General features: G+C 37.1%; 3 protein-coding genes and 1 non-coding gene across 4 annotated transcripts; 2 read left to right on the top strand and 2 right to left on the bottom strand.

Annotated features, from left to right (window-relative positions):
* Nucleotides 1-12,753: 12,753 nt before the first annotated feature.
* LOC112746267 (small nucleolar RNA R71) lies at nt 12,754-12,861 on the bottom strand. The gene has a single exon (XR_003174159.1). It is a non-coding gene; the product is annotated as a small nucleolar RNA R71 (small nucleolar RNA).
* Nucleotides 12,862-32,625: 19,764 nt separating this feature from the next.
* Nucleotides 32,626-36,449, top strand: LOC112744028 (flap endonuclease GEN-like 1). Its single transcript, XM_025793492.3, has 8 exons — nt 32,626-33,011; nt 33,535-33,711; nt 33,890-34,060; nt 34,198-34,379; nt 34,680-34,920; nt 35,008-35,143; nt 35,267-35,733; nt 36,052-36,449. Exons 1-8 carry the CDS (start codon nt 32,814-32,816, stop codon nt 36,310-36,312), a joined length of 1,833 nt encoding a protein of 610 aa, XP_025649277.1. The 5' UTR covers nt 32,626-32,813; the 3' UTR covers nt 36,313-36,449.
* A 45-nt stretch (nt 36,450-36,494) lies between these two features.
* On the top strand, nt 36,495-40,530 carry LOC112744029 (ribosomal RNA small subunit methyltransferase, chloroplastic). The gene is made up of 10 exons (XM_025793493.3): nt 36,495-37,119; nt 37,438-37,587; nt 37,845-37,901; nt 38,441-38,539; nt 38,766-38,861; nt 39,058-39,142; nt 39,348-39,400; nt 39,529-39,612; nt 39,836-39,946; nt 40,081-40,530. The coding sequence occupies exons 1-10, from the start codon at nt 36,910-36,912 to the stop codon at nt 40,144-40,146; spliced, it is 1,011 nt and encodes a 336-aa protein (XP_025649278.1). The 5' UTR covers nt 36,495-36,909; the 3' UTR covers nt 40,147-40,530.
* A 41-nt stretch (nt 40,531-40,571) lies between these two features.
* On the bottom strand, nt 40,572-41,736 carry LOC112744030 (uncharacterized). Its single transcript, XM_025793495.2, has one exon. It carries the CDS (start codon nt 41,406-41,408, stop codon nt 40,851-40,853), a length of 558 nt encoding a protein of 185 aa, XP_025649280.1. The 5' UTR covers nt 41,409-41,736; the 3' UTR covers nt 40,572-40,850.
* Nucleotides 41,737-72,089: the final 30,353 nt, after the last annotated feature.

Genomic DNA, 72,089 nt, shown 5'->3' with positions numbered 1-72,089 from the left:
AAAAAATAAATTGTGTTTTACAAAAATATCCTTTAGCAAAAATTTTATTTTTTTTAATTAATTTTTACTTATCAAAATACCCTTTAATAAATTATTTTTTTATTAATTAAATTATATTTTTATCAAAATATTTTTGAAAAAATTTAATAATTAAATTATTTTTTCTAATATATCTTTTAATAATTTTTTAATTATTAAATTATAATTTTACCAAAATTTTTGTTAATAATTATTTTTATATTTTACTATTAATTTTTTGATATCAATATATATTATTTTAACATTAAATAAAAAAAATATTACCACTATTAATATGTATAACAATTAATATATACTGATATCGAAAAATAATCTTACTAAATTTTTTTTTATTTAATGTTAAAATAATATATATTGATATCAAAAAATTAATAGTAAAATTTAACTATAATTATTAACGAAAATTTTGATAAAATCATAATTTAATAATTAAAAAATTATTAAACAGTATCTTAGAAAAAAATAATTTAATTATTAAATTTTTTAAAAAATTATCTGGTAAAAATACAATTTAATCAATAAAAATAATTTATTAAAGAGTATTTTGGTAAGTAAAATTTAATAACAAAAAATAAAATTTTTGCTAAAGAATATTTTTATAAAAATAATTTATTTTTTCTTGAAAAGTGGATAAAATTAACATTAATTAACACAAAAATTAAAATGGATTAATTTTTTTTTTTAAAAAATTATAAAAAAGAGGAATATACTTATATACATTATATAAATAAAGAAAAAAAATATTATTTTAGTATCTTTCAAAAAAGTAGAATAAATTTTTTTATTTTTATTATTTCTAGAATATGTGTGAAATATATTGTGCCCATATATAATTGAAAAGTAGTTAGTAGCATATAAACTATATATAACTAAAATTTATATCCTTTACATTTTGGATCATATATACGTAACAGAGTGTTGTTAAAGACGCTTGAATTAAAGCGTTTATATATTTCTTATTTTCTTTGAAATATAGTATTTGAGTTAGTAAATGACACTTTACTTGTGACTAAATATATATACTACTTCCACAAGCTAGGTGTGCCATATTTTACAAACTTTATTTAACTATTTATTTATTTTTCCTCTTCTCTTATGATTGATGACAATAAATTATTGGTGCTGTTGTTATTGAAGGTATTAGCTAGGTTAGGGATAAGGGAAGAATAAAGGAACCAAATTAAAAGTCCAAAACTCCGTATTTGATGATATCAAGATTAATATATATCTAAAATAAATCAAAACTAGCTGGCCCATTACCTATTAGATTTATTAAAAAAAAAAAATTCAACGATAATAAATTAAACTCGACATACAAACTAGAAATTATGATAGAGCTAATAATTCAAATCATAGATAAGATGGATAATAGGCATTTAACTAAATTCATTATAGCTTTACCTAATTTTCTATAAAACCTTACTAAACCGAATAATCTAATTTAAAAATAAAGATATACACTTTAATAATCCATATTAATATTTTAGCATAAAGCTTGTTTTTTACTCCTGTTTTTTATTATAATTTAGTAGACTTAACTCAATTCTAAAGTTACTTTATAGAACCAAAAATATCTCGTAATTATAAAATATAATTTTATTAGATAGACAATAAAAATTGTGAACAACTAATCATATTTTTGACTTAATAAATATCCAATTTAACTCTTCACTCCTCTCTTGTACCTAATCTCACTTGTTCCTAACTCAAATTCTTTTTCACCGCAGCTAGCGGACTGCCACCCATCCTAGTATGCAGCCATTTTCGCCGACAATGAAACTTCCCGCTGTCACCAACTCAGGAAGTAGAATCACTGTTCCATCTTACCCCTACGTCTCACCACTGCCTTTTTATCACCGACGCGCCATTGCCTTTCATCGTGAATCACGCACCAGGCATCGTTGCTGTTTCATTTTGAAGCACAGGAACCTTACCAAATCGGAGGCTTTGTTCCGCCGAAGCTTCGACACGCATCTTCTATGCTTGTCTCCACGAAGAGGCGTCGTGTTCTCTCCTCTTCCATCGCCACTAGCCAATTGTCTTCATTTATCCATGGGAGAACAAGAGATTAGTATTGGATGTTGCTTCTCCTGTTAACCAATTATTTTAGATGCTTGAACATTTAGTTTATACAGATTTAGTAGACACTAGCTATTGACTAAATATGTATAAACCAGATGTTCAAGCATCTAAAGTTATTTAACAGGAGAAGCAACATATAGTACTAACCTCTTGTTCTCCAATGGGTGAATGAAGACAATCGGCTGGTGATAGAAGAGGAGAGGATACGACATTTTGGCATGGCGACAAGCAGAGAGGATGCGCGTGGAAGCTTTGGCAGAACAAGGCCTCCGACTTGGCAAGGTTCCTGTGCTTCGCAATGGGAACTGTAGTAACACACGGTGGTTCACAATGAAAGGCGACTCGGTGACAAGGGGACAGAGGTGATTCTGCTCCATGGGTTGGTGACAGTGGAGAAACAGCACTGGAGAGTTTCGTCGCCAGTGAGGGTGGCTACCTCCTAGAGTAGGGGGCGGCTGACTGCGGTGAAAAAGGAGTTTGGGTTAGGAGGGGTGAAATTAGGTTAAAGAGAGGAGTGAAGGGTGAAAGTGAAATTGGATATTTAGTGGGTCTGAAATGCGGTCAAGTTGTATACTCATTGTCTACCAAGTGGAATTGATGATAAAATTATGGTAGATTGGAATATTGGATCAATGAAAAAAGAGAAATATTACAGCAGAGGTGGTTTTGGTGAACAGATCTGCTACACATCCAAGCAATATTGTTATCCAAGTCTAATCAAGTAGACCCAACACCAACAAAAATCACCCTCATTAAAAAAAGCGTGATTACATGCGCACACATCATTCTTCCAACCATGTCATTTACGTTCATGATGAATCCACATTTGAGGATAAATTGTGGATTGAATTGAGTGGATTTCATCATATAAACCCACATTTATTCACCTGAATAGCATACTTTTGTGTTTTCTCTCTAAATTATGCCTAATCTTGAAAACATGCTATATTGCGCTTAATTTAATCAATTTTATTCCACTTTCATTCCATTCGATGCCTTGATATTTTTTATGAGTGACTTCAGGTGTAATTGGTAGGAATGGCTTGATAAGAGTGGAAGAGAAGTATGTAATTGGGAGAAAACATGAAGAAAACAAAGGAGGAGTACACAGCCAAGTGTGCGTACGCACAACCTTCTGTGTGTATGTACAAGTCCCAGTGCGTGACTTCATTGACTCACGTTTTGGGAGGCTTTTTGGCCCATTTCTGAAGTTGCTGAAGCATATAAGGAAGGGCAAGCAACCATACAAGAGACCATACACTACACAACACACTTAGGCATATTTTTAAGTAGTTTTAGGATAGTTTAACTTAGGTTTTCTCTCAAATTTTCTTAGAGTTTAGTTAGGATTTATACTACAAGTTTTTATTTTCCAATTTTGATCCTGCATTCTAGCTATTTCCATTGTAAGTATTTCCTTAATTTTCTCTTTTATGTATTATTTGTTCTACACTTTCTTACATTTTAGTTCCCCTTTATCAATACATTTATGCTTTTGTAATTTTGATTTCTAGTTGGTGAATTTGATGATTGTTGGTTATTATATGTTTGTTTGAGTTACTCTTGTTAATTTTGATCATTTATTACTCATAGTTTCAAGCATTTTCTCAATTTTGTTATGTTTTGTGAATATGCCTACCATATGTTTGATGAAATGTCAATTTTAAATATGAGGTAGATTTTCACTCCTTGGCTTGGAAAAATGAGTTTAAAGAATACCAGAGTCATAATATTTGACATTTAGTGATAATTCTTGGGTTGTTAGTTGTTATTGTTTCTACTAACGCTAACTTTTTACTAAGGTAATTAGTAAGTTAGCTAGGATTTGTGGATTAATAACAATTATACTCATTTGACTTAATCTTCGATGTTAAAGGTTGACTAGGTGAGATAGTCCATCATAATTATCATAGTTATAGTTATGGCAAGGAAGAGATTCCATAACTCATCCCGAGTCAAGATTTTCATTTATGTTTTGAACCACAATTCCCATCATTTTAAAGCATTACTTGTCCATATTACACAGATAGTTCTTTTATTCCTTTATTAGTTTATTAATTGCAATTTTAATTGTTCTTTTACTCCTTTAATTGTTTGCTTCATTATTGAAAATTTTCTTGATTTTCACAACCAAAATTGTGCACTTGTAGTCACAGTTCCTAGGGAAGACGACCTAAGGTTTAATTACTCTCGGTTATTTTTATTTGAAATTAAACTTTGATGTGAGGATCCATTGCCGGTTTAGACTATGCTACCAACGGAATCGTTTTGTCTAAATTCTGAATCGGCATAATCCTATCTATCAAGTTTTTGGCGCCGTTGTCGGGGAGCTAGTGCAATTGAGTGCTATAATTTTTGTTGTTGTGAATATGTGAATAGTGTGAATAGATACTTTTTGGGTTGTTTGTTTGTTCTTGTTAGTAACTAGAATTTTGTTTCTTTTGTTAATTGATGTCTTTTGTTCTTATTTTCTATTTTTCTCTATGAGCTATCACCCTCTTGGCTTGGAGTTTGGTTATTACAATGTTGTAGTGAATGACAATCTTAATGATGGCGTGCACCAAGGGTTGAGCTATCACTTGAGGGAGGAACCATACTCATATGGTCAATCTTCATGGCAACCTCCCAATCCATACCACCATGATCATACTTCATCCTATAGTGCATACTAACCACCATATTCCTATGAAGCCTACCCTCAATATTATCCTCAACCACAACACCTTCAAGCCTCACTACATCACCAAATACCTATATGGGATCCACTTCTATATCCATCTCACAACCCACCTTATGAACCACCGTCACTCCAACATCACTACTCCCATAATCAACTTGACCAACTACCTCCATATACACCACCTCAAGATCCTCACCCTTATGAACCAACCCACATATATAAAGACTTTCTCCCATATGATGAGCCTTCTAGTCCACCACAACCTCCCTTGAATGATAATGAGCAACAAGAATCGGTCAAGCGTCATCAAACTATTATGGCTACCTTGACCGAAGTCTTAGCCCGCTTAGACTTGCCATATTCATGTCGCAACCAAAGCAATTTTATGGATGAATGTGAAAAACCAATCTCAATTGAAGAGTACGGGATGAGGGAAGGTTTGGAACTCCAAGTAGAAGATGAAGAGTTGAAGCATGATTCGCCACAAGTGGATGAATTTTAGTTTATTGAAGTTGGAGAAGTGGTTGAAGAATTGAGGAGGATTGAACAAGAAGTGGAGGTAATCGAAGAGGAGTGCAAGGGAGTGAAAATTTCAAGGTTAGGGGAAGTCTCCCTTCCTAAGCAACCATCCGATACACCATTTAAGTGGATAACAATCTCATCCCTTAACTTCATTAACTCACATGAATATGCTTTGTTGGAAACGAATGGTCAACTTAAGGTATTTTGTGGAGTGCTAAGTGAGAAAGAGATCCATGTTTGGTGGCATGGTGGATTAAGGCTAACTAAGTTTGAACCCTCAAGATTTGAGTTTCAAGGGTGATGCGAGGCACAATTGAATGGTTTTCAAATGAGGATTTGGAGCCTTGGTGAGAATTCAAGAAGTTGGTCACCCCATTGGAAGCTTAAAGATTAACAAAGAAGGGTGTCAACAAATAAAATGTGGGACCCCAGAGGTCAAATGAAGACCAAGTATGGGTGGAGGATCAAGGAGGAATAGAAGCACAAGCCTCCTTGATGTGAGCTCCTCAAAATGTCCAACTTAAGGACAATAAACCAAAGTGCTAGGTGGGAGACACTCCACCACGGTAACATCTTTCTAACCTTTTTCTTTGTTTATAGTTTTGGTTTATTGCATTTTTACTTGTCTTACTAGCTTATAATTAGTTTACTTTTGAGCTTAGTTAGGTTAAATTTCATATGGATCATGAGTTTCTAAATTTTTGAATGTTTTGTGGTTAAACTTTTGTTGAGCTAAAGTTGAGTGCCTTAGAAATTGAGGCAAATTTTTTGGAGAAACAGGGCAGTGTGTGTACGCACACAATCAGTGAATTTTGCATCTTGTGCGTATACGTACGCCAACTCTTCTGCATAGCCCCTGTTGGGAGTGCGCTCGCACCTCTCTGTGCGTGCGCATCCCAGGTTTTTCGCTCTTTGTGCGTGCACACAAGCTTGCGCGTACGCACACCAACCCTTATTTGTGCATTCTATGCATACACACCCTTATGTTCGTATGCACATTCATTTACAACCCCTCTGCCGGGAGCGACTGCACACCTTTGTGTGTGCGCACCTCAGCCAATTTTGACCCCTGTGCATACGCACGCCTAGGTGCGCACGCACACATGATCCTTTTTCAAGTTATTTGTAAAAAAAAAAGGTGTTCTGTGCGTATGCAACCCTCTGTGCATATGCATACTTCTTAATCCCCTCTCCGCTGAAAGCGCTCGCACACCTTATGCGTCCACTCGCCTTTCATTTTCCACCTTGTGTGCGTACGCACAAGTGCTATTTTGGGTATACTTTTGATTGCTCTTTGAATTAAGCCCTAACGCACTTTTGCTCCCTCCATCCCTCTCTTTTCTAGCTTTTTACCTATTATTCTACTTGTTTTAGTTAATTTTCATTGCACCTGATTTTGATTTTAGTAATTATATTAGTTTTGGTTTAATTGTTTGTTAATTAAATAAGTTGCAAGTGTTTACTTGATGTTGATTGGGTTACTTCTTACTTGAAATTTGACATAATTTTTTATGAATATGTGCACTAAGCATTAAGTCTTTGTTTAATTGCCTAAATGAATTTTGAGTTTAATTCATATGTTGTAGCTCCCATATGCATTAGACTATATCCTTGTTTGGCAACTTAATCATGAATTGTGCACCTTATATCATCGTTGATGTTATATGAAATTGAATTTCATCAATGCACTTATACTTTGCACCTTAAATTACTAGTACCTAAATGGCTTTGCACATTTATATTTTGTTGTATATTAGGTGAAATTTTCAGTAAGTGTATTAAATTAAGTGAATTGAGTTGAATTACTTGTTCATCATGGTTCACAAATCAATATAATCACATACCAAGGTACTTGTTTCTTTTAATGCTTTGCACTTGTTTGAATGACTTGACTGGATTCTTGTCGAGCTTGTCACATTTTACAACAAGTACATTTACCATGTGACTATTTCATTATGTGTTAAGATGAATAAGTGGTTTTCTTTTCACTATTGGATTGGTTATTATTTATTGTGCTTCCATATCAATTTTGCGCTTTCACTCGCACAATTTCAATATCCAATATCTCAAATATTGAATTCACTTTAGTTGTGGTTACCTAGATTTGTTTGTGCTTTATCTCTTGCTTATTCTTTACTTGCAATCTAGGCTACTTAATTGAGGAACACGTGCTATTTCTTTTAATTGTGTGCTTACCGTTTTACCCGGCCAATGTGTGTGTTCTAAACCGTGCGCATATTTAGAATACACACATTGTCTTTTATCATACCACACTCATATGAACTCTTCCTCAATTTCTGTTAGTTTGTTTTATACAGCAGCCCAAGCACCAGTGTCCATCAGCTAAAGGTGGAACCTTTTAGTCCTTCGTCCCCCGGATCATGTGCATGCATGGAGGACCGTGCAATGTTTAAGTGTGGGGGAGGATCCGTAATTTTGGAGCATAAATTTCTCTTTCTAACACTTTGCACTACTGTTCCGAGGGTTACCTGAAACTGTAGGTCGATCTCGGATGAGATCTTCTGTGCTGGTCGGCGCGGTTGTGTCCGACTTGATGATAGTGGCCGGAGCCGCCGTGCCTGACTTGTTGGACTTGGTGGTGGTGCTGATCCTTCGTTACCGGAGGGTGGTGGTACCTGCAAGGGACTCCGATGCTTAAGTTAGCAAGGGTATTAAGCAGATTTTTAGTAGAATCAGAGTATGAGTTATACCTGGGTGCTCCAGTGTATTTATAATGTTGTAGAGTGATCTTTTCTGGAGATAAGATAGCTATCTTATCTTATCTTTGAGTGGAGTTACCTTATCTTTAAGGGAACCACCCTTATCTTTCTAGGCTTGGGTTGTCTTTAGACTTGGGTCGTGTTCCTCTGTTTAGGCCCTTTTTGGGCTTCTCCTGGTGATTTAGCCAAACTCTTTAAGAGGAGGTCGGGTAATCCTGACCTGAAGAGGTCGGTCGACTTGTCGTCAATCAGCTCGGGTCATACAGCTCGACCCAGGGCATGAACAGTGCCACTGCTCGAGCGTGGTCTTCCTTTTGAGGTCGAGTCCTTTTTTAGGACTTCGATCCTTCTTTGGAGAAGTCGAGCTCGAGAACTTTGGTTAATTCCGCTGAGGCTTCTTGAATGTGAAGCGTTTTCCTTCACTCCTTTTAGTTTGAAACGCGCGTTTTTGCATTTGTGCTCTTGTTTTGGGAACGTGTGAGGTTTTAAATGCTCATTAATTCCCCCTTTTGCCGTTTTCCTTCTTTCCCTCTTTTCTTTTTACTTTGAATTTTCAAGTCTTATCTTTCAGTTTCTTGCTTCCTTTCTTTTCGCTTCTGCTTCACTTTGTTTCTCTCAACCCTTTGCGTTCCGTCGTTTCGCTTGAGGTGCTTCCTCCCCTCTGTTCGCTTTGACTTAAGGGTGCTTGGTCACCGCCATTTCCTCCGAACCTTTTCCTCACGCTCGTCTCTTCTTCCTCTACAGGTTGGTGCTTGATGAGCGGATAATTTATACGCTTTTTGGCATTAATTTTAGTATATTTTAGTTAGTTTTTATTATATTTTTATTAGTTTTTAAATAAAAAGCACATTTCTGGACTTTACTATGAGTTTGTATGTTTTTCTGTGATTTCAGGTATTTTCTAGCTAAAATTGAGGGACCTGAGCAAAAATCTGATTCAGAGGCTAAAAAAGGACTGCAGATGCTGTTGGATTCTGACGTCCCTGCACTCGAAGTGAATTTTCTAGAGCTACAGAAGCCCAATTGGCGCGCTCTCAATTGCGTTGGAAAGTAGACATCCTGGGATTTCCAGCAATATATAATAGTTCATACTTTTCCCAAGATTTGATGGCCCAAACCGGCGTTCCAAGTCAGCATTGGAATTCTGGCGTTAAAACGCCAGAATTGGCATAAAAGCTGGAGTTAAATGCCCAAACTGGCACAAAGGCTGGTGTTTAACTCCAAGAAAAGTCTCTACATATGAAAGTTTCAATGCTCAGAAGTAGATTTCTGCATCAATTACTCATTTCTGTAAACCCTAGGCTACTAGTTCTCTATAAATAGGACCTTTTGCTATTGTATTTTCATCTTTTAATCATACTTGGATACACTTGATCATACTTTCATAGTCCTTTTCACGTTTGGGGGCTGGCCTCACGGCCATTCCTAGACCCTATACTTATGTATTTTCAACGGGGGAGTTTCCACACCATAGATTAAGGTGTGGAGCTCTACTGTTCTTCATGAATTAATACAATTACTATTGTTTTTCTATTCAATTCACGCCTACTTCTTCTCTAAGATATTCATTCGTTCTTCAACTTGATGAATGTGATGATCCGTGACACTCATCATCATTCTCACCTATGAACATGTGCCTGACAATCACCTATGTTCTACTAGCAATGGCTTGAATGCGTATCTCTTGGGTTTCTAATTGATTGGAACCTTTGTGGTATATGCTAGAATTATTGGCGGTCATTCTTGAGATCCAGAAAGTCTAAACCTTGTCTGTGGTATTCCGAGTAGGATCTGGGAAGGGATGACTATGACGAGCTTCAAACTCGCGATTGTTGGGCGTGTGACAGACGCAAAAGGATCAATGGATCCTATTCCAACATGATTGAGAACCGACAGATGATTAGCCGTTCGGTGACAGCGCATTTGGAACATTTTCACTAAGAGGACGGGAAGTAGCCATTGACAACGGTGATGCCCAACATAAAGCTTGCCTTGGAAGGGAGTATGAATGATTGGAAGAAGGCAATAGGAAAGCAGAGGTTCAAGAGGAACAAAGCATCTTTATACGCTTATCTGAAATTCCTACCAATGAATTACATAAGTATCTCTATCTCTATCTCTATCTTTATTTTATGTTTATCTTTTAATTATCACTTCTCCATAACCATTTGAATCCGCCTGACTGAGAATTACAAGATGATCATAGCTTGCTTCAAGCCGACAGTCTCCGTGGGATCGACCCTTACTCACGTAAGGTATTACTTGGACGACCCAGTGCACTTGCTGGTTAGTTGTGCAGAATTATGACAAAGTGTGATTCACGTTTGAGAGCTCCAAGTCTTTGGCGCCATTGTTGATGATCACAATTTCGTGCACCAAGTTTTTGGCGCCGTTGTCGGGGATTGTTCGAGTTTGGACAACTGACGGTTCATCTTGTTGCTTAGATTAGGTAATTTTATTTTATGATTAAGCTTTTTACTTTTTGTTTTCAAAAAAATTTTCAAAAATACAAAAAATATTTTTTATTTTGTTCTTCAGTGTTTTTAAGAATGAATTCTAGAGTTTCATGATGATCTGTTGAAGTCTGGCTGGCTGTGAAGCCATGTCTAATCTTATTGGACCGAGGTTTCAACTTATCATCACAAGAGCTTGTTGATTTCTATCAATTTTGCTATTGTGAGCAATGATCTGCTAAAGCTTGGCTGGCCATTGGCCATGTCTAGTGTTTTGGACCAGAGCTTTCATTGAAAGCTTGGCTGGCTAGTAAGCCATGTCTAATTCCTGGACCGGAGTCTTAACTAGCATTGTAATGATTCCTGGAACTCTTATTAAAAATTTTGAATCCCTTTATTTTCTTTTCCACTCAATTTTCAAAAAATCACAAAAAAAATTATAAAATCATAAAAATAAAAAATATTTTATGTTTCTTGTTTGAGTCTAGTATCAATTTTTAAGTTTGGTGTCAATTGCATGTCTTTATTCTTCTTGCATTTTTCGAATACATTCATTATGTTCTTCATTGATCTTCAAGTTATTCTTGATGATTTCAGTGCTCTGATCTTTAATTTCTCTTATTTTGTGTCTTTTGTTGTTTCTTATATGCATTTTCAAATTGTTATAGTCCTTAGTATACAGACTTCTAAGTTTGGTATCTTGCATGCATTGTTTAGTTGATCTTAGTTGCATTTTTATTGTTTCTCATCATTAAAAATTCAAATTTTTTTTTCAAAATTGTGTCTTTTCAAGTCAATAACATAGAGAATTGAAGATTCAAAACATTCAGCAGAGGAATTACACAGAAAAATCTGGGCGTTCAAAACGCCCAGTGAAAAAGGAAAACTGGCGTTTAAATGCCAGCCAGGCCAGGGTACCTGGCTGGGCGTTAAACGCCCAAAAAGGTAGGATTTTGGGTGTTAAACGCCAAAATGGATACCATTCTGGGCGTTTAACGCCAGGAGGACACTAGGGGAAGATCTTGTTTTTAATTCAAAACTTTTTCAAATATTCATATTCTTTCAAAATCAAATCTTTTTCAAATCATATCTTTTCAATCATATCCTTTCAAAATCAATTTCTTTCCATTTTTTTATTTATTACTATTTTCGAAAATCCTTACTACAATTAGTGATTTAATTCAAAATTTTCAAGTTATTACTTGCCTATTAAGAAAGGATCAAAATTTTTAATTCTAGAATCATATCTTTTAATTTCTTGTTGGTCAAGTAATCAACTTTAATTTTAAAAACTTTCTCCTTTTAATTTGATTCTCAATCATATCATCTCAATCATGTCTTTTCAATCACATCTTTTTCAAAATTAAGTTTCAATCATATCTTTTTTATTTCTAATTTCAAAATCTTTTTCAAAAATCACTTAATTTCTTTCCCAATCTTAGTTTTCGAAAATCAATTACCAAATTTTCAAAATTTCTTTTAATTATTTCAAAATCTTTTACTTTATTTTCAAAAATTCTTCCCCTCTTCTCACACCCTTCTATTTAAGGACTAACACTCCTCCTCAATATGCAATTCGAACTCTATCTCCCTTGATAAGTTCAAATTCTCTCTTCTCTACCTCCTCCTTCTATTCTTCTTTTCCTCTGACACCTCAAGGAATCTCTATACTGTGACATAGAGGATTTCATATTTTCTTCTTCTCTCTTTTCATATGAGCAGGAGTAAGGACAAGGGCATTCTTGTTGAAGCTGATCCTGAACCTGAAAGGACCTTGAAGAAAAAGCTAAGAGAAGCTAAAGTATAACTCTCTATAGAGGACCTAACAGAACTTTTCAAACAAGAAGAAGCCATGGCAGCCAAAAACAACAACAATGCCAACAATGCAAGGAAGGTGCTTGGTGACTTTACTGCACTTACTCCCGACTTCTATGGGAGAAGCATCTCAATCCCTGCCATTGGATCAAACAACTTTGAGCTTAAGCCTCAATTAGTTTCTCTAATGCAACATAATTGCAAGTTTCATGGACTTCCATTGGAAGATCCTCATTAGTTCTTAGCTGAATTCTTGCAAATATGTGACACTGTCAAGACCAATGGGGTTGATCCCTTGGTCTACAAGCTTATGCTTTTTTCCTTTGCTGTAAGAGACAGAGCTAGAATATGTTTGGATTCACAACCTAAAGAAAGCTTGAACTCTTGGGAAAAGCTAGTCAATGCCTTCTTAGCAAAATTCTTTCCACCTCAAAAATTGAGCAAGCTTAGAGTGGAAGTCCAAACCTTCAGACAGAAGGAAGGTGAATCCCTCTATGAAGTCTGGGAAAGATACAAGTAATTGATCAGAAGGTGTCCTTCTTACATGCTTTCAGAATGGAGCATCATAGGTATTTTCTATGATGATCTATCTGAACTGTCCAAGATGTCATTGGACAGCTCTGCTGAAGGATCTCTTCATCTGAAGAAGACGCCTGCAGAAGCTCAGGAACTCATTGAAATGGTTGCAAATAACCAATTCATGTACACTTCTGAAAGGAATCCTGTGAATAATGGGACAAATCAGAAGAAAGGAGTTCTTGAGATTGATACTCTGAATGCCATATTGGCTCAGAACAAAATATTGACTCAACAAGTTAATATGATTTCTCAAAGTCTGTCTAGAATCCAAGCAGCAACAGGCAGTACCAAAGAAGCTTCATCTGAAGAAGAAGCTTATGATCTTAAGAACCCAGCAATGGAAGAGGTGAATTACATGGGAGAATCCTATGGAAATACCTATAATCCTTCATGGAGAAATCATCCAAACCTCTCTTGGAAGGATCAACAGAGGCTTCAACAACAATAATGGTGGAAGAAATAGGTTTAGCAATAGCAAGCATTTTCCATCATCTTCTCAGCAACAGACAGAGAATTCTAAGAGTCATTTTGACTTAGCAACCATAGTCTCTGATCTAATTAAAACCACTTAAAGTTTCATGACTGAAATAAGGTCCTCCATTAGAAATTTGGAGGCACAAGTGGGTCAGCTAAGTAAGAAAGTTACTGAACTCCCTCCTAGTACTCTTCCAAGCAATACAGAAAAGAATCCAAAAGGAGAGTGCAAGACCATCACCATAACCCACACGGCCGAACCTGGAGAGAAGGAAGAGGCAATGATCTCCACTGAGGAAGACCTCAATGGACGTCCACTAGCCTCCATGGAGTTCTCCGATGAGGAACCATGGGAATCTGAGGCTCATACAGAGACCATTGGATTCCATTGAATTTACTTTTGCCATTCATGAGCTCTGATGAGTATTATTCCTCTGAAGAGGATGAAGATGTTACTGAAGAGCAAGTTGCTATGTACCTTGGAGCAATCATGAAGCTAAATGCCAAGTTATTTGGTAATGAGACTTGGGAGGATGAACCCCCATTGCTCATCAAAGAACTGGATGACTTGACTAGGCAAAGATTACCTCTGAAGAGACAAGATCCTGGAAAGTTCTCAATACCTTGTACCATAGGCACCATGACCTTTGAAAAGGCTCTGTGTGACCTAGGGTCAAGCATAAACCTCATGCCTCTCTCTGTAATGAAGAAACTAGGAATTTTTGAGGTTCAAGCTGCAAAAATCTCATTAGAGATGGCAGACAATTCAAGGAAACAAGCTTATGGACTTGTAGAGGATGTCTTGGTAAAGGTTGAAGACCATTACATCCCTGCTGATTTCATAATCCTAGAGACTAGGAAGTATATGGATGAATCTATCATCCTTGGCAGACCCTTCTTAGCCACAGCAAAAGCTGTGATTGATGTTGACAGAGGAGAATTGGTCCTTCAAGTGAATGAGGACTCCCTTGTGTTTAAAGCTCAAGGATCTCCCTCTGTAATCATGGAGAAGAAGCATGAAAAGCTTCTCTCAATACAGAGTCAAACAAAATTCCCACATTCAAACTCTAAGTTTGGTGTTAAGAGGCCATCATCATGCTCTGAATATCTGTGAGGCTCCATGAGAGCCCACTATTAAGCTACTAACATTAAAGAAGCGCTTGTTGGGAGGCAACACAATTTTTACTTATCTATGTTAAATTTCTATTTTCCATTGTTATTTTATGTTTTCTGTATGTTGATGATCATGTGAAGTCACAAAAACAACTGAAAAAGCAAAAACAGAATGAAAAATAGTATTAAAAATAGACCACCCTGGAGGAGAAACTTACTGGCATTTAAACGCCAATAAGGGTAGCAGAATGGGCGTTAAACGCCCAGTCTGGCACCATTCTGGGCGTTTAACGCCAGAAAGGGGCACAGAGCTAGCGTTTAACGCCAGAAAAGGGCAAGAAGCTGGCGTTAAATGCCAGAAATGGGCAGCAACCTGGCGTTTATCGCCAAGATTGGCAGAGAAGGGCGTTTTGTACGCCACTTGGTGCAGGGATGAAAAATCCTTGACACCTCAGGATCTGTGGACCCCACAGGATCCCCACCTACCCCACCTCTCTCTCTCTCTCTTCTTCATCCATTCACCAATCACCTCAATAACTCTTTCTCAAAAACCCCTCACCTATCAAATCCTACCCTCTTCTCCATAAACCCTTCACCAATCCACATCCATCCATCATAAAATCCCACCTACCTCACCATTCAAATTCAAACCACTTTTCCTCCCAAATCCACCCTATATGGCCGAACCCTAACCCTCTCTCCACCCCTATATAAACCCATCTTCACTCTTTCATTTTCACACAACATAAACACTACTTCTCCCCCTTGGCCGAAACACCAACCCACCTCCATCTCCTCCATTTCTTCTTCTTCTACTCTCTTCTTTCTTCTTTTGCTCGAGGACGAGCAAATCTTCTAAGTTTGGTGTGGTAAAAGCATTAATTTTTGTTTTTCCATATCCATTTTTGGCACCAAAGGCCGGAGAAACCTCTAGAAAGAGAAAAGGGAAGGCAAAAGCTTCCACCTCCGAGTCATGGGAGATGAAGAGATTCATCTCAAAGGTGCATCAAGACCACTTCTATGAAGTTGTGGCCAAGAAAAAAGGGATCCCCGAGGTCCCTTTTAAACTCAAAAAGGGTGAATATCCGGAGATCCAACATGAGATTCGAAGAAGAGGTTGGGAAGTTCTCACCAACCCCATTCAACAAGTCAAAATCTTAATGGTTCAAGAGTTCTATGCTAATGCATGGATCACCAAAAACCATGATCAAAGTGTGAACCCGGACCCTAAGAATTGGCTTACAATGGTCCGAGGGAAATACTTAGATTTCAGTCCGAAAAATGTAAGGTTGGCATTTAACTTGCCCATGATGCAAGGAGATACACACCCCTACACTAGAAGGGTCAACTTTAATCAAAGGTTGAACCAAGTCCTCATAGACATTTGTGAAGAGGGCGCTCAATGGAAGAGAGATTCAAGAGGGAAGCTGGTTCAACTAAGAAGGCATGACCTCAAGCCCGTGGCTAGGGGATGGTTGGAGTTCATCCAACGCTCAATCATTCCCACTAGCAACCGGTCTGAAGTTACTATAGACCGGGCTATCATGATCCATAGCATCATGGTTGGAGAGGAGGTAGAAGTTAATGAGGTTATATCCCTAGAACTTTACAAGATAGCGGACAAGTCCTCTACTTTGGCAAGGTTAGCCTTCCCTCATCTCATTTGTCATCTCTGTAATTCAGCTGGAATTGACATAGAGGAAGACATCCTCATTGATGAGCACAAGCCCATCACTAAGAAAAGGATGGAGCAAACAAGAGATCCCACTCATGGACAAGAGCATGAGGAAATTTCTCATCATGAAATCCCTAAGATACCTCAAGGGATGCATTTTCCTCCACAAAACTATTGGGAGCAAATCAACACCTCCCTAGGAGAATTAAGTTCCAATATGGGACAACTAAGGGTGGAGCACCAAGAGCATTCCATCCTCCTCCATGAAATTTGAGAAGACCAAAGAGTTATGAGAGAGGAGCAACAAAGGCAAGGAAGAGATATTGAGGAGCTCAAGCACTCAATAAGATCTTCAAGAGGAAGAACAAGCCGCCATCACTAAGGTGGACCCGTTCTTTAATTTCCTTGTTCTTTATTTTCTATTTTTCGAAAATTATGCTTTATGTTTTTTTATATTTGTGTCTTTATCACATGATCATTAGTGTCTAAGTGTCTATGCCTTAAAGCTATGAAAATGAGTCCATCACCTTTCTTAAATAAAAAATGTTTTTAATTGAAAAAGAAAAAGAAGTACATGAATTTCGAATTTTAAAACAGTTTAATTATTTTGATGTGGTGGCAATACTTTTGTTTTTCTGAATGAATGCTTGAACAGTGCATATTTTTTTGAATTTATTGTTCATGAATGTTAAAATTGTTGGCTCTTGAAAGAATGATGGAAAAGGAGAAATGTTATTTGATAATCTGAAAAATCATAAAATTGATTCTTGAAGCAAGAAAAAGCAGTGAAAAGCTTGCAAAAAAAAAAAAGAAGAGAGAGAAAAAGCAAGCAAAAAAGCCAATAGCCCTTAAAACCAAAAGGCAAGGGTAAAATAAAAGGGATCCAAGGCTTTGAGCATCAGTGGATAGGAAGGCCCACAGGAATAAAATCCTGGCCTAAGCGGCTAAACCAAGTTGTCCCTAACCATGTGCTTGTGGTCCAAAAGCAAAAAGAGTGTGCTTAAGAGTTCTAGACACCTCTAATTGGGGACTCTAGCAAAGCTGAGTCACAATCTGAAAAGGTTCACCCAGTTATATGTCTGTGGCATTTATGTATCCGGTGGTAATACTGGAAAAAAAGAAGCTTAGGGCCACGGCCAAGACTCATAAAGTAGCTGTATTCAAGAATCAACATACTTAACTAGGAGAATCAATAACACTATCTGGATTCTGAGTTCCTATAGAAGCCAATCATTCTGAACTTTAAGGGATAAAGTGAGATGCCAAAACTGTTCAGAAGCAAAAAGCTAATAGCCCCGCTCATCTAATTAAGACTGATCTTCATAGATGTTTTTAGAATTCATTGTATATTCTATTCTTTTTATCCTATTTGATTTTCAGTTGCTTGGGGACAAGCAACAATTTAAGTTTGGTGTTGTGATGAGCAGATAATTTATACGCTTTTTGGCATTATTTTTAGTATGTTTTTAGTATATTTTAGTTAGTTTTTATCATATTTTTATTAGTTTTTAAATAAAAATCACATTTCTGAACTTTACTATGAGTTTGTGTATTTTTCTGTGATTTCAGGTATTTTCTTGCTGAAATTGAGGGACCTGAGCAAAAATCTGATTCAGAGGCTGAAAAAGGACTGCAGATGCTGTTAGATTCTGACCTCCCTGCACTCGAAGTGGATTTTCTGGAGCTACAGAAGCCCAATTGGCGCGCTCTCAATTGCTTTGGAAATTAGACATCTTGGGCTTTCTATCAATATATAATAGTCCATACTTTGCCCAAGATTTGATGGCCCAAACCGGCGTTCCAAGTCAGCATAGGAATTCTAGCGTCAAAACGCCAGAACTGGCATAAAAGCTGGAGTTAAACGCCTAAACTGGCACAAAAGCTGACGTTTAAATCCAAGAAAAGTCTCTACATATAAAAGCTTCAATGCTCAGCCCAAGCATACACCAAGTGGGCTCGGAAGTGGATTTCTGCATCAATTACTCATTTCTATAAACCCTAGGCTACTAGTTCTCTATAAATAGGATCTTTTGCTATTGTATTTTCATCTTTTAATCATACTTGGATACACTTGATCATACTTTCATAGTCCTTTTCATGTTTGGGGGCTGGCCTCACGGCCATCCCTAGACCCTGTACTTATGTATTTTCAACAGTAGAGTTTCTACACACCATAGATTAAGGTGTGGAGCTCTGCTGTTCTTCATGAATTAATACAATTACTATTGTTTTTCTATTTAATTCACGCCTACTTCTTCTCTAAGATATTCATTCGTTCTTCAACTTGATGAATGTGATGATCTGTGACACTCATCATCATTCTCACCTATGAACATGTACCTGACAACCACCTCTGTTCTACTAGAAATGGCTTGAATGCGTATCTCTTGGGTTTCTAATATAAGATTGGAACTTTCGTGGTATAGGCTAGAATTATTGGCGGTCATTATTGAGATCCGGAAAGTCTAAATCTTGTCTGTGGTATTCCGAGTAGGATCTGGGAAGGGATAACTGTGACGAGCTTCAAACTCGCGATTGTTGGGCGTGTGACAGACGCAAAAGGATCAATGGATCCTATTCCAACATGATCGAGAACCGACAGATGATTAGCCGTGCGGCGACAGCGCATTTGGAATATTTTCACTGAGAGGACGGGAAGTAGCCATTGACAACGGTGATTCCCAACATAAAGCTTGCCATGGAAGGGAGTATGAATGATTGGAAGAAGGCAATAGAAAAGTAGAGGTTCAAGAGGAACAAAGCATCTTCATACGCTTATCTGAAATTCCTACTAATGAATTACATAAGTATCTCTATCTCTATCTCTATCTTTATTTTATGTTTATCTTTTAATTATCACTTCTCTATAACCATTTGAATCCGCCTGACTGAGAATTATAAGATGACCATAGCTTGCTTCAAGCTGACAGTCTCCGTGGGATCGACCCTTACTCACGTAAGGTATTACTTGGACGACCCAGTGCACTTGCTGGTTAGTTGTGCGGAATTGTGACAAAGTGTGATTCACGTTTGAGAGCTCCAAGTCTTTGGCGTCATTGTTGATGATCACAATTTCGTGTTTCTTCTTGACGTGTTTGTTTGTAGAATGTTGTTGCTTTTTGCCTTTGTGTTTGTTTACTTCCTGCTTTGGTCGAAGTGACCTTTTGAGGCTAGCCTTTGTTCAGCTATTCTTTTTAGTGTTCTCATAGAACACTTGTGACTTGATTTTGGTGAGGTCCTGGCTTTCTTTGGGTCGAGCTGTGTCCCTTCTAGCGCACGCCTTCTGTTGGTTGACTTCATTCGTTAAATCTTTCGTGTTGTTTTCTAGTAATCCAATTTTAGTTGGACCTCGCCGGGTCTCTTTTTATGGATTTACTTTTTACTAACTCTGTCTGTTGCTTTTGATCGGTTTGGGCCGACTTCTTCATGTTGGTCCCTTCTGAGTTATTTCTAGTAATCCACTTTTGATAAGGGCTGATCAGGCCTCTTTTTGTGGATTACTTTTTATAACTTTGTCGCTTTGATCAGTCGGGTCCGACTTCTTCATGTCGGTTGATGTGTGAGGATCTTTCCTATCTTTTCCTAGTGAATTTGCATTTAAATTGTTAAGTTTAATTAAGAATTAATTATCTTTTAGCCATTATGGATGCTACTTTGAGTCTTGTGCAATTCTGTTTATTTTAGGTAGCATTTGGTTGGATTTGATGGAGCTTCCGCAAAAAAAGAGAAAAAGGCTATATAGGGCAGGAACAGCTTAGAAGGATGGAGAGGAAGCTTGCACAAATGGAATCAGCACAAGAATCAAAGGAGATAATAGTAAGAAGCGACGCGTGCGCGTGCCTGACGCGTGCGCGTGATTTGGAGTTTTCCATGGCGACGCGTGTGTGTAACTGACGCGTACGCGTGAAAAGCGAAGTTGCACAGTGACGCGTGCGCGTACCTGACGCGTGCGCGCGTGACACGCGAAGATGATCATCGATGCGTGCGCGTGACTGACGCGTACGCGTGACATGCGCCACGTGCAGAAAATGCAGAAAACGCTGGGGGCGATTTCAGGCCGAGTTTCGACCCAGTTTTTGGCCCAGAAACACAGACTAGAGCCAGGAGATAGTAGAAACTCAAGGGAGATTCACACAAGAATGGTTATGCCCACTCCAAGTTAGGCGTGGACCCTACGAAGCAAGTGATCCCCATCCATCAATTGAAGACGTGCTGATTGCTATAATTAAATCTGATTTAAACTTTAATTTTTATTTTTAAAATAGGAAAATATATTATTCTTAGTTTTAGAAGATAGATTTTAAATTAATTAGGATTAGATATAAAAGGATTTTCAATTAGTTAACTTTTGATGGGACCTCAGCCAAAATACATTTTATCAGAATCCTTATTTTCTCTCTGAACCATGAGCAACTAAACCTCCACTGTTAAAGTTAAGAGCTCTGTCTATTGTATGGATTGATACTATTATTTTTCTATTTTAATTCATGTTTTAATTTATATTTCAAGAATTGTTTTCGTTCTTTATTTTATGAATTTGGGTGGAACGAAAGTATGACCCTCTTTCTAATTGAGTTCTTGTATAACTTGGAAAAGCTCTTTACTTGAACAACAGCTTGAAAACAACTTCTCCTAAATTTCTAGTTTATCTGAATTTAACGGGATATATGACATATAATCCTTTTATATTTTGGTAATTAGAGTTTCTGTGGCACATAAACTAGAATTGAACTTCACCCTCTAATTGGAATTAATTGACTAAGGAATTGGTGGTTGATGAATTTTAGAGGAGACTAGGAAGGTCTAAGGAATTAGGGTCTAGTCACATATAGTTTGCCATGAATTAAATCTTACATGATTAGAATAAATTAATAAGAAAAGTCAATCCAGAAAATAGATAACTCTGAAACCTTAACTATTTTCTCCATATTTTATTCCCAACTTATTTAATTGCCTGTCTTCAGTTTAATGCTTTTTGAACTCTCAAACACTACTTTCTGTTTGCCTAACTAAGTAAATTAATTAACCATTGTTGCTTAGTCCTTCAATCCTCATGGGATCGACCCTCACTCACCTGAGGTTTTACTTGGTACGACCCGGTGCACTTGCCGGTTAGTTTGTAGTTATAAATTCCGCACCATCAGTCTGTCCCAAGTTATTTTTAGCAATCTATTTTTTCTCAGACCGCGTCAGGCCTCTTTCTATGGATCACTTTTTTTTATAACTTTTTTGTCGCTTTGGTCGATTGGTCCGACTTCTTCATGTCGGTCCTTCTCAAGTTATTTCTAGTAATCCATTTTAGTCAGAGCTGGCCAGGCCTCAGCTTATGGATTACTTTTTATAACTTTGTCGATTTTGTCGCGATCGGACGGTGAATTTGATCTTCACCTTGCCGACCTGTAGCTTTGTCTTTGATCGAGCAGTGAATTTGGTTTTCATTTTTTGCCAATCTTTGTCGAAATTCGGACGATGAATTTGATTTTCATCGTGGTCGGGCGGTGAATTTGTTTTCACCTTGCCGACTTATAGAGAGTCTTTGTAGCAAAAATCTGAAAAGTTTTATTCAAATAGAAAGTGGACATACAGGAGAAATATATATATATGTGAGATTTTACCCCCTTAAGTTAGGCAGTTTTACAGATCTTGGCTTGGTGCCTCATTAAAAAACCTTTTTAGGAAAAAGAGTGCACCTTTGGCCTAAGATCCTTTATTACTTCCTAACTGTAATACCTTCTTAGGTTGCAGGCGTGCCATGACCTTGGTAGCTCTCGCCCCTCGAGTTCAGACACCCTGTAGTAGCCTTTTCCCAATACCTCTGTGACTCGGTAGGGTCCTTTCCAGTTAGCTGCCAGTTTTCCCTCTCCAGGTCGACTCGTTCCGATATCATTTCGGATTAGGATGAGGTCGTTGTTGGCAAAACTTCGCTGTACTACCTTTTGATTGTACCTTGAGGCCATTTGACGTTTTAACGCATCCTCCCTAATCCGAGCTCTTTCCCGTATTTCTGGAAGTAAGTCGAGCTCTTCCTTTTGAAGTTGGGGGTTGGCCTCTTCACTGTAGAAGATCGTTCTGGGGGACCCTTCTTCTACTTTCAGTGGGATCATTGCCTCCATTCCGTAAGCTAGTCGGAAGGGTGATTCCCTCATCGTGGAGTGTGGAGTTGTCCGATATGCCCATAGGACTTGTGGGAGTTCTTCATCCCAGGCTCCCTTTGCATCCTGTAATCTCCGTTTTACCCCGGCTAATATGACTTTATTGGCGGCTTCTGCCTGTCCATTAGCTTGGGGGTGTTCTACGAAAGTGAATTGGTGCTTTATTTTCAAGTCGGCCACCAATTTTCTAAAGCCTGCGTTTGTGAATTGGGTGCCATTATCTGTGGTAATAGAGTAAGGAACCCCAAACCTTGTGACAATATTTCTATATAGGAATTTTCGACTTCTTTGAGTAGTGGCGTTAGCTAGGGGCTCTGCCTCAATCCACTTTTTGAAATAGTCTACCCCTATGATGAGGAACTTGACCTGTCCTGATCCTTGAGGGAAGGGCCCAAGGAGGTCGAGTCCCCATTTTGAAAATGGCCAGAGTGAGGTTACGCTGATGAGTTCCTCTGGTGGGGCGATGTGGAAATTGGCATGTTTCTGACATGGTGGACATATCTTTACGAACTCTGTTGCTTCTTTTTGCAAAGTTGGCCAATAGAATCCTGCTCGGAGTACTTTTTTGGTGAGAGCTCGTGCTCTGAGATGGTTGCCACAGATGCCACTGTGCACTTCTTCTAAAACTTCCTTTGTGTTGGAAGTCGGCACACATTTTAACAGTGATGTTGAAATCCCTCTCTTGTATAGAGTATTGGTTATGATGGTGTAGTATTGTGCCTCCCGTTTTAACCTCTTCACCTCTTTCTTATCTGTAGGGAGTGTTTCTGTTTTGAGGTAGTTAATTATGGGAGTCATCCATCCTTGATCCAGGCCTGTTATGACTAGGACCTTTTCTTCTTCCGAGATTGATGGGTTCTGTAGTATTTTTTGGATGAGGCTTCTATTGTTGCCTCTGGTTTGGTGTTGGCTAGCTTTGAGAGTGTATCAGCTCGAGCATTCTATTTCCGAGGTATGTGGCGGACCTCATATTTCCTGAGTTGTCCGAGCTGTTCGCTGGTTTTGTCCAAGTACTTTTTCATGGTGGGATCCTTGGCTTGGTAGCTCCCTGCTATTTGTGAGGTGACTACTTGTGAGTCGCTGAAGATGATAAGATTTTGAGTTCCAACTTCCTTAGCCAGTTTCAAACCAGCTAGTAGTGCCTCATATTCGGCCTGGTTGTTTGAAGCAGGGAACCCGAATTTGAGGGAAAGTTCGATTTGAGTTCCCTGATCACTTTCTATTATCACGCCTGCGCCACTTCCAGTTTTGTTTGAAGAGCCGTCTACGTAGAGATTCCATTCTATGGGAGTTCTCGGAGTGTCAGTGTACTCAGCAATGAAGTCGGCCAAATATTGGGACTTGATGGCCGTTCGAGTTTCGTATTGAAGATCGAACTCAGATAGCTCGACTGCCCATTGTAGAATTTTTCCCGCTAAGTCTGTCTTCTGGAGAGTGCCTTTCATGGCTGATTAGTCCGAACCTTGATGGTGTGAGCTTGAAAGTAGGGGCAAAGTCGTCAGGAAGTTAGTATAAGGGCATAGGCGAACTTCTCTATCTTTTGATAGTTCAGTTCTACCCCTTGTAGAGCTTTGCTGACAAAGTAGATGGGTTGTTGCCATTCCCGTCTTCTCTAACTAGAGTTGAGGCTATTGCCTGATTTTCTACTGCGAGGTATAATACAAGTGGTTCTCCTTCCCGTGGTTGAGTTAGAATAGGTGGTTGTCCCAGGAACCATTTGAAATCCTGGAAAGCCTTCTCGCACTCCGTTGTCCATTTGAACCTCTTTCCTTTCTTTAAAGTGGCGTAGAAGGGGAGAGATCTTATGGCCGATCCGGCTAGAAATCTGGACAAGGCTGCCAGTCTTCCGTTGAGTTGTTGTACCTCTTTGACGCAGGTCGAACTTTTCATGTCGAGTATTGCCTGACATTTTATCCAGGTTTTCCTCAATTCCTCTTTGTGTGAGTATGAAGCCCAAGAACTTACCAGCTTCTACTGCAAAGGTACATTTTGCTGGATTGAGTTGCATACCGTGCTTTCTTATGGTGTCGAACACTTTGGTGAGGTCGGATAGTAGCGATTCTTCACTCTGTGTTTTTACCAACATGTCATCTACATATACCTCCATGAGTTTCTCGATATGGTCTGCGAAGACTTTGTTCATTAATCTTTGGTAAGTAGCTCCTGCGTTTTTGAGTCCGAATAGCATGATGACATAACAATAGTTTGCTTTTGGAGTTAGGAATGAGGTTTTTTCCTGATCGGGTGGATACATTGGAATTTGATTGTATCCTGAATAAGCATCCATGAACGAGAGGTACTTGTATCCGGAGGAGGCATCCACTAGAGTGTCGATATTTGGGAGTGGATAGGGATCTTTTGGGCAAGCTTTATTGAGATCGGTGTAATCAGTGCACATCCGTCATTTCCCATTTGACTTTTTCACCAAGACAACATTGGCTAGCCATAGGGGGTACTTGACTTCTCTTATGAATCCTGCCTCTAGTAGAGCTTGTACCTATTCTTCCACAGCTTGAAATCTTTTTGGTCTGAGCTTTCTACGCTTCTGCTGTACTGGCCGAGATCCTGGGTATACTGCCAGTTTATGGTACATTAGCTTGCGGTCTATGCCCGGCATGTCTGCAGCCCTCCATGCGAATAGGTCGACATTATCCCTTAGGAATTGTATCAAGGGTTTCTTTACCTCTTTCTTTAGGGTTGCCCCAATATTTGTTGTTTTGTCCGGGGTGTCTCCGATCTGGACTTCTTCGATTTTACCCTCGGGTTGTGGGCGAAGTTCTTCCTGACCTCGAACTCCCCCGAGTTCGATGGTGTGGATTTCTTCCCCTTTGCCTATGAGGTTCAGACTTTCATTGTAACAGTGACGCGCTATTTTCTAATCTCCTTTTATCGTAGCAATCCCTTCTGGAGTTGGAAATTTCATGCATAGATGTGGAGTTGAAACTACTGCTGTGAGCTGATTCAGTATTGCCCGACCTATCAGGGCATTGTAGGCTGAGCTTACGTCGATTACAATGTAGTCTATGTTGAGTGTCCTTGATCGAGTTCCTTTTCCGAAGGTTGTGTGTAGTGAGATGTATCCAAGCAGTTGGATTGGAGTGTCTCCTAGTCCAAACAAGCTGTTCGGATATGCTCTAAGTTCTTTCTCCTGCAGGCCGAGTTTATCAAAGGTAGGTTTAAACAAGATATCCGCCGATCTTCCTTGGTCCACCAGTGTGCGGTGGAGATTTGCATTGGCCAATATGATAGTGATGACCATAGGATCGTCATGTCCCGGGATGATGCCTGCCGGGTCTTCTTGGGTGAAAGTAATTGTAGGGAGGTCGGGTGATCCTTCTCCTCCCTCGACATGATATATTTCTTTGAGGTGCCTTTTGTGAGATGATTTTGAGATCCCCCCTCCTATGAATCATCCGTTTATCATGTGAACGTGTCTCTCTGGGGTGTGAGGTGGTCGTTCTCTTTGCCCGACCTCTTCGTCCTTTCTTCTTTTTCGAGGCTCATCCGATTTGTTGGCTAAATACCAATCTAGTCGTCCTTCTCTTACCAATTTCTCAATAACATTTTTCAAGTCAAAGCACTCATTGGTAGGATGTCTGTAGATTCAGTGATATTCACAGTATTCTGTCCAATTTTCTCCTCCTTTCTTGCTTTTGAGTGGACGGGGTGGTGGTATCTTTTCAGTATGGCATACTTCTCGGTAAACATTCACAAGAGACACCCGGAGATGGGTATAGTTGTTGTATTTTTTAGGCTTCTCGCCGTATTGATCTTCTTTTTTCTTGGACTCTTTCTCCTTATCCCGGGAGGAGTAAGAGAATCCGGATTTTGAGGTCTCTCCTAGCCGAGAGTTTTTCTCCATGTTGATGTACTTCTCAACTCGTTCCTGCACTTCATTCAGAGATGTTGGATGTTTCTTTGATATGGAGTGACTAAAAGGTCCTTCTCGCAGGCCGTTGATGAGACCCATAATGGCTGCTTCCGTTGGTAGGCTTTGTATGTCCAGGCATGCTTTGTTGAACCTCTCCATGTAGCTGCAAAGACTCTCTCGATCTCCTTGCTTGATTCCTAATAGGCTTGGGATGTGTTTGGCTTTGTCCTTCTGGATGGAAAATCGGGCAAAAAATTTCTTGGCCAGGTCGTCAAAACTTGTGATGGATCTGGGGGGAAAAGTGTCGAACCACTTAATTGCTGTCTTTGTTAGTGTTGTTGGGAAGGCTTTGCATCGAATAGCATCCGAGGCATCGGTGAGATATATTCTGCTTCTAAAATTGCTGAGATGATGGCTTGGATCTGATGTGCCGTCGTACGGAGTCATGTCGGGAGCTTTGAAGTCCTTTGGGACTTTGGCTTTCATGATCTCTTTGGTTAATGGGTCTTGATCCTTGTGGGGGCTATCTTCATGACTGGATCGGGTAGTCTTGGTTTTGAGATCGGCTTCAAGCTTTAGGAGCTTGTCCTCTAACTCTCGGCGTTGCTTAGTTTCCCTTCGTAGGTCCCTCTTGGCTTCCCGTTGATGCTCGGCCTCTTTTTCGAGCTGTTTGAGACGATCTTGTTGAGCTTGAAGCGCTTCCATGATTCCTGTGCTTGGCAAATTCTTGTCTTTGTTTGGCTGAGAAGTATCGTTTGGTGTGATGTCGCGTTCTTATGCGGCGTTCTGTTCTCTAAATCAGAATTGTGGTCATTGTCAAGGTTGTCTGCCATGATGATGGGATGACTTCCAGGTTCTCCGACAATAGCGCCAATGTTCCGAGGGTTACCTGAAACTGTAGGTCGATCTCGGACGAGATCTTCTATGCTGGTCGGCGCGGTTGTGTCCGACTTGATGATAGTGGCTGGAGCCGCCGTGCCCGACTTGTTGGACTTGGTGGTGGTGCTGATCTTTCGTTACCGGAGGGTGGTGGTACCTGCAAGGGACTCCGATGTTTAAGTTAGCAAGGGTATTAACCAGGTTTTTAGTAGAATCAGAGTATGAGTTATACCTGGGTGCTCCAATGTATTTATAATGTTGTAGAGTGATCTTTTCTGGAGATAAGATAGCTATCTTATCTTATCTTTGAGTGGAGTTACCTTATCTTTAAGGGAACCGTCCTTATCTTTCTAGGCTTGGGCTGCCTTTGGACTTGGGTCGTGTTCCTCTGTTTGGGCCCTTTTTGGGCTTCTCCTGGTGATTTGGCCGAACTCTTTAAGAGGAGGTCGGGTAATCCTGACCTGAAGAGGTCGTTCGACTTGTCGTCAATCAGCCCGGGTCATACAGCTCGACCCAGGGCATGAACAACTACTTTCTAGTTTTTAATAGTTATGTTTTTGGTATTTCATTACATTGCGCTTTGTTTAGTTTGCATATATATATATATATATATCTTAGCTTGCTTATAGCCTTATGGTAGTAAATATTTGCATGTTGCCTAGTATAGGAAATAAGTTGGTAAAAACAACAAAAGAATTTTTAAGAAATCTCTTTTAGGGCGTTCCATTGATTAGATTTGAAAACTTATTTTTCAACTTGCTTGAAGTATTTTTATGGAACATAGAAAAGAGTTTGAACAAAACACCTAGTGAGATTTGAGCTTTATTGGATGGTTGCACATTTTCAACCACAAATTTTATTCTTGTGTGCTATACTCCTTTATGATTGTGATCTTGGATTTGCTTGAATCTTTATGTCCTCTATTTGATGTTTTGAATGCACTTAGTATGATTAAGGCCATTTTTGAAATTAAAACCCACTAACCCACATGGCCATACCCTTACATCTACCTTTGTAACCCACTTTTGAGCCTTTTAATTCCTTTTTATTCTAATTGTAAGCACAAAATCATTAATGTCCATAAATTATATCTTTGATTAGTTTAGGTTGAGGAGTGTATGTTACTCAAGTGTGGGGAGAATTTGTGAAGAAATATTGGTAGAAAGTTGCTTTGGGTGTTCATTTAAAAATTTTGAAAAATTTGGTAAACACTCATGCATTCATTACTTAAAACATATGCATCTCTTTTTAATGATAAAAGAAAAAAAATGTTGGTCTATGTGCTTTTGTTAGTTTAAAAAAAGAGAGAAAAGAAAAGAAAAGAAAAGAAAAAAATGAATGATAATAATAAGGCTACATAAAGAATGCATATGTAGTTGAATTAGAAAGAAGATGCATGAGTGAATGTGAGAAAGGAAAAGAATGGGAAGTTAGGTTGTTTTCTTTGGTGTAAATAGATTGATATAGGATTAGGTGGGATACTTGAGCTAATCAAAGATCCAATCTACTAGTCCACTTAACTATATTAATCCTACCTTTATCCTAACCCTGTTACAACCCTCTAAAGACCTCGTGATATTTGCATTTATGAATCAAGTATTTGTTGATTGTTAGATGACTAGCAAATTATAGAAAAATATGATTAAAGGAGAATTGAGTGATTAAGCCCTAAACATTGAGCGATTAGAGCGTATATACATCCGGTGAGGGGTTCAATTGCTCTATTCTATGTTTCCATCTTTTATCTTGGTTTTCTTTCAAGTTGTGGAATTAATTTTAAAAACTTCAAGTCAAATCTTTGGACATTGATTATCTTCATTGATTCCTTACCTTAGTCCTAAGGATTACTTTGGATTGATTGAAATTCTATTGTTTGTTTGCCAATTTCGGTAGAGACCTTAGTGTAGATATGAGTAGGTAATATCTAGTATAGTTGTATGCATGTAGGTAGTTGCATGCCCTTTTCCCTTCTCTTTTGATTGTGATTAGCATGAGGACATACTATTATTTAAGTGTGAGGAAATTGATGAATACACATTTGACGATAAATTGTGGATTGAATTGAGTGGATTTCATCATATAAACCCACATTTATTCACCTAAATAGCATACTTTTGTGTTTTCTCTCTAAATTATGCCTAATCTTGAAAACATACTATTTTGCGCTTAATTTAATCAATTTTATTCCACTTTCATTTCATTCGATGCCTTGATATTTTTGATGAGTGATTTCAGGTGTAATAGGTAGGAATGGCTTGATAAGAGTGGAAGAGAAGCATGCAATTGGGAGAAAATATGAAGAAAACAAAGGAGGAGCACACAGTCAAGTGTGCATACGCACAACCTTCTGTGCATACGCACAAGTGCAGAAATTAGCAAGTGTGTGTACGCACAAATTCCTATGCGTACGCATAAGTGGAAAATTCAGCAAGTGTGCGTACACACACCTGTGCGTATGCACAAGTCCCAGCGCGTGACTTCATTAAAAAGTCACGTGGCTCATCTTTTGGGAGGCTTTTTGGCTCATTTCTGAAGTTGCTGAAGCATATAAGGAAGGGCTAGCAACCATACAAGAGACCATACACTACACAACACACTTAGGCATATTTTTAGGTAGTTTTAGGGTAGTTTAACTTAGGTTTTCTCTCAATTTTTCTTAGGGCTTAGTTAGATTTTATACTACAAGTTTTTATTTTCCAATTTTGATATTGGATTCTAACTATTTTCATTGTAAGTATTTTCTTAATTTTCTCTTTTATTGCATTACTTGTTCTATACTTTCTTACATTTTAGTTCCCCTTTATCAATACATTTATGCTTTTGCAATTTTGATTTCTAGTTAGTGAATTTGATGATTGTTGGTTAATATATGTTTGTTTGAGTTACTCTTGTTAATTTTGATCATTTATTGCTCATAGTTTCAAGCATTTTTTTAATTTTGTCATGTTTTGTGAATATGCCTACCATGTGTTTGATAAAATTTCAATTTTAAATATGAGGTAGATTTTCACTCATTGGCTTGGGAAAATGAATTTAAGGAATACTAGAGTCATAATGTCCGACATTTAGTGATTATTCTTAGGTTGTTAGTTGTAATTATTTCCACTAACGCTAGCTTTTTACTAAGGTAATTAGTAAGTTAGCTAGAATTTGTGGATTAATAACAATTATACTCACTTGACTTACTCTTTGATGTTAAGGGTTTTCTAGGTGAGATTAGTCCATCATAATTATCATAGTTGTGGTTTTGGCAAGGAAGGGATTCCATAACTCATCCCAAGTCAAGGTTTCCATTTATGTTTTGAACCATAATTTCCATCATTTTAAAGCATTACTTGTCCATATTACATAAATAGTTCTTTTATTCCTTTATTAGTTTATTAATTACAATTTTAATTGTTCTTTTATTCCTTTAATTGTTTGCTTCATTATTGAAAACTCTGTTGATTTTCACAACCAAAATTGTTCGCTTGTGGTCACTAGTTCTTAGGGAAGACGACTCGAGGTTTAATTACTCTCGGTTATTTTTATTTGAATTAAACTTTGATTGAGAGGGTTACTTGTCGGTTTGGACTATGCTATCAACGAAGAAATTGTTTGCTAAATTTTCGAATCGTCGTTTCCCTTCCCATCAGTTCATGCACGGGGCTTTACGTCATCGTCGTCTTCTTATTCACATTCCTCCTCCTCCTCCTCCTCCTCCTCGTTCGCGTATTTTCTCCTCATTGTTATTCTTTTGTTGCTGCTGTTATTGCAGTAGAAGGGGAGAAGAAAGAGTTTTGAATTGCGTAGGATGAGTCCAAATGCACCTTAATTCACTCAGAAATAAACCGAAATTACATAAGGGATTGCGACACAATTAACTCAGAAATGAACCGAAATGACATAACAATTACGACCCAATTAACTTAAAAATGAACCGAAATTACATAATGATTGAGACACATAAACTCAGTTTGAAAACAAGCACACAAACAAGACTGTATCATGAACAAAAACACATCCAAAATTAATTTTGGATCAGACAATGTCATCAATATGTTTCTTCTTTTTTGTTTGATATTTTCTTCTTTTTTCTTAGTTTTATTCCTCTCAAAAGAGTAAATCAAGAAGAATTTTGAGAAAATGAAATAAGAAGGAGAAGATGAAGAAGAAAAAAAAACGAAAAAGAAGAACAAGAAGCAGTAGAAGACGAGGAGGAAGAGGAGAAAGAGTTTTAAATTGTGCAGGACAACGAACCCAAATGCACCTTAATTCACTCAGAAATGAATCGAAATTACTTAATGATTGGGACACAATTAACTCAATGAACCAAAATTACATAATGGATTGCAACACAATTAACTCAGAAATAAACCGAAATTTACATAACAATTGTGGCACAATTAACTCAGAAATGAAACGAAATTACATAATGATTGCGACACATAAACTCAGTTCGAAAACAAGCACACAAACAAGACTGAATCATGAATAAAAACACATCCAAAATTAATTTTGGATCAAACAACGTTATTAATATGTTTCTTCTTCTTTTTTGATTGATAGTTTCTTCTCTTTTTCTTAGTTTTATTCCTCTTAAGAGAGTAAAATAAGAAGAATTATAAGAAAATAGAAAAAGAAGAAGAAGATGAAGAAGAAAAAGATGTAAAAGAAGAAGAAGTAGTAGAAGATGAGGAGGAAGAGGAGAAAGAGTTTTGAACTGTACAGGACAACGAGTCCAAATACACCTTAATTCACTCCGAAATGAACTGAAATTATATAATAATTGCGATACAATTAACTCAGAAATGAACCGAAATTACATAATGGATTGCGACATAATTAACTCAGAAATGAACCGAAATTACATAATGATTGCGACACATAAACTCAGTTCGAAAATAAGCACACAAACAAGACTGAATTGTGAACAAAAATATATCCAAAATTAATTTTGGATTAGACAACATCATCAACATGACAAAAATTCAACAATAACAATAACAACGATAACGATAATGACGATATGTATAAGAAGAAGATGATGATAATGATAACAATGATGATGATGATGGAGGAGGAGAAGAAAAAAAAAGGAAAAAAAAATTCAAATGAAAAAAAAAAGAAGTTAAGATGGTGATGTTAGTGATGACAATAATAGTAGGCGTGTATAAATTTAAAATATTTGGTTGGATTTAGTTAGGGTCATGACTTGGACGTAAAATTTTATTGTTTGCTAAATAGAACAGCATGCATGAAAGCTCTTCTCCAAAACGTATGAGATGAGTTGAGAGGTGATAAGCAATTTAAGTTTAATAAGCAATGGGATCACTTGGCGTTGAATTGCATGAGTAAGTGGGTGCACTAGGGGTCACAAGAATGAGGTGAGGCAAAGAAGCATAGATATGTGGTGAATCTGATGATAATTTTTTTGTTGGTTTCCCGTTTTTTGGGTTAATCTTCAAGCCGTAGTTTGTGAGTTTTTGGTCCCAAAAGTTGAGCCCAATAAGAAAATTCTTACAATTTCAAAAAATAAAAATAACGCACAACTTCCAACGGCTATATTTCTTGCTCCAAAAAAAATAAATTAAAAAGAAAAAGAAAGAACGAAAGCAACAGAGAGCAGACGCACCCTTTTCGTCTGTTCTTCTTCCAACTCCAAAGAGGAAAACCTAACACACGGCACAAGAACTCGTTCACTGAGTGTTTCAGAAGAATGCAAAATTGAATTTTGACGATGCTTTGGGACACCCATTTGTGCAATTGAGTAGAAAAGAATGGGCGTTGGTGGCAATTTCTGGGAGCTACTAAAGCCCTATGCACGGAGCGAAGGGTTTGATTTCTTGAGGAACAAGCGAGTGGCTGTGGACCTCTCTTACTGGATTGTGGCCCACGAGACTGCCTTAAAGGCTCATCATGTTCGCAAACCCCACCTCAGACTCACCTTCTTCCGCACCATCAATCTCTTCTCCAAGGTCCATTTCTTCCCCCATTATACCCCTTTTTTTATAGCTTGGTAGTGCTGAATATGATGTCATTTTAGTTGTTTTGTTGTGTGTGATTTGGTTGAATAAGTAAAGGAAAAAAAATTATTTTTTAATTGATTAGTTTAGAGGAATGAGTGATGAAATGTGTTGTTATTCTCTTACATGGTCTAGTTTTGCATGTGATTTGTGTGAAAGTCAAGTAATTTTGCGAAGGGGAATTCTTTTGATTGAATTAGAAACAAAATGAGATTAATTGGTTAGTTTGGTCAAATTGATGTGATGAAATGAAATGTGTTGTTTACCATTTTGCTTCTTGATTAGTATATGGTATTTCTGCGTCATACTAATTTTGGCTTAGTTTAAACTTAAATTACTCGTTGGAGTAGTTGATGGATTGCAATCTGTCAAAGTTAAAATTATTGTTCGTTTTGCTCTTTTGTGTATGGTGTTTTATGGAATTGTGAAACATGGCATGGAAGTGATTGTGATGATAACATTGTGACCTATGCAGTTTGGAGCATTTCCAGTGTTTGTTGTTGATGGAACTCCATCGCCGTTGAAATCAGAGGCACGGATTGCAAGATTTTTCCGGTCTTCTGGCATTGAATTAACTAGCTTGCCGGTGCCTGAAGGAGGTGTCTCAGCTGAAAGGAACAGTGCTTTTACAAAATGTGTTCAAGAATGTGTGGTGCGATAATCATTTTTGTTTTGATGGTTTCAATCAACTTGAAACTATTTTGCAGATTGTTTTGGCAATTGCCATTTAGCTTTCATATACAAATTTTGCCTCTATTTCTTATATTAGGGTTTCTACTCTTTTTCTTTCAAATGGCCTTCTCTAGTGTTTACATATTGTTTGGTGATAGGAACTTGTTGAACTACTTGGAATGCCTGTATTAAAGGCTAAAGGAGAGGCCGAAGCACTTTGCGCCCAATTAAATTGTGAAGGTCATGTAGATGCTTGCATCACAGTTGACAGTGATGCATTTCTCTTTGGGGCCAAATGTATAGTAAAATGTTTTCGCCCCAATTCCAAAGTAAGTGGGTACTTGACTGTATTTTTTTATATTTCACACCAACCCTTCCCTTCACCCCATACAAAAGGTTGTTGGAAGCTTATTTGATATTTGTCTTGTTTTTCTATAAAAAGCAAATTGAAATTCATTGGATGCAGGAACCCTTTGAGAGCTACAATATGTCAGATATTGAAGCTGGCCTTGGGTTGAAGAGGAAACACTTAATAGCACTTGCTCTTCTGGTTGGAAATGATCATGATATGAATGGTGTGCGAGGGATAGGACTTGATACTGCTCTTCAGTTTGTTCGAGCTTTTAGTGAAGATGATATATTAAATAGGTAAAATCCTTCAATTCGTAAAACTTTTTGTGCTCTGAAATTTGTAAATAAGATTATGAATATCCCTTGAGATTGGAGAAATTACAAAACCTCTGCTGTTTTGAATTTCAAGAAATTCCTCGTTATGAGATTTTTCGCACGTAGGATGTTTGTTTTAGACCTTGATAGAAACACTTTAGGTGGTATCTATCTCTGCCGAGCAAGCTTCATATTCTTCATTAAATCGGTGATTATATTATAGCTATTATGTTTAGGAAGGAAATGTTGGATTTTCTGGAATGACACTGATACTCGATGCAGATTACATGAGATAGGCAAAGGAAACACTTCTCAAGTTCCCATAAGCATTAAATCTGGGGACTATATGGATACGGATGAGAACTCCCCGAATAAAAAACAAGCCCACTGCTCATTCTGTGGGCATCCTGGCAGCAAAAGGGATCACACGAAGTTTTCCTGTGAATATTGTCTCACTAATGACGAAGAAGGTTGCCTGAGAAAACCGGAGGGTTTCAAATGTGATTGCTTCTCCTGTGATATGGTATGACCTTGCAGTTAATATTTTATTATAAAACTTAACATATTCTAAATTTCAATTTCACTTAAATGATATTGGTTTGGATTGCAGAACAGGAAACATAAGGAGCAGAAAAGGCTAGAAATTTGGCACACAAAAGTTTGCGACAAGATTGCAAAGGAACCAGATTTTCCAAAGGATGAAATCATTGATATGTATTTACATAAAGACAATGGTTACTTCTCCGGTATGTTGAACAAGATTGATGTTAACAATGACATATTTTTTGGATATGGTTTTGCTGTTGGGGTAGTTTATATGGGCCAGTGTATCTATCTGTCACTCATTCTGCAAGTGTATACTTTTTCAGAAAAGGATGGCCCTTGCATGTGTTGGGAAAAACCTAATATTGAGATGCTGATTGATTTCTTAAACTTCCATCAGAACTGGGATCCATCCTACGTTCGGCGGCTGATCTTTCCTGTTATGTCCACCATCTTCTTGAGAGATATCACTACTACTACAGCAGAAGATTTGTTATTTGGACAGTACGAGTTTGATTCCTTGGAACGTGTAAAGACGAGATATGGACATCAGTTTTATGTGGTCAAGTGGAAACGAGCATTCAACAACGTTGCCTATAGAATTCCATCAAATGTACCTGACACGCCACAACAAGGTACTAGAGAGCTGGATGAAACAGAGGATTTACTAGATGATTGTGATGTTCCCGAGGTTCTCATGGATGAGGGATCTAGTTTTCTATTGACAGATGAAAATATGGACCTTGTCGCAGCTGCCTTTCCAAAAGAAGTAAAAAGGTTTTGGCACGAACAGGTGTTTACCATTTCCCATATAGCTTAATTATCTTACTATTTTCATTTTCTTTCAAGGATTCGTCTCATATAAATCTCAAGTTGCACTCTAGTGATTAAAGTGTAGCATCTGAACCATTGGCAAAAAAACAATGGTTTTACATTCAATGAGATACAAACACATGCATATATAATCTTAAACATTTGAATTTTTCATCAAAAGTTCTGATGCTCTTTAGAGAGTAAGGTGCAACCTGCACTTCAAAGAAGCCTGATAATCAGTCTTTCAAGAGAGTTAAGGAAAGATGGAATAAATATCGTTGGTGCCCGAATTTTGCAGGAACTGAAGGAGTTGAAAAGAAGAAAGAGCCCATCCTCAAGATCAGATAAAAATGAAAATTCAGCATCACCAAGCTCAAAGAGGTTGCAGCTAAACATCACAGAATTCTTCCCTTCAACAAAAGTTAAAGATCAATCGAAAGCAGACGATTCATCCAAGGAAATCAGTGATAGCCAAGATAGTGGAGCCTCCAAAGGAAAGAGGAAAGAATCAAGTTCTAACCTCTCGAAATCCGTGAGGCGCCGCCTTCTATTTGACTAGTGTTGTATATTTGGTTCTTGTGGCACTATTTTGCAGGGTGGTGAAGCAGTAACAAATGTGTATATATACCTCAGTACCTTACAATTTTGTTATAAATAGCTAAACTTTTTTATAGTGAGTATAGATATGTTGGTATCTGTTTCTGTCTGTCTTCTCTTTCAACTCGTTAGTTCTTACTTCTTAGTAATCTCTTTTATCCGATTCTTCAATAGTTTAATTTGTTACCACTTCTTCTCTAGTTCTCTTGGTTCTTAAAATTGAATGACCTTTGTGAAGGTATTGTTTTGCTTTTCAATATAATTGTACAACTACTGTTTTATTAAAATAAGTTAACAACTATCTTGGTCTGTTTTTATAAAAATAAATAAAAATAAAAATGTGCACTATATAATTCGCTCTATTCTTATAACCTCTTAAATTTTTTTATTAACTTTTATATTGAGAAATTGTGCGGATTATCTGATATCCCTACTTGTCATGGTTCATATTTGAATTCTATTTACTTATTCAGATATGAATATATGATTTGATGAAATCATAATTAAAAAAGAATAAAATAAAAATCTAATAAGGAATAACGAACAACGTAAAGAAAACATGCTTCCTTCATCGCTTTCCTATCTTCAAACGCTCCCGCCAATTCCTCATCCGGAGCCAGTTTGCAAAGCCGGCGTACGGCGCCGAACGCTGCGCATTGCTTGTGCCGGAAGAGGCAGCAAAGCTGCGAGGCCAGCCACTGACGACTACCATTCCACTCTCAGAGCTCTCAACTCCAAAGGCAGGTTCCCCAGAAAATCTCTTGGCCAGGTTCACCTCATTTTCCAGCCGTTTGTTTTCCGAGAAAAGTTAAGGAACTTAATTGTGTTGTTCAACACCGAAATCCGTACTTTGTTTTATTTGGAAGTGCTTTTTTTCGGTTAGTTTCATTGGGGCGTTTTGTCGAACATGTGGTGGGTGCTTTGGTGTGAACTAGATTTAGTGTTTTATCTCACTAAAATCCATTTTTTTTTTTTTATAATTGTTTGTTGTTGGAAGTGATTTTGGGGGAATTCATAATAGAAAGCTTGGTGTGACATGAGTTTGTTTATTTAATTCTGGTTATTTGGGTGTTGGTGTTGCTTGCAGCATTATATGTTGAACTCCGAGATCAACGATCATCTTGCTGCTGCAGCCGGTGTTGGAGAAGGTGATGTTGTGCTAGAAATTGGGCCAGGAACCGGTTCCTTGACCAATGTTCTGTTAAATTGTGGTGCATTCGTTCTTGCAGTTGAGAAGGTTAGCTGGTTTTCGTCGTTGAACTGATCTTAATACAAAGATGCATATGATCAGATCCTTATGTCTCCACTCTCTTGTTGAATTCTTTGCAGTTTATCTACGTAGAGAAAATCAGTTATATCTGTTTAGTATGTGAATGAATGAAAGTATGAGTTTATTTCTCTCTGTTATACTAGTTTTATGTTGAAGTGAGAAGTTTTCATTGCCCTCTTCACTTCAATTCACATATATGCTTTTTCATCTTCTATGGGATTCAGGACAAACACATGGCCACCCTTGTGAGCGAAAGATTTTCGAGCACAGGAAAGCTGAAGGTACAACTCATGGTGGATTGGAACTTTATTTTACAAACCATTTTTGATGAGATGCATATTAGGTTTCTGGAATACTGAGATAGAATTCAGTTTACTATCTTGTATGAACCATCCAATCAGCAAAGTGAAAGCAATTAGGCTGTTTTTAATAAACTGAATTGGAAAATTAAGCTAGCTTGGCAAGTTTTTGAAGATCTTGGTGAATTTCCTTGTGATATATAAGCCAATACTGTTACAAGTTTCCTACTGAAAATCTTCAGCATTGGTCATATGTATTAATAAAGGGTAAGAAAGAGTTATTTCACTTGGTTTCTTCTTTTCATCAATTTCTTCTTATTGTATTTGGAAGTTATCTCATGCTACACCTGTAAGTTATCCATAATTCTTGATATATTTTAGCTCATTTGTCACTTCAGTCTGTTCATTAATGCCTATGTTCCTCTTCCATTGGCTATGTTTCATGCTAAAATTATGATACTTAGAACTGTTTTGCTGTAGAAATTATGACTAATGTTAACCTTATGATCAAATATCTGCAGGTTTTGACTGAGGATATTGTCAAATGTCATGTGCGCTCCCATGTGTCATCTTTGTTTGAAAGTATAACAGAAATGGATCCTGAAACTAAAAAAGCAAAAGTGAGAACATTCAACTTCCAAACTAGCAAACGTATTTTCGTTTTTATGTAATGTGATACTTTATCCGATTCATTTCATTTTCCAATGTAAAAGCGTAGAAAGAATTGGTAATGCATTTCCTCAAGGTTCAAATTAGTTGAAACTTAACCTTTACAAATTATTATCCTAAATAGCACAAAAAAGGAAGATCCTAAATTGATCTTATTGTGGTTATTTTTGGTTGCAGGTGGTTGCCAACATTCCTTTTAATATCAGTACAGATGTGATCAAACTGCTACTTCCAATGGGTGACATTTTCTCAGAAGTGGTTCTATTGCTTCAGGTTAGAATTGAAAGCTCCAGTCTAGTGTATGTGCATATCATTTCCTGTCTTTCATGTTTGCTTAATTCTAATGGTTTATTTGTTCAAGTTGTACACCAATTTGAAAAATGCAGGGGTTCAATCAACCTATGATCATGAAACTTAAATGTAACAAGTATCAACCATTATTAACTAAACAGTCACCAATTCAATGCAGGATGAGACTGCCTTGCGGTTGGCAGAATCATCACTCAGGACTTCCGAGTATCGTCCCATCAATATATTTGTTAACTTCTACTCAGGTACTTCTGCTCTGAATGATTTGTAGTATTCTCTTTAGAACACGGATCATTTATGATACAAGGAGCAATAAATCAAATAAGTTCTTGAAAAGGATTATTGGATTTAACTTCTTTGCATATGGTTTCATGGGAAATTGGTTGCACATCAAAATAGGAACTGAAAATTTTGCTATCCACCCCTGAAAATTTGGTTATTCCTTTGCAGATCCTGAGTACAAATTTAAGGTCCCAAGGACAAATTTTTTTCCTCAGCCTAATGTAAGTAATCTTATCCAAATGTGTCTGCATGAGTATGATGTTGATTCTGGCATTAGATTACAATACTACATAAAAGAATTTGCGAGTAGGATGAGAAATCAAACAGCTTGGTTTTCATTTATGTATAGGTAGATGCAGCTGTTGTCTCATTCAAGCTGAAGCAGCCAAAAGACTACCCAGAAGTTTCTTCCCGGAAAAGCTTCTTCTCAATGGTAACCCTTTTATCCAGCATATAACATCATGAATTGAATTTCCAAGAAAGTGCACCTATAATTTTATTGAAGTCTTAGTACATAGATATGACCGAGTTGCATTATATGTAAATATATAATGTTCATTAATGTGAGCCACCATGTATTAACTCATAAAGCAAAAGTAATATGATATCTTTCACCATTATTTCAATGACACGTTGGTTCTTATATATAATTGTAGGTCAATTCAGCTTTCAATGAGAAGCGTAAGATGTTGCGCAAGTCACTTCAGCACATATGCACATCCATTGAGATTGAAGAAGCCTTAAGAAGCATTAGTCTCCTACCAACAGTAAGTGTTCACATCACATGCTGCAATCTCTACCCCCCCCCCCCCCCCCCCTTTTCTCTCTTCTTATCCCCTCGTTCATATTGTGTTTCTCAAGGGTTACTATGCTAACCTATCTATGCTTTCAATGGCCACAGTCAAGACCAGAAGAACTAACATTGGATGATTTTGTAAAGTTGCATAACTTGATTGTCAAAGAGTAGCAATCTGCATTGATGCTGAACTTTTGAAGAGCAATTCATATAGGAACAAGGTTCAGGTTTGCCCATTTATAAGGCTCCTTGTGGCCGCAAATATATGATCCAAGAAAAGAACCAAACTTTGATGAAGAGCTATGGCATTTCAGCTTGAGGATACATTATATTATCAGAAGTCTTCTACTGATATTTCAGGGCACGTTCTTAATTGCAGATTCAAACCCCAATGTCCAATCAGAAATATAATTAGAACTGTATTCCCTTGTGTGATGTTTGGTTTTTATAAGTTGGACTGCTATGAAAAACAATGTAGTTCGACCGAATCACACCAGAATGTAAATAAACGTGTTTCTGAAAATTCTTCAATTTTAGACCTCATTGATTGACAAAGTATCAAACTAATGTAGCCAGCAAAAATGATGTATCAAGAATAACTACACAAATCAATACTAATTTTATATGCAATCAGAGAGTTCTATCAATAAGTCACAAAAAATAATACCCCCAATGAAAAAGAAAATTTCTGCTGCCAGATGAAAAACACCAAAACTAGAACAAAAGAAAATAGGCCAAATTAACATATCATATGTGACATCTTCCAAATTGAAACTATATCCCAGAGATGAATCTACAAAAATAGCTATATCCTCATGCTTCAATGCTTGTGTTCTATGATGATGATGGTGATAAATAAAACTGGTTTTTCTTCTTCAACCATGAAACTGATAAACAAGGTCCAAAGCTCTCAACTTCATTGCATGTGGATCATAGTCCTTAACTCTCCCAACAAACCCTTCATCAGACAACCGTTTCTCCTCAATTGCCGCGGCCGCCGAAGGCGAAAGGGGCCGCTTAGCCCTCTTATTCTTGATGAAGCAGTCTCTCATCTTCTCCTCAACCTTTTCAATTGTGCACTTTGATGTCTCCTCTGCATCAACCACCCCATCATCACCATTACCACCACCACCATCATCATCACCCATCTGCATCGGTTCCCCAGCGGCCCCATTGGCGGAGGAGACAGAGTTCTCAGCGGCGGGCGGTGGCGGAGGGGGATGGGGGAATTGGAGGGTGGAGAGGAAGGTAGAGAGGTTTTGGTGGGCATGGTGGAGGGAGGTGTGAATTTGGAGAAGGTGGGAAGGGTTGGTCGTGGATTGAAGCTGTTTTGCCATGAAAGTTGCTTGTTCTAGAGAGTGAATAAGTTCTGATAATGGTGGTTGCGTTGATGGGTGCTGATGTTCTGCCATGGAAGAATCATAATCATCCATGGCACATAAAAAAGTTTCCTTTTTGGGTTGTGGGGTGTGTTGAAACAGAACAGAACAGTATTGTGTTTTGTTTGTTGGAAGAACAGGGTTGCGTTTAAGGGAGGGGGGTTGTGTTGTTTTGCAGCAAAAGAAGTTGTTTTTGTTGCTGACAGTGTTGTCTGGAAAACACGGTTGAGTTGAATCTTAATTTCCCTTTTTTTTTTGCTTTTCAGATTGATTAGAGTACTTTGCCTTCAGTTTTGAGATCTGTTGGGCTACTATGATGAGTTGTATTAGGGTTGGAAGAAAATTGAGAGTTAGGTCAAAATAAATTTGACTCTCAGCTTAAATTATCAGAAAGACAGAAACTTCACAAGATGATTTAAAATTAACTGATAATAATTCAAATGATCATAATTTTTTAAAATTATAATTTTTTATTATTATATGTATCACTTTTAGTTTTAGTTCATATATTTTGTTATATCATAATTACGAATATAAACATAATTAAATATAAATTTTATGTTAAAAATTAAAATCAATATGATGCATACATATTATAAATTAGAATTGTAAAATAAATAATATATATTAATAATAATGTAAATATTTATAATTTCTAATAAGTAGATATATATTATTTATAATTAATGAGCTGAATTTATTTATAGGGTAAAAAACCAAATTAAGTCATGGTAGGTTTAATATTACACGAATAAGCCAATGAAAAAATTGATTCAGCAATCAACCAACGTGCATTACTATATAATTCGAATCACAACGATTCGAACTCAATTTGCATGTAGTTCGAATTAGTGCAATTCGAACTACTCACACCCATGCATGCAACGTAATTCGAATTGATGCAATTCGAATTAGCTTCATATAATTCGAAACAGGGTGATTCGAATTAGCATGAGGTTGCAGCACTATATAATTCGAATCTTAGTGATTCGAACTATGCATGTTTCGCAAGTAGCAGTAATTCGAATTACACATTGGTGAATTTGAATTGTGGTAGTTCGAATTAGTGAGGATGTTCACGTTTTGTATTGTTGGTTCACCATAGAGGATCGATTAAGATAAAAAATTATTCGAGAAGTCTCTTGAAAACACAAGGCAAAGAAAAGGTCTAGAAATTAAATGCATACATGTGGGGGACAATAAGATAGTTACCGAAAGTAGCATTAAGAGGCTGTTTTCAGAGTACAACATCATGATAAAGTTCTAACGAACCGAAACATAAATAGTCAAAGTACAATAACAAAGTTCGCTAAAATATAACAATGAACATGAAAAAAAGCCATACAAGATACAACAATCATCTAAAAAGATGTGAACCGGTGAAGCAACGACGGGGTACCCGTGTCCTCTGGCCTCTCCGGATAAGCGGCTCCTCGTCCTCAATCTCATCATCCTCGTCGTCCGGGGCAGGCTGTGCAGGTGGCCTAGGCTAGACGGAGGCCCCAGACGGCCCGGCACCTGAATGTGATGCAGCAGTATAGGCGGAAGGAGGAGTACCACCCAATGCAAAAGGGTCGGCAGCTGGCATCGTAGGAGGCTCGTTAAGATCGACAGCTAAAGGTGCAGGCGTGCCGGAACTCTGACCACGCCAACGGGCCGCATCATCCTCCTGCATGATGGTGGTAAGCTCATCTAGAAAGTGTGAACCGCTGTATGCCGCATCAAGCCCGTCAGCTGCCAGGAAGTCTGAAAACATGGAACCCGGGCTAACCCAAGGCGTACTATCCTGAAGTGTCTGATCATCGGCAGGGACACCAACGAAGTAATCGCCTAGCGGCCCTGAGCCAAGTCCACCACCACCCTAATCTGTGCCGTCACCCACACCGGAGCCGTACCACTCACCTCCATGCCCTACATGATGGGGACTAACACCCCCTATTGCAGCATGCCCTTCAGCGTCCCCACCCACGGACCCGTGCTGATCGTCGTCGTCGTCATGACCATGGTGTCCGTAATCGTCGGCCGCAGCACGCTCTCTCCATCTGCCTCTGTGGCCTCGTCGTCGTCCTCCAGGGCGGCCGTCCCCATCACCCTCCTCCATAGCCTGGTCCAGCCACCTCCACTCGCGCTGGCTCCGACGTGTCCCCACACGAGCTCTCCTCTCGACCCGACGCCTATCCGGGACGTCGTCAACACGATCCATGTCGGGTACTCGCCCAGGACCCCTCTGCGACGCCTCCACAGGAATAGGAACGGCTCTCGGATCACCCAAATACATCTCTGGTGACAGAAACTTCTTTCCATGCTGACTCCACCACTGCAGGTAATCATGTGATGGTCCAGGGTCTGCAACAACATCGAAGCGAAGAACGTGGTCGGCACGGCTCTCCCAATGAAGATGCCATATCTGAAGAGCCGACGGGAACCAACGATCACCCCCTCTTCCGTCCTTCGACATAAGAAAGTCGATGTTCAGGGCGGGATGTGGACGGGGCTGGACTCCGCCGAACTGAGGTAAAACCCTATCTATCTGATGCCACTCTATCACGGCAAAGTATATCAGTGACGTCACAGATTGCCACATCGCCGTATGCCGAGGCTCCAACACCTCCGGATGCACAACCTGCAGTACCTCGGGGGAGCTATAGGGCATCCAGATAAACTGCAGAAAGATTCCAACATTTTTCTGTTCAATGCATGATCTGAAGTCATAAAGTTTAATTAATTAAATAAACATAGCAGGTTAGTATACTCACATCGGTGGCCTGTACATGTCTAGCCTCAGTCTCTAGTTCTGCACTCTAGGTCCCTTCTCGCCACCGAGAGGGTTGTAATCTGACCACCTGTATCTCACATTGGTGTTACAGCGAATTAAAAGTGTGACAGATTTGTATAACATAAGAAGCGAGTATGTAATCAACTATTTTAAATTGAAATAGAATGGTCTAAGTACGGTACCTCGAGGCCAAGGGCCAGCTGCACGTATCATACCCAGCAGGCCTAAACCTAGGAAAGCGCCAGAAGATCCAGGATTGAAGTAACTGAAGTGGGCCCGCTAACTTTACCACATGTCTGTTCGCCACTCGGCACATGCACTGGTACAACCATGCTAATGGTGCAGACCCCCAGCTGTAGGTACCCATTTCCTCAAGCCTAGCAACGTATGGAAGCCATCTGATGTGAATGCGGTTGCCGGACTTGTCGGCAAACAGCTGAGTACCCAACAACATCATGATATATGCACGAGCAAAGCGCCGCACAGTCTCCTCATCGGCTCCCGCGGGGCACTCTCCAAAAGTCTCCTGGAACCAAGTGCAGTTTACAGCGAACTTCTGAACTTGGCTCGGAGGAGGAATCACTCCAAGCAACTCCTGGAACCACACCCAGGCAGGATGGCCACCCTCAATGTATACATGGAAATCTGTAAGGCAACCACTGACATAGCGTCCGTCCATTGGCAACCCCAACTGGTATGCCACATCCTGAAGTGTGATCGTGCATTCTCCGAACGGCATGTGGAAGGTGTGTGTCTCCGAATGCCACCGCTCGACGAATGCACTAACAAGGGGCTCATCTAATTGGAACCATCTATCGTTCAGCCTTGCAAGATGGTATAATCCGGTCATCTGCAGGTACGGAACGTATCTCTCATCGAGTGGCATGCCCTGCTGCCGCCGCATGCTCGAGATGCAACGCTGCGGCTGCCAAAACAATGACCACTTACAAAAGCAATATAATAAACCACATACAAAAGCCATATAATAAACCACTACCAAAAGCGCATTTAAATCCACTTACATAAACCGCATACAATACTGCTGACAATTCCACTAATAAAAAACCACTAACACAAACCGCTAACTTAAACCGCTACAACATGCAAAACCACTGAACAAATACCACTACCAATACCACATGCAAAGCCAGTAACGAAAACCGTTAAAATAAACCGCCTATCAAACCACAAACAAAATCACTTCAACAAACCACATGCAATACCACCAACAAAAACCACGTGCAGCATCAAAAAAATAAACCACAAAAAAAAAAAACTAACCTCCTCGTTAATGACCCCGGCAATATGAGCCACTCCATCCAACCGATATAGTCTACCTGGATCGTCCTCCATCGGCTAAATACTCTGCTCCAGCCTTTATCGGGGCGAAACTATGTCGTTTTCTCTGGGATTTGGTGGGGTCTGAGAGTGGGAAAGTGGTTCGAATGGGGTGGATTCGAACTCCTTTTATAGGAAAATCTAGTGTAATTCGAAACATCCCGATTCGAATTACTACTAGTGGCGAAACGTGCATAGTTCGAATCACTGAGATTCGAATTATTTAAGATTGCGATATCATGCTAATTCGAATTGCACCAATTCGAATTACGTTCAATGCATGTTACTAAGTAGTTCGAATTGAACTAATTCGAATTACATTCAAATTGAGTTCGATACCTGGTGATTCGAATTACATAGTAATGCACGTTGGTTGATTGCTGAATCAAATTTTTTATTGGCTTATTCATGTAATATTAAACCAACCATAGCTTATTTTGGTTTTTTACCCTTATTTATATTCAAATTTTAACTTGATTAAATCTGATTGATAAAATTTTTTAAAGATATGTGTTTTTTTTTTATGTTCGATTAATGGAAAAAATCATATGTTCATACATAAATTAATTATTATATTGTTGTTGTTAAGGTGTAATACTCGCTTATTGTATAGTATCGTGTTTTACTCATGGATGGAGGCTGTTATACACAAATTGGAAGATCTTGAAGAAGTCAGATGGTTCGATTTGGCTACATGCAAGTGCAGAAGCGTTACTTTGTATATATATTTTAAAAAGAATGGATAAATATACACATAAAAGATCACATGATAAATAAAATTATGCATAAATTAATTAATAAATTAAATGTATACATAAATTTTGTATTCTGTTGGTCACATAATTTATCATTTTATCAATGAAAATATTTCTTTGTTAATAGAATTACATCTGTATCATATTTTTTTCTACTCTAACACATGTGTCTCCAGCAACAGAGAAGGTTGATTTGCCATGAAAAGAAAAAAAAAAACAGAAATTAAAATGGAAAGAAAAAAAGAGAAGAAAAAAAAATTTTGTTTGGTTGGCCATGAAAAAAGAAGAGACAGAAATTGAAATGAAGAAGAAAAAAAGAAAAAAAAAATAAAGAAATTTGGAGATAAATAAAAAGAGATGATTAAAATAAAAATATAAAAATAAAACAAGAATAAAATTATTAAAATAATTAATGTCTTAATATTAATTTTTGCGTCTTAATTTATTAAAAGTATACTAAATATATATAATTTATGTCAATCTATAAATTAACATATTTTTTAAAATTTTGTATCTTAACAATCAAACATAAGACGTGTTTCTATTTTATGTAGATACACCCACTAACTAAACACTACCTTAGTGATTAGGTGGATATTTGATTAATATTTTTAAATTAAAATTGAGATTAAAATTTCTTTTACTTTCATGTTCCTTCCCTCATTCTATAACAAAAAATTGGAGAAAAATTATAGAACTTTAACGATAAAAAAACGATTACAACTCAACAGAAGAAGAGACTCATATTCCTTAGTTGTACCAGTACTTTCAGTGGCTCCTCTTCATTATTGGAGAACAGAAAATTAAAAATAGTTTAATTACAATAATAATAAGTGTTTGCACGGCTTAATACAATGATACTGTTTAGAATAGAATGAAATCCAAAAAAATTATTTTTTCGATGTCCTCCATGAAAGATATATTGTCGCATTGCATTGCTGTTGTAATTTTCTTTTATTCTATGACATGTTCTTTCTCTAAATTGCACAGAAAGTTGAATATAGATATAAGAATTTTGTATGTGCTAATAAAATTGGAGATGATAGAAGAAATTTAGGAGTTCTATAAAGGAATAAAGAAAATCATAAAAAAATTTATGTCCCAAAAAGCAGAATTTATTGTTGGTGCACTAAAGAAGAATGAAAATATATACGAAAAAAATTGCTATCTACAATTACTCAAATTAATAAAAAACTAAAGTGCAATAGAAAAATAATACAGGGTATTATTTGCTTAGGATTGGAAATCCGTGCATTATTGTTATTTATGGTAATTGTTCAAAAATAAAGTTTGGAGTAAGATTATTCTTTTTTTGTTAGGATTTCACAATTTCTAGTTATGGAAAGAAGGAGAGAGGATGATCTCAACTTTAATTTAAATATTCACTTAATTACAAAATAGCCATATCACTCATTATATAATGTTAGGATAGGAGAAAATGTAATGTGGTGCAGTAACGACAACGCACTTCTATTGATGGAATAGTGAATATCGCCAACAGAACGTAGAATTTATGTGTGTACATTTAACTTATTAAATGATTTGCGTATAATTTTGTCCATGGTATAATTTTTCATATGTATATCAGTATATGTATCCATTTTTCTTATATTTTATGACAATAAATTCGACGATGTCTATAATTTAATATTTAATTTTTACTTAATTTACTTTTTATGAAAAATGTAAATATTTAATAATTATTTATTTTTTATACTTTTAAAATTAAATATTAATTTTTATTTTTTTAAATAAATTAAACAAATACTTTAATTTTAGATATCATAACCATCACTATTTTATAATGTCCTTCATTCCTTTGGTCTGTGCCTATGATGCTTGTCTCGGTCATGTGGTTTTTAGGTTTTGCTTATATATTTTGTTTGTGCTTGTAAGTTTTAGGTATTTGTTTGTGCTTGTAATTTGTTGGGTCTATGCTGATGTTGCTTGTGTCAGTCATGAGTTTTTTTTTTTTTTTATAAATAAATTGGATTGCTTTTTTTTATTTTAGGTATTATAAATAAATTTATTCACACCACACTCATACATATAATATCTAAATCTGTATTTAAAAAAAATAAAATAAAAAAATAAAAAATAAAAGACAAAAATTAAATTAAGTCTCTGTCTTATATTCAATATAAAATATATACAATTAAATTATATCTCAATATCTTATTTGATTTAAAATAAATATAAAAATAGAAACAAATAAAATTATTTAAATATTCATATTAATTAAAAAGTAAAACAAATAAACCACATTATTTCTTAGGAAAAGTATAGGTGAACAATAATCCTAGTGAACAATATAAACAATGGGGTTATAAATGTAAATTACTCATAAATTTAATTAATGATGTAATTAATTTAATTATAATAATAACCATTTTTTAAAATTTAAAATATCAGATTTTTGAAATAGAGAGCTGTAACACGTTTCATATCCTCATACCATATCTCTTCTCTCTTGTGGTGGTCCTTCCCAACAAAGAAGGCTCACTTCCCAGCCCACCCACAACCCACACTGCCCCCTGTGCCAACGTCCGACACCACCGCCATCACTACCGGCGACCACCGTCGCCAACCCCTCTCTCTTCCCTCTCTTCTCTTTTTCTTCCCTCTTTCTCCATTTCTCCTCAATCCCCTGTACGTTACCCCTGGTCTCTGTGCAAAGTCCAACTCCGCATGAGAAACCCCAATGCAACCCAGCAGCGGCTGAGCTCTGTGCCGCTGCAACACCGCCTCTGCTACCCCTCTCTTTCCATTCTTCCCCTTTCACCAACGCAGGTTCCATGCTTCCTCCTGCTTGTGTTATTTCGTTTATTTATTTTAACTAATTTTTAATTCTGCTTTTAGTGTTTAGATTAGGCTTAGATTAATGGATTGATACTTTTTGGATTTCAAAATGTTTGATGGCTGATTTTTCTGGATTAATTGCTGCTTAAATTGAGTTTAAAATCCCTGTTTACATATTGTGCACACCATATGCTCGATGAAATGCCTGAGTGAAACTTTTTGTTTAATTCTTATGTTCGGCCAATATTTGTCTTAAATTTTGTTATCTTTAGGCATTATAATTCAAAATTGTGTAATGTTATGCTATTTTTAATGATGTTTAGATTGAGTTTTGACATGACACTTGATTATTAGTTTTGTTTAAACACCAAATTGGTTTAAAATTTTAAATTTAGTCATTTGATTAGTGTAATTTAAGAAATTCATATCATGTTTAGTTAAGAGAATTGAATGAAACTACCAATTCAGGTATGTTTTAAACATTCCACATGGTTGCCATTAGATTATTTTAAATTCTCATTCTTATACTTCAATCCCAGACATGCACAAACAAATTTGGTCACAACTCACTTTACATATGGAAATATATGCTCTAAGTGGAGATGCTGTTCAATTTGAATGCTCACTAAATGTATTTTTTTTGTTTTTGCATTCTTTTTTATTTTTTCACGCTATATAATATTGCTAGAAAATATATGTACAGTTGTGCATAAGATAGAATATAGTACTCAAAGGTCTCAAAATTTCAATTAGCAAGTCCATAATACATACAACACTAATTACTACTATAAGAAAAATAAATTAATTAATAAACAAATAAGGAGAAGAAGAAATAAGAGAGGATTGACAAGGAAGGAATTGAAGAAACGAAAATGGAGAATGGGAATGTATCATTCATATCCAAGAAGAAATAATGAGCTTTTTGACTTTTCAAAGCATAGAAATGGACTTGATTTTAGATTGTGTAGGTGTGATTCAGATGTAGCAGATCCATGCATGCTCTATTCAAATACTTAATATAAGCCTAACTACTTAGGTGAGATTTTTTATGAGTACACTTTTCATTGTTATTATTTCTTGTAAGTTATGTATAGTAATAAATTTTTAATGATATTTTTGGAAAAAGTATTAATAAAATCTTTTTAGTTGAAACTTGTTTAATAGTACGGTATCTAATTAGTTTGTGTATGTTTGATTGTAGGTCATAGAATGTACGGACATTACTGGAAGTGATGACACAGATCTTGTTGATGAGGTTTGGTCTCTAGTATATTGCTGTTTTTTTGTGAACGGCATATTTGAATCGACTATTAATCCTCATGTTCATCGAATGATGTATGTTTTGAACTGATTCGCAGTTACCGGATCATAGTTGCCTTGTCGAAGACGAAATACCAATAGTTGGGATGCGGTTTGAGCATTTGAAGCTGGCTTAGGATTTTTATGCAACATATGCAAAGAAAGTCGGTTTCGATTCAATAGCGTAGCGGATGGTTATTTGGTACCCAGATGGTTATTTTGTAATAGCCTTGGTGTGGTGTGTATAATTAGTTACAATTATTTTAAACTGGATATTCTATTTAATAGGATAGCGGATGTTTATTTCTATTGTTACCCAGATGGTTATTTTGAATAGTTTGGGTGTAGTGCGTGATTCGTTAAAAGTATTATAAACTGGATGTTCAATTTAATAGGAAAGCGAATGGTTATTTCTTTTGTTACCCAGATGGTTATTTCGAATAATCTGGGTGTAGTGTGTGTGATTAGTTGCAAGTATTTTAATATAGATGTTCGATTCAATAGGATAGCGGATGATTATTTTTACTGGTACCCAAATGATTATTCGTAATAGTCTTGGTGTAGAGTATGTGGTCAGTTACAAGTAATAAATGTTAGATGTTCGATTCTATAGGCTATCAGATGGTTATCTCTATTGTCACTCAAATGGTTATTTAGAAGAGTCTTGGTGTAGTGTATAAATAGTAACAAATAGTAGAGGCTGGATGTTCGATTCCATATGATAGCGGATGGTTATTTTTGTTGGTACTAGATGGTTATTCTTAACTAATAACTTTTACGCTTCGCTAATATCTTGAAACAGAATCAAAGTAGTTAGAGAACTAAAAATGTTATTCAGCATAGAAATTTATCATTTATGTTGTAACAAAATTCCACCACGAAAATACGTAAACAATGTGAAAAATGTATTTGTGGTCTTAAGACTAAGGTCCAATTTGGGTTAACAACTTAAATAAGCTCTTTTGAAAAAAGAGCTTAAAGTAGAAGGACTTTTATTAATAGCAACTTATAAATAAGTTATTTTGTGTTGATTTTTAGTTATAAAAGTACTTATTTTAAAGTTGTAGTGTTTGGATAAATAACTGAAAAAATACAATTTTTTTACACAAGAGAATAAATATTAAAATTCTAATTCATAATAATCTTGATGGCAATGCAAAAGAAATTATTGTATAGTTAGTATTTGTTATTTTATTGTGCATGATATGGTAGGTGAAAATAAAAAATAAATATGAAATGTGTGTTAATGTATATTTTGTTGTTATTTTTTAGTTTTTTTATTGTGACTTTTCATAATTTAAAAGTAAAAAAAAAAAAAAAAGTAGCTTCTTCTACTTCCCAAACGGGCTCTAGGTACATCTATTGCTTTCTCTTATTCCTCATAGGTTCATCAATAGTCCGCTCGCATTATTTAGAAAAGAAAATTTCACACGCATAAAAAATATTATTTCTATATAACTATGTATTATTCTTAAAATTTTAACACGAGTCTTTACAACATCCATGATCGAAAATAATAAAGTCTTAAATATGTAGACATCAAACATTATGCAACTATAGTATTTACAACCAATTTAACTCATATCTAGTTAAGCTACCACTAAAAGCCATCTCTTTTTTGCATCCATCGTTTCTTACAAAATTAAACATCTGTAATTCATAGAAATTAAAAGTCAATCACATGAACCAGAAACATATAAAGAAAAGAATTCTAAGATATGAAGCCTAAACTCCATCAAATTTCATACCGTTCGCTTTAATCCAAGCATCCATGAACCATATGATATTACTATCTTTGCTGTAATTTAAAAAAAAATATGAAAATCAACCGCAGAACACCCACAGTCGTACACAATATGAGTACACAGGCAGAACATAACATAAAAATTACGGTGAACATCTATGCAACCCATAACATGAAGGAACGACTATCGGAAACTGATCTTCAATAGCGGCATGCAAACACACCCCCACGGTTGTTTTGGTGTTGCCCAAGAAAGACTCCAAGCGGTGCGAACATACAGTGATTTTAACCTCCGGAGATGGCCGTTAACAGACAACGTGGGTGGCGGCTGGCCGACTTCTACATGACGCCGACTCGGGGATTCGCCTGCTGCTGCTCTTCTTCACAACGGAGGCCTTCCCCAAGGGATGGTCAGTTCGGCGATGGCAGAATGGACGATGGGAAGGAGCATAGAAGAAGCACTGGATATGGGTTGGTCCGAGTTTCTCAATGCCGTTTCAAATGGGGTAGGGAAAGGGTACTAGTTCCTGAATGGAGTTTGAATTAAGGGGAAGAAAAAAAGTTTTTACCGGCTGGTCAAAAAGGGGGGGAGTGGGTGGGAATGTGGGATGATTACGATGTTAATAATTAAGAGAATTAAAATTAGGATTTTGGGAAGGGGGTGTATAAGGTGTGTTAGTAAGCTAATTGGGCTAGTTTTTAGGGCCCGTTGTTCATATTGTTCAACAAATTCATTGTCCCCCTAGCATTTCCCTACTTCTTAAAGCAAAATCCCATTGCCAGAAATTATTTTCTTTATGGAAATATTGTTGGTGTATTGGCCGAATATGGGTGAAGCAGGTGTTTTGTGGAAGGGTGGTATTAGGAACAACACGCCGGGGCGTGGTGCCTGAGCGAGTTCAGCGACGTGACAGTTCCTGTACAACATGCCAGGGGCGTGATGATCTGCCGACAAGACACTACACAGACAACACGGGGAGCGTGAAGCTGTGTAATCTGTGAATCTTGCTGGGTTCTAAGGTGTAGCAGCATCACGTGAGGGACGTGTTGCAGGCTTGCCTGCATGCAGGGAACACCCCCGCCCCGGTAACCAGCACCCAGCCCCTTATAATTTCAGCTTCTTCAACCCCCTTCCTCCATTGAAGTAAACAGAGAGTGTGGCATATGGTTTTGAAGCAAGAAAGCAAAAAAAAAAAGGCAGTGTGTTTGAGTGTGAGTGTTAAAATAGAGTGTGGCGCAGTAGCTTGAGTAATAGTAGTGGAAGTGTAGGTGTAACTAGTTTGGGTGTTTGTAGGAAAAAAATAATCAAAAAAAAATTGTAGAGATTTAAAAAAATGGTACGTAATTATGCGGCGCCTGAAGAACATATTATCAATTATTTGGAGCATCCAATTTATGTAAGTTGGTAAATTTTAATTTTTTATATACTGAAATTTTTTAAATATTGTCGTTGTTAGTATTTTATAAATATATAGAAGAAGTCTCATTTCTTTTTGTATTTTACGATAGAATAAAATTTTAATTTGTAAAATATAATTATATCTCTTTTGTATATAATTTTTTTTAGTATCATACATCTTATTTTTATTTTTGAATATATAAATTTTGTTATGATTAATGAAAGTAATGAATAAATAAATATTTTGATTTGTTAAGACTAAATAATTTCCGGTATTTATAAAATAATAATAATAATAAATAGATAAATATATATGAAATATATATCGTTGTTAAGTATTGAGAAAATAAATATTTTTATAAATACGTATTTTGACAAATAAATAATACTAAAAATATTATTTAATTATGTAAAAAAAATCATATATATTTATTTATTTTAAAAAAATTGTGTGACAGTAGCTAAAGAAAATATGTAATTCAGTAAATATATTTTAAAATATTTATTTATTTATTTATTTATTTTAATTCAGTAAATTTTTTTTACAGTAGGTAAAAAATAAATAAATGTTAATATACAATTTTTTTTAATTACTTTTCTTAGAATGGATTTATTTATTCGTGTGGTTAGCAAACAATTTGAATATTAATAAATAATTTAATAAATATTAATAACAATTTTTTTTTGTAATAAATATAATCTATTTAAACTAACAATTTTTTTTCCTGCAGCCTAACAGGAATTTGTTGGTGCGTAAACTGGATCCACCACAGACGTGGAATCCGATGGTGAAAAACTACCAGGGTGATACGAGGATTTCACCCGTTATTAGCTGCTCTGGTTGAAAGGTCGAGGCCAGAGACTCACACCTTCGTATTGCCGGTGGGTGAGATTACAGTGACATTGGAAGATGTTGCTCATATATTTGGCCTACCCATTGACGGAGAGGTTGTGAGTGGATGGACAGATAATAGTGGCGACTTCGTCCAAAGTCAGAGCTACACGGTATTCGGTCGTGAGCCAAAAGTCAGTAGTTCTTCAAAATCCTATATAAAGCTGGCTTGGGTTCGACGTGTCAGAGACACGGAGCCATTAGACACTGAGGATTCCATTAGGAGATACGTCAGATGTCATATCTTCTGTTTGTTGGGGTCGACCGTATTTGCGGATTAGTCGACCGCATATGCCCACGCGAAGTATCTATCGTTGCTTCAAGATTTCGACCGGATCCATACTAATAGTTGGGGGTCAGCATGTCTCGCACATCTTTATAGAACATTATGCCGTGCATCACGATTTGATACAAAGGAGATGGATGGACCTCTTAATTTGTTGTTTGTTTGGGCATGGGAGCGAATGCCGTGTATTGCGCCCGTACCGAGACACACCCTTCCACCCGTTGAGATACCAGTTGCAAAGAAGTGCCACGCATCAGTTGTCTCCCCTTCCACCAGAGCAAAAGCTATAGGCACAATATTTTGGTTCCCATCTTGTGCAATAGCGACCAGAAGTGTTCCTTTGTATTTTCCGTATAGGTGTGTACCGTCAACCTGAACTAGAGGCTTGCAATGCCTGAATGCCCTAACGCATGGATTGAAACTCCAAAATACGCGATGAAGTATTTTTCCACCTTGCGCCTCCTCATTCCCGTTGTACAGTGGGCGTGTTTCTATTTGCACAACTGACCCAAGCATCTTCTGAACCATAACCGAGAGCCACCATGGCAAGGCTTGGTAAGAATCCTCCCAACCACCGAAAACTTTCGCTATGGACTTCTGCTTTGGCAACCAAACCTTTCGCTAATTGATGGTATAGTTGAACCTTGACTGGACTTCCGCTATTATAGATTTCATCTTGATTGACGGGTCAGTCTCGACCAAGGGCATTATACTCTCAGCAACGGTATCCGAGTCCGACTTGGAATGATCCTGTGAAATCGTTCCCATTGTACACGTGTGCCTTCCATTGCATCTGCGTATGTCCCAACAACCTTTTTTCCATATCAAGCTGGCTCGGATAAGCCAGTCACACCCACGCCCATATATCTTGGATTTTGCATAGAAGGTCTGTGGCTCAGACTCATACACATCGTAGTCAACTCTTCTAGCGATAGTGTATCTTCTAATTTCTGCCACGACCGACTTTCTGGAACTGTATTCCATTCCAATCCGGAACTCTTCTCCTCAGGATCAGCAACACCTACAAAAAGTAGAAAATCAACGTTCATTAATCAATCCAAAGTATCAATTAACAAAAACGTATTATTCAGTCATCACATACCTATGTTTGCATATTCCGGAAATTTCGGTGCATGCATGGCGTCGAGATCCAACTCACGCATAAAAGGTGGCATGTTCATCGGTTGACTGCTCGAGGGATGAACCACTATATTCTCCGTTGCTGTCTCAACTCCCACATCATCATCCTCGTCTTCGTCGCCGGCTTCATAAGTGGCTTCGAAGTCCTTTTCGCTGTCACTATTCATTCCCTCGTACACTGCAGCTCTATCATCATCTATATCTAAAATATTTTGAATCTCTTCTGCCTCTACGCTTTCAAACTCAACATACAGCTCAATCTGTGGCTGTCGCATCTGAGTCTGCCGGTAAATTTAAAACATATTCTGCATACTCCCTTCGTCAGTAATTGGCATGGTATCAAACTATATTAGACCACCAAAAACTACAACTGGATTTCAGTACAAAATTCTACTCACTCTTATTAACGTACCGTTCTCCATGCTTTGACAGAGACCGTTCTGAAGCTCTATTAACGTCATGGTGCATGGAACCACAAACGAAAACGGATTCTGTCAGACAAACCTCACTCCCTCATGAGTATTACGTATTATCTCACCGTTGCGATACACCACCAAGTTTGCGGTACCCTCCATTGCACTACCAACACTCACAGAACACTCAAAGAATACTCACACACTCTTACTCAGAATGAAAATGCAGCCGAGCTCTGCCTATATATAGAGGGGAGCACTCACCACGCCCCTCACGTGCTGCCTGCCTTAGCCAATCAAGCTTTGCCACGTGTCAGCACGCCCCCCACGTGCTATCACCATGTCATCACGCCCCCACGTGCTACCTGAATCCGCCAATCACGCTCTGCCACATAATCTCATCCCCCCCGATGCTGAGTCAACACGCCCCCGACGTGATTCCAGCTCCAACCAACGACGTCGCGCCACGTTTCTTCACGCCCCTGGCGTGTAGCAGGTAACACGCCCCCTGCGTGTTGACCTTGCATCACTGACGTCCACCAAAGGGTAATACACATAGTTCTCCCATTTCTGGCAAAATCACCACCGTCTTTCCCATATTCAAATTCTTGAGCTCCTTAAATGGATTTTTTAATAAATAATAAAATAGATAATATTATGATTATGACTATAAAATTGAGTTTGAGCCCCCATTCACTACTTGACCTAGTCAAGTCTCCAACCCATTTGTTTATCATATTTTGTTTGCTTGTAATCCAATATGAAAATTGTTTGGTCCGATTTATCCTACAAAAAATTCAAAACTTTTGCCCCCATAAAATCAGTCCATCCGATTTTCATTAAAATATTTGCCCCCATAAAATCGCACCTTTAATTTTTGTGTTTTTACAATTTTAAAAAATATCAAAAATTATAATATAGAGATACATCATTCATCTCATCACTCCTATAAAAAAAAATTAGCGTATATTTATATTCTTAGTTATGCTTGTACTTTTAATTTTAAAAAGTTAGGAATAATTTTTAAAATATTTATAAAAATATCTTTTAAAATTAGTTCATGCTTTTAAGTTAAAAAAAGTCTAATATTCATATATGGACCTTATATATTAATGAATTTCTGATTTATTCTTACTATTTTTTATATATATATCTAGTATAATCATTTTAAACATTAAAAATAATTTTACTAAATACAATTTTTGTATCTTATACTTATTGAAATTTATTTTTATTGTTTGATTGTTATAACTTTTGAAAAGATAATGTTCTATCAAACTGAAACTTAATATGAGTTCAAATTCAGTGATAGAAAATAAAATAGAGATATTTTTATTATCTTATTTTATCTTATCTTTTTAAAATAAAATAAAAGTTATTCAAAAAAAGGCGCATGGAACGTAATAAGAATGTAGATGAAACTGTTAAAACAAAGTACATATTGAATTATTGAAACAGAATATAGATATGACTGCTGAAACATAATGCAGACGGAACTATTGGAAGAAGGCGTAGATAGAAGCAGGAAGAAGGTGCAGATAGGTCATAGTGACTATTCCATGAATGATAGTTGTTTCCTGTTAGAATAGGGGTAACCAAGGCTGATGTTGGATTTTTACTTGGATGGATGTAATAGAGATTGGTTTGATTTTGAGTTAAATTGGAAGATTGATTATTCATTGTGGGAGGAGGTTGAAAAAGAAGTATGGTGATTTCTCACGGAAAGATGATAACTTATGTATCCTCTTCAAGGAGAATACCAAAACTCTGATACCATGATAAAATTGTGAAAAAATAAAAAAAGAAAAGATGAACAACTTTTATTGATTTTTGATTAATTGAATTATATTATGAAGGCTAAAATTGTAACTAAATTTATGTATTTTGTTGAGTTGAATTTGTGGACTGTAAAAATTTTTCATTACTGTCATGGGTTAAGGTGGATAGTAGTTTAATAATCTAAAAAAAATGTACCAAAACTGAAAAGAAAATTATAGAAACTAAAACAAAAAAAACTCCAACACACATACATACATACATACATACATAACTATATGTATGTATGTATATATGTATGTATGTATGTAGATGAAATTTACTAAATTTTTTTAATTTTAAAAGATAAATTACTTCTTATTATCTATTACAATATTATTAGTTAAAATAAGTTAATTTATTATGGTTAAATTTAACTATTCATCTAACTTAACTGTTTATAACTTAACCAGTGGACTATAATATAATTCTTTTAACAATTTATAAAAATTATTAAAAAAGTTCTATTTTATTTTTTTCTCAAATTATATATTTATTAAACATTTTCAACCAAGAAGATCCAATAAAATAAATAAAAAAAATTTAAAAGATATAAAAAAAATTTATAACACTATCGCCTGATAATTCTATCTTACTTCTTTCTTATTTTTTTTAAAAAAAAATTCATTCTTCTTACATAGACGAAGACAATTTAGGAAAAACAACAGTTAAACTCGAGATTATTGACAGTAGGAGAAAATAATAGAAGAGGAAAAGAACTATGCAATCTGCACCTAATTTAAAATTTAAACTTAATTGGATGAAATTAAAAAGGTTTATTTTATAAAATCTGTTATTTTCTCAAAATTTTCTATGATTTTATGTGCTTATATATATTTCAATTTATTTATTCAATAAGTTCATTGAACATGTACGACTCTAATTGAACTGTAATTGAAAATACATTTTATTGTAATGGAAGATTTTCTAGTAATTACCAAATATACTATATATATGAAGAAGATTTTTCAAAAAATATGAAAATAAAAGCAAAAGAGAATTATCAAAATATAGTGTTTTAAAAATTTTTAGTGTCTCTTAAATTCTTTTTATATTTATTTTTTTTATCTTTTGAGATTTAATGATTGATAAAATATGTGGTTTGAGAATAAATAAATTATAAAATGATCTTTTTTAATGTTTTTTATAAATTGTAAAAAAATTATACTATAATTAATTAGTTGGGTTATCAAAATTTAGATTAAATAAAAAGTTAAATTTAACTATGATAAATCAACCTATTTCAACCAATAATAATGTGACATATAATAAAAAATAACTTATTTTTTAAAATTAGAAAAATTTAGTAAAATTCACCACATATATATATATATATATATATATATATATATATATATATATATATATATATATATATATATATATATATATTGCAGGATCAAAAACTTATCTAAGTTTTTTAAAAAATATTTGTTTTTATTTTGATTTCGATTTCATTTAAAAAAAGTCAAATTATTATAGTACAAAAAATGGATAAATATAAGTCTAGGTTGAAATGTAATCTAGAAAGATTGTAATTTTCACCGCGAAGGGAAAGATAGGAAAAAAGATTGTGCTGTTACATTATTAGTTAAACAACAAGACTGTCATGTCTTCACAACTGTTTGGCCTTTCTAATATTCGAATTCAGATAAAGTGTGTTGCAAATACCATTCCCTTTTTCCTGTTTTTCCTTTTCAGGAAGCCTTCAATCTACAAACTACTGTTTTTCTTTTGTTGTTAGACAAAATACACTAAACGGGTTTGAAGTCATTTCATTCTGGTGTATATAAGAAGAATTTCAGGTATTTTGGAAATATTGGCAATATTCTAATGGTTTTAACTATTGATAATATATATAAAATTAACATCAATGACTAAAATTATTGAGATATCAGTATTTTTGGAATGTGTTTAATTTTGATGCACCGACAGTGTAAAGCATTTTATACAGTCGTGCAATGACATTCGTTCTTTTGGATGTTCATTCACGCGGTCAATGTAAAAGGTGGTTATTTTTACTGATGTGGTGTTATGTAATTAGATGCATGTGTAAAATTACTATTAAAATTAATTTTTTTTTGGAATACCTAAAAATTTATTTCACATTGATTACTTTCTCCCATATTATATTGTTATGTCGATTTTTAGTAAATTTGGAATGGTTCGATATCTATGATATGAGAGCGAAACATACTCTTCTTTTGCGGATACCAATTTTGCAAATTGCACCAAAGACTCAATTTTAAAAAAGTAAAAGAGAAAAATACATGGAATATAAACTGGAATTGAATTATTTGAATTTGAAATTACAGAAAATAAAGTAAATGACTTTAAATTTAAAGAAAGCAAAAAGAAAATTATAGAAAACTTAAAAGAAATGAAAAGACATGGAAGGAACCCTACTGAAAATAAATTCTTGGTAAACTCAGAAAGTCGCTGGGATGTGAATGTGCGATAGTGTTTTCTGAAGACGAATTTGAACCCTTGCTCCTTCCAAACCTTACTTATTTATAGACTTGTTCGATCAATCCTATACTGCCAAATGTCATCTTTAAACAGTCGCAAAATAACTGTTCTCACCAAATGCAGAATCGAATAACTGCCCTTGTGATGTACTGTCGATCTTCACACATTGTCCATCGATCCTCATTCTTCGACAAATCGTGGTAGATGAAAAAAACCCTTTCTTTTGATATCCTTTTTTTCTTTAAATTACTATCCTTGTAAATCTCGTCAAATACCATTTTGATTTACGAAATTCTTTGACTAACAGATATATACGAAATTCTTTTTTTTTTTTTTTACAAATAGATAAGATATGGTGCTCAACCCGCGGGTATTCAACTCTATCCAACCCAGTTATCCAGTCAAGTAGGGTTGTCTATTCAACCCACTGCGAATAGGGTAGATCCCAAATCCTATCATACCGTACCCATTGCCAACTCTATATACATATTCTCATTTTACTTATGACTCAAAATAATATCAATTTTATTTTATTTTATTTTTTATTGATCCACTCTTTTAAAAAAATATTATTCCAATATTATGCAGTAAGCTTAGAAGTATCTCCTTCAATGAGTTCATTTATGCTAATTTATCTCAGCCATATCCCAATATTTGTTAGAATATTTGTTAGAATATTATAATTAGAGTAACAAATCACAGGATATCAGAGATAACCAAGGAAAATCAATTATATTTATTTAGAATACTTTCTGTATTTAGTTTCCTAGAATTCTATATTAAGAGAGTGATTGTAAACAAAGAATATACAAGAAAATACATTGAAAATCTTTTCCTGCTTCCCTCTCTGTTACCTTTGCTTGTGTCTAACCTTTCCTAACCCTCGATACCATCTCAAGATGGTATCAGAGCGGTGTTAGATCCTGGAAACTCAGAAACCAACATCATTGTTCCAATACCCTAAACACCAAAAAAAAAAAAAAACCAAAAAAAAATGTCATCTTCAAGGGATGAAATTAGCAACAATATGAACCAAAACCAAAACCAGAGTAATTCCTCAATCATTACTGATGAGCTAACTTTGCAAATTGCAAATATGTTTCGTAATGGCCTAGGAATTCAGCAAACACAAGCCAATCCTGACAATTTGTCAATTGGTTTTAAATTAAATGGAGACAATTATCCATTGTGGGCAACACTTATGAAGAAAGCTGTCGGTGGCAGAGGAAAGAAAAGCCATCTGACAGGTATTCCCCCTACACCAGAAGAGAGAGAACCATAATAGGAAAAATGGAAACAGGCAGATCAAGCTGTCTTTACCTGGATAATTCAAAATATTGAGACGAGTTTGATGAACAATGTCTCCCAATTCCCAACTGCAAAGGCTTTATGGGAGGGATTGGCTACAACCTATGGGAGCAGCATAGACCCAGTACAAATCTACGATTTACACCGAAAAGTAAACACACAAAAACAGGGACAGGATACCCTAGAGGAATTCTGGAATAAATTACAGGCTATATGGATGGCTATTGACAGAAAATAACCGAATCCTATGAAGTGCTCAGATGATATTGCAATTTTCAACAAAATTAAACAAGAACAGAGACTATATCAATTCCTAATAGGGATAGATGAAAAATTTGAAGCCATTAGAAGGATCTTTTGATGCAGGAGAAGACCCCTTCAGTGGAGTCCGCCTATGCTGCCGTCAGAAGAGAGGCGGCCCGACTCCAGATTTTGAAGCCTACCACCAGTAGCAGAGGGGACACATCATTAGGGGAGGTCGGAATCGGCCTAATCGCAAGAAACAGACCACAGGGACAGGGATGGAATCGCTCAGAAACTGCCGGACGTCGTTCATCACAGCGAGACAAAGAAGACAAAAGCCACCTCCATTGTACTCATTGCGGAATGAAAAAACACACCAAGGAGACTTGCTTCAAAATCGTGGGTTATCCCGAATGGTGGGAAGATCCCAAACCAAAAAATCGCAAGGCCGCCACCATAGTGGGCACTCCGCAGACCGCCAGCAGCAGCGGTGGTGACTGGTGCACGAAATTGTGATCTCAGGCAACGGCGCTAAAAACTCTGTACGCACGTCTTAATAAATTGTTTTTCATTCACAACTTCGATACAACTAACCAGCAAGTGCACTGGGTCGTCCAAGTAATAAACCTTACGTGAGTAAGGGTCGATCCCACGGAGATTGTCGGCTTGAAGCAAGCTATGGTCATCTTGTAAATCTCAGTCAGGCGGATATAAAATAGTTATGGAGTTTTCGAAAATAATATAATAAAATAAGGATAGAAATACTTATGTAAATCATTGGTGAGAATTTCAGATAAGCGCATAGAGATGCTTTCGTTCCTCTGAACCTCTGCTTTCCTGCTGTCTTCATCCAATCAATCCTACTCCTTTCCATGGCTGGCTTTATGTAAGGACATCACCGTTGTCAATGGCTACTTTTTATCCTCTCTGGAAAATGGTCCGATGCGCTGTCACTGCATGGCTAATCGTCTGGAGGCATCACCCTTGTCAATGGCTGCATCCCATCCTCTTGTGAAAATGGTCCAAATGCTCTGTCACAGCACCACTAATCATCTGAGGTTCTCGATCATACTGGAATAGGATTCACCCTCCTTTTGCGTCTGTCACTACACCCAGCACTCGCGAGTTTGAAGTTCGTCACAGTCATTCAATCCCAGAGTCCTACTCGGAATACCACAGACAAGGTTTAGACTTTCTAGACTCTCATGAATGCCGCTATCAATCTAGCTTATACCACGAAGATTCTTATTAAGAGATCCAAGAGATACTCATTCAATCTAAGGTAGAACGGAAGTGGTTGTCAGGCATGCGTTCATAGGGAATGATGATGATTGTCACATTCATCAAATTCAGGTTGAAGTGCGAATGAATATCTTAGAAGCGGAATAAGTTGAATTGAATAGAAAAACAGTAGTACTTTGCATTAATTCATGAGGAACAGCAGAGCTCCACACCTTAATCTATGGAGTGTAGAAACTCTACCGTTGAAAAATACATAAGTGAATATAGGGTAAGCATGGCCGAGTGGCCAGCCTCCCATGGAGGTCTAGAGATCTCAAAATGATCAAAAGATGTTCCAAGATGTCAAATACAATAGTAAAAAGTCCTATTTATACTAAACTAGCTACTAGGGTTTACAGAAGTAAGTAATTGATGCATAAATCCACTTCCGGGGCCCACTTGGTGTGTGCTTAGGCTGAGCTTGAATGTTACACGTGCAGAGGTTATTCTTGGAGTTGAACGCCAGTTTGTAACGTATTTCTGGAGTTCAACTCTGGTTCGTGACGTGTTTCTGGCGTTTAACTCCAGACAGCAGCGTAGAACTGGCGTTCAATGCCCTTTTGCGTCATCTAAACTTGGCCAAAGTATGAACTATTATATATTACTGGAAAGCCCTGGATGTCTACTTTCCAACTCAATTGGAAGCGCGCCATTTTGAGTTCTGTAGCTCCAGAAAATCTACTTTGAGTGCAGGAAGGTCAGAATCCAACAGCATCAGCAGTCCTTCTTCAACCTCTGAATCTGATTTTTGCTCAAGTCCCTCAATTTCAGCCAGAAAATACCTGAAATCACAGAAAAATACACAAACTCATAGTAAAGTTCAGAAATGTGAATTTAACATAAAAACTAATGAAAATATCCCTAAAAGTAACTAGATCCTACTAAAAACATACTAAAAATAATGCCAAAAAGCGTATAAATTATCCGCTCATCACAACACCAAACTTAAATTGTTGCTTGTCCCCAAGCAACTGAAAATCAAATAGGATAAAAAGAAGAGAATATACTATAAATTTCAAACTATCAATGAAACATAGCTCCAATCAGATGAGCGGGACTTGTAGCTTTTTGCCTCTTGAATAGTTTTGGCATCTCACTTTATCCATTGAGGTTCAGAATGATTGGCATCTATAGGAACTCAGAGTTCAGATAGTGTTATTGATTTTCTTAGTTCAGTATGTTGATTCTTGAACACAGCTACTTTATGAGTCTTAGTCGTGGCCCTAAGCACTTTGTTTTTCAGTATTACCACCGGATACATAAATGCCACAGACACATAACTGGGTGAACCTTTTCAGATTGTGACTCAGCTTTGCTAAAGTCCCCAATTAGAGGTGTCCAGGGTTCTTAAGCACACTCTTCTTTTGCTTTGGACCTTGACTTTAACCGCTCAGTCTCAAGTTTTCACTTGACACCTTCACGCCACAAGCACATGGTTAGGGACAGCTTGGTTTAGCCGCTTAGGCCAGGATTTTATTCCTTTAGGCCCTCCTATCCACTGATGCTCAAAGCCTTGGGATCCTTTTTATTTATCCTTGCTTTTTGGTTTTAAGGGTTACTGGCTTTTTGCTCTTGCCTCTTGGTTTTAAGAGCTTTTGGCTTTTTCTGCTTGCTTTTTCTTTTTTCTTTTTTTAGCCTTTTTTTTCTATTTTTTTCTGCAAGCTTTTGTATTCACTGCTTTTTTTTGCTTCAAGAATCATTTTTATGATTTTTCAGATTATCAAATAACATGTCTCCTTGTCATCATTCTTTCAAGAGCCAACATATTTAACATTCTTAAACAACAACTTCAAAAGACATATGCACTGTTCAAGCATTCATTCAGAAAACAAGAAGCATTGTCACCACATCAATATAATTAAACTAAGTTCAAGGATAAATTCGAAACCCATGTACTTCTTGTTCTTTTGAATTAAAACATTTTTCATTTAAGAGAGGTGATGGATTCATAGGACATTCATAACTTTTAGGACATAGTTACTAAATACTAATGATCATGTAATGAAGACACAAACATAGATAAGCACTTAACATAGAAAACGAAAAACAGAAAATAAGAACAAGGAATGAGTCTACCTTAGTGATGGTGGCGTTTCCTTCTTGAGGATCCAATGATGTCCTTGAGCTCTTCTATGTCTCTTCCTTGTCTTTGTTGCTCCTCCCTCATTGCTTTTTGATCTTCTCTTATTTCATGAAGGATGATGGAGTGCTCCTGATGTTCCACCCTTAATTGTCCCATGTTGGAACTTAATTCTCCTAGGGAGGTGTTGATTTGCTCCCAATAGTTTTGTGGAGGAAAATGCATTTGAGGCATCTCCGGGATCTCATGGTGATGAGCTTCATGCGTCTCTTGAGATCCATGAATGGGCTCTCTTGCTTGCTCCATCCTTTTCTTAGTGATGGGCTTCTCTTCTTCAATGGGAATGTCTCTTTCTATGAAAGCTCCAGCTGAGTAACATAGATGGCAAATAAGATGAGGAAAAGCTAGCCTTGCCATAGGGGAGGACTTTTCGGCTATTTTGTAGAGTTCAAGGGAGATGACTTCATGAACTTCTACTTCCTCTCCAATCATGATGCTATGAATCATGATGGCCCGATCCACAGTAACTTCAGATCGGTTGCTAGTGGGGATGATGGAGCGTTGGATGAACTCCAACCATCCTCTAGCCACAGGCTTGAGGTCCAGTCTTCTTAATTGAACCGGCTTGCCTTTGGAGTCAATCTTCCATTGAGCTCCTACCACACATATTCCATGAAGACTTGGTCCAACCTTTGATTAAAGTTGACCCTTCTAGTGTAGGGGCGCGCATCTCCTTGCATCATAGGCAAGTTGAACGCCAACCTCACATTTTCCGGACTAAAATCTAAGTATTTCCCCCGAACCATTGTAATATAATTCTTTGGGTTTGGGTTCTTACTTTGATCATGGTTCCTAGTGAACCATGCATTGGCATAGAACTCTTGAACCATTAGGATGCCAACTTGTTGGATAGGGTTTGTTAGAACTTCCCAACCTCTTCTTTGGATTTCATGCCGGATCTCCGGATACTCATTTCTCTTGAGTTTGAAAGGGACCTCGGGGATCACCTTCTTCTTGGCCACAACATCATAGAAGTGGTCTTGATGGGCTTTGAAGATGAACCTTTCCATCTCTCATGACTCGGAGGTGGAAGCTTTTGTCTTTCCTTTCCCTTTTCTAGAGGATTCTCCGGTCTTAGGTGCCATCAATGGTAATGGAAAAACAAAAAGCTTATACTTTTACCACACCAAACTTAGAATATTGCTCGCCCTCGAGCAAGAAAAGAAAGAATAGATGAAGAAGAAGAAGAAAATATGGAGGAGAGGAGGGATGCTATTCGGCCAAGAAGAGAAGAGAGGATTGTGTTGTGTGAAAATGAGGAAGAATGGAGGGCTATATATAGGGAAGGGACGGCGCTAAAAACTCTGTACGCACGTCTTAATAAATTGTTTTTCATTCACAACTTCGATACAACTAACCAGCAAGTGCACTCGGTCGTCTAAGTAATAAACCTTACGTGAGTAAGGATCGATCCCACGGAGATTGTCGGCTTGAAGCAAGCTATGGTCATCTTGTAAATCTCAGTCAGGCGGATATAAAATAGTTATGGAGTTTTCAAAAATAATATAATAAAATAAGGATAGAAATACTTATGTAAATCATTGGTGAGAATTTCAGATAAGCGCATAGAGATGCTTTTGTTCCTCTGAACCTCTGCTTTCCTGCTGTCTTCATCCAATCAATCCTACTCCTTTCCATGGCTGGCTTTATGTAAGGACATCACCGTTGTCAATGGCTACTTTTTATCCTCTCTGGAAAATGGTCCGATGCGCTGTCACTGCATGGCTAATCGTCTGGAGGCATCACCCTTGTCAATGGCTGCATCCCATCCTCTTGTAAAAATGGTCCAAATGCTCTGTCACAGCACGGCTAATCATCTGAGGTTCTCGATCATACTGGAATAGGATTCACCCTCCTTTTGCGTCTGTCATTACGCCCAGCACTCGCGAGTTTGAAGTTCGTCACAGTCATTCAATCCCAGAGTCCTACTCAGAATACCACAGACAAGGTTTAGACTTTCCGGACTCTCATGAATGCCGCCATCAATCTAGCTTATACCACGAAGATTCTGATTAAGAGATCCAAGAGATACTCATTCAATCTAAGGTAGAACGGAAGTGGTTGTCAGGCACACGTTCATAGGGAATGATGATGATTGTCACGTTCATCAAATTCAGGTTGAAGTGTGAATGAATATCTTAGAAGCGGAATAAGTTGAATTGAATAGAAAAACAGTAGTACTTTGCATTAATTCATGAGGAACAGCAGAGCTCCACACCTTAATCTATGGAGTGTAGAAACTCTACCGTTGAAAAATACATAAGTGAATATAGGGTAAGCATGGCCGAGTGGCCAGCCTCCCATGGAGGTCTAGAGATCTCAAAATGATCAAAAGATGTTCCAAGATGTCAAATACAATAGTAAAAAGTCCTATTTATACTAAACTAGCTACTAGGGTTTACAGAAGTAAGTAATTGATGCATAAATCCACTTCCGGGGACCACTTGGTGTGTGCTTGGGCTGAGCTTGAATGTTACACGTGCAGAGGTCATTCTTGGAGTTGAACGCCAGTTTGTAACGTATTTCTGGCATTCAACTCTGGTTCGTGACGTGTTTCTGGCGTTTAACTCCAGACAGCAGCGTAGAACTGGCGTTCAACGCCCTTTTGCGTCATCTAAACTTGGCCAAAGTATGGACTATTATATATTGCTGGAAAGCCCTGGATGTCTACTTTCCAACGCAATTAGAAGCGCGCCATGTTGAGTTCTGTAGCTCCAGAAAATCTACTTTGAGTGCAGGGAGGTCAGAATCCAACAGCATTAGCAGTCCTTCTTCAACCTCTGAATCTGATTTTTGCTCAAGTCCCTCAATTTCAGCCAGAAAATACCTGAAATCACAGAAAAATACACAAACTCATAGTAAAGTCCAGAAATGTGAATTTAACATAAAAACTAATGAAAACATCCCTAAAAGTAACTAGATCCTACTAAAAACATACTAAAAATAATGCCAAAAAGTGTATAAATTATCCGCTCATCAGTGACGCAGGAAGAGAGGAAGAAACAAAATCAGCAGTTGTTCATGGAAAAGCCGCGGTCGCTCATGGAGGTAAAAGAAGAGAGGAGGCGGCGCATAAGGGAGAAGGAAATGGAAGTTCAGAAGAGAATGGGAACCCTAATGGGTCTCCTGAGCAAAATGGCCCACTAAAAAGGGAAGCCCGAATTCCTTCTCTCTGTGACCCAGCCGAAAGCCCAAAATCTTTTAAAATATCCCAATCAGAAAAATATACCAGCCCAAAAAAATCTTATCAGTGGATTTTTTATTGTGGGGCCACTGACACCATGACCCATGATCCTCATGATTTTGACAGCCTCTCCACACCTGTTAAAACTCATATTGAAACAGCCAGTGGAGAATTAATTGCGGTTCAAGGAGAAGGCTCCATTATTTTTTCAAAAAAATTAAAATTAAAAAATTGTCTCTATGTCCCTGCACTGTCATCAAAGTTACTTTTTGTAAGCCACGTTACAAAGGAACTAAATTGTGTGGTTCTCATGTTCTCTACTTTTTGCCTTTTACAAGACATTCTTACGAATGAGATCATTGGGCGTGGTACTGAACGTGGAGGTCTTTATTACGTTAATGAGGTTGTTCACAAGGGACATGCCATGCTTGCTCACGGAACGGTTACAAGGCAACTCTGGTTATGGCACAGACGCTTGGGACATCCTTCCTTTGGGTACCTTAAGATTTTATTCCCTAGTTTATTTACTGGTAACACTGAGCCCATCAAATGTGAAACTTGCATTCAGGCAGAGAATCATAGAGTTACTTTTTTCCCTAGCAATACTAGAGTCAATTCTGTTTTTTCATTAGTGCACTCTGATGCGTGGGGTCCAGCTCCTGATTCTCATAATAATCAATTTCAGTATTTTGTGTTATTTGTGGATGATTTTTCTCGCATGACTTGGGTATATTTTCTAAAACGCAAATCTGAAGTACCCGACAAGTTCTATGCATTCTATCAAATGATTCTCACTCAGTTTGATAAAAAAAATTCAAGTACTTAGATCAGATAATGGTGGTGAATTTGTGAACAAATCGATGCAAGAGTTTTTTAGAGAAAAAGGCTTAATTCATCAAACTTCCTGTCCAAACACACCCCAACAGAATGGTGTGGCAGAACGGAAAAATCGTAAGTTACTGGAGATGACTCGGGCCATGATTTTTGATGCAAAGGTTCCGACACGTTTGTGGCCTGAAGCTGTTGCTACCTCAGCCTATCTTCTGAACAGGCTACCCTCTCAGACCCTCAACCACAAAATACCCCTACAGATCCTAGCTACTCAATCTAATATCCCTCCTGTCCAAATGTTACCACCACGAGTTTTTGGGTGCTCTGTGTTCGTCCATATACCCAGAGCTAACCGAACCAAATTTGACCCATGTGCTGAGAAATGTGTCTTTGTTGGGTATGCTACGCATCAAAAGGGGTATCGATGTTATAACCCAATCACTCATCGTGTACATGTAACTATGGATTGTGATTTTTTGGAATCGGAATATTTCTTCAGCAGCCAACTTGATGTTCAAGGGGAGAAAACTAGTAGTGAACCACCAAGTTGGTTGGTTAACCTGAGTTGCCAAGAAACTGTTCCAAAAGAGCAAGTAGATGGAGCCAACGAGCATGCCTCTGTTAACGAAGAAGAGACCAACACAACCAATGAGCATCCTTCTGAGAATGTCCAACAAGAGGTAAGTGACCTTCACTTTGCTGAGTCTTCTCCTGTTATGAATGAAGTCACTAACAATGACAGGTTAGAATCGGAACCAGAACCTTTCACACTTCCGCCACGAAGAAACAGAGGGGTACCACCTGTCCGATATTCTCCAGAACATGTTCCTCGAAATTTAAAGTATCCTATAAAGACAACCAGAGAAGGAGTGGTAGACATTGCAAGAGCTTTCCTTACCTCCCTTCTAGCTGAAGACATTCCCAGAACAATTCAGGAAGCCAATAAGAAGGGTGAATGGCGAAAAGCTATGAAAACGGAGATGGAGGCTCTTGTAAAAAATGGAACTTGGGAGAGGTGCATCTTACCAGCAGAGAAGAAACCAGTCGGGTGTCGATGGGTCTTCACCATTAAACACAAAGCAGATGACACCATTGAGCAATATAAGGCAAGGTTGGTGGCAAAAGGCTATACACAAACATATGGCATTGACTACTCAGAAACTTTCTCACCAGTTGCAAAGATTGACACCATCAGAGTACTATTTTCAATAGCAGCAAATGAAAACTGGCCACTCCATCAGTTTGATGTCAAAAATGTTTTTTTACATGGGGATCTGAAAGAAGAAGTATACATGGAAGCTCCTCCAGGGTTCTCTGAAGATTTCCAAAGAAATGAAGTTTGCAGATTGAAGAAAGCACTTTATGGGCTTAAGCAGTCTCCACGTGCTTGGTTCAAAAGGTTTACAGTGGCCATGAAAAGGTATGGGTACAAACAAAGCAACTCTGACCATACTTTATTCTTGAAAAGAAAAGGAGATATGATCACGTGCCTAATAAGATATGTGGATGACATGATCATAACCGGAAGTGATTTGAAAGAAATTGCAAAACTGAGGAATAACTTGTTCAGAGAATTTGAGATGAAGGATTTAGGAGGACTAAAGTACTTCTTGGGAATAGAGGTTCTTCGCTCCAACAAAGGGATCTTTATTTCTAAGAGAAAGTACATCATGGATTTACTTGCAGAAACAGGGATGGTCGATTGTAAGCCAGCAGATACTCCTATGCAAGTTAACCACAGTTTAAAGTTTGAGGAAGGGGCTAATCTAGCAGATAAAGAGAGGTACCAACGGTTAGTTGGGAAATTGATTTATCTGTCACACACTCGACCAGACATAGCATATGCAGTGGGGGTGATAAGTCAGTTTATGCACCAACCTCAAGAGGATCATATGAAAGCTGCCATGAGTATTGTTCAGTACTTGAAGGGGACACCAGGAAATGGGATCATGTTCCAAAAGAATGGACACTTAAACATTGAGGCTTACACTGATGCTGATTGGGCTGGTAATCCAAATGACAGGAGATCTACATCGGGCTATTTTTCTCTTGTGGGAGGTAACCTGGTGACATGGAGGAATAAGAAGCAGAAAGTGGTTGCTCTTTCCAGTGCTGAAGCTGAATTTTGGGGAATTGCCAAAGGTATAACTGAAGTTTTATGGATCAAAAAACTGATGACCGAGATTGGTTTTCCACCACAACTACCAAGTCAATTAAAGTGTGATAATAAGGCAGCAATCAGTATCTCAGAGAATCCTGTGCAACATGACAGAACTAAGCACGTTGAAGTTGATAGACACTTCATTAAGGAGAAGATTGAGGATGGCAGTGTTGAGCTTCCGTTTATAAGGTCAGAAGACCAGTTAGCAGACATCCTCACCAAAGCCGTTGCAGACAGAACATTTACCCGTGTTCTTAACAAACTAAGCATTGGTGATTCCACTGCTCACCTTGAGGGGGAGTGTTAGAATATTTGTTAGAATATTATAATTAGAGTAACAAATCACAGGATATCAGAGATAATCAAGGAAAATCAATTATATTTATTTAGAATACTTTCTGTATTTAGTTTCCTAGAATTCTATATTAAGAGAGTGATTGTAAACAAAGAATATACAAGAAA

Source organism: Arachis hypogaea, chromosome 14 (genome assembly GCF_003086295.3).
Source record: "Arachis hypogaea cultivar Tifrunner chromosome 14, arahy.Tifrunner.gnm2.J5K5, whole genome shotgun sequence".
NCBI lineage: Eukaryota > Viridiplantae > Streptophyta > Magnoliopsida > Fabales > Fabaceae > Arachis > Arachis hypogaea.
This window is presented reverse-complemented; position numbering and strand designations above follow the sequence as displayed.

Bases quoted from the DNA above. Each gene is read 5' to 3' on its own strand.
- LOC112744028 (XM_025793492.3), top strand. From the start codon at position 32,814: ATGGGCGTTGGTGGCAATTTCTGGGAGCTACTAAAGCCCTATGCACGG. The intron at 33,712-33,889 runs GTGCGATAATCA...GTTTGGTGATAG, and splicing joins AATGTGTTCAAGAATGTGTG to GAACTTGTTGAACTACTTGG. The intron at 34,380-34,679 runs GTAAAATCCTTC...TACTCGATGCAG, and splicing joins GAAGATGATATATTAAATAG to ATTACATGAGATAGGCAAAG.
- LOC112744029 (XM_025793493.3), top strand. From the start codon at position 36,910: ATGCTTCCTTCATCGCTTTCCTATCTTCAAACGCTCCCGCCAATTCCT. The intron at 37,902-38,440 runs GTACAACTCATG...AAATATCTGCAG, and splicing joins CGAGCACAGGAAAGCTGAAG to GTTTTGACTGAGGATATTGT. The intron at 39,947-40,080 runs GTAAGTGTTCAC...CAATGGCCACAG, and splicing joins GCATTAGTCTCCTACCAACA to TCAAGACCAGAAGAACTAAC.
- LOC112744030 (XM_025793495.2), bottom strand. From the start codon at position 41,408: ATGGATGATTATGATTCTTCCATGGCAGAACATCAGCACCCATCAACG.